Genomic DNA, 70,599 nt, shown 5'->3' with positions numbered 1-70,599 from the left:
CCTCTGATAGTTTACGAGCGTGCATCAGTCCACTCAGCTTCACCTGCCCACTGGTGCTGATGAATAAGTGTGCGGCCGTCAGATGTCTGTGCACAATGTTGTTGCTATGGAGATAGCGCACTCCTTCCATTGCGTCGACTGAGAACATCAATAACCTGAAGCCATGCACCATAATACTATTTACAATTCGCCGCAATATGTCTTTGATTTAAAAGTTTTGGAAGTATTTTTGTCCCTTGGATTATAGACTTTAGTAATTACCAAAGCTCAGGGATTAACTAAATTCAGGACGAAAAAAATTTATTTAAAATAAACGTGGATTGCATAAATAAAAACCATTCCCAATTCAACTACTGACACTCTAAAAGATGAAGGCTGCAATTTGAACAGAAAACGGTATTACAATTATGTATCTTTACAATTTTAAATCACAGAATGCAATGCTTACTCTTTCATAGAATAAAAGTTATTTTTGCGGCTTTTGTTGACGAGAAGGGTTTGCAATGCTTCGACCATGTAGTCCTCGGTGATATAGAACTGTGGCCAGACACTTTCGCTGTAGGCCTGCAGCTGTACAATGTGAGGATGCTGGAGGGCCTTTAAAAGTTGAAGTTCATTAAATCTTTCGTCTTTGGAACTGCATTCGACTCCAACCTCAAGCTCTTTGGTTGAAGGACACAACACATGCATCAAAATGCGATTTTCTTTACCACTAAAGTTTTCCTTGACCACTGTCCAACCCCAGTCAACATGGAATGGAAACGAGTACTCTGTGCTGACATTTTTCGTCAGCGGACTGACAAGTTCTTTCGATGTCAGGAACAGATTTTCCCACAGATTATATGTCATGGTGATAATCCTTGATGGAACGCAAACAAAAGTCACGAATATTGTAAAACAAAATGACATTTTAAAAATTAGGATATATTGTGCTTATTATTTACATAACATTGCACAACATAATTTGTTTTAAGAGTAAAACGTACCCAGAATATGAATAAAATTATTTTAATAATTTGTGGAGACATAGTGTAGCTTGTGAGCACATTAATTCGCCGTAGTTAGCATTACGAAAGTCAACGTGCATATATATTTATATAACGGTTGTGGAGATTATGGTATTCACACAGATTAATGTCCTACCCTTTATGCATAGATATACTCTCATGTACAAACTAAACATATACTAAAGCATCTCAAAGGGTCAAACGTACATAATACTGCAAAAACAACAAAATACAATGCCAAGCTTACTTGTCCTCATTGTATAGCTTAGATGACTCTTTTCGTATATCCTTGTTGTGATGAAACAATAGAGTCGTTAGTTCTTTAAGCAGCTGGGGTCTTTCATTTTCGTCGAGAATGAGAAGCAATTCAGACAGAATTTTTATTGTCTCCTTGCAACCTTCAGAAAAGTTGAAAGTAGCTCCCAGTTCTTCTGTCACTACAAAGTCGAAAGAATTATTTACAAAGTTATTTTTTTTTTTACAGTAAAACTTTTTGTGCAGATATAAAAAAGTAGTCTTCGTTAGATGAGGAAATCAGGCCTTAATTAGTATAATGTGCTTTTAGCCTTTAATTACAGCAAAAACTTCATGCAAACAGTATCAAAATTTCCTTTTTGTCAGAAAAAGCAAATTAATCTCTTATTGCTAATTTGTGTTTTTGTATTACTTTTTGTATTTGCATGATATTGTAATGTTAAAGTGATTGAATACGAGTGAAGATGCCCAGCTTCATACATAAGCGGCTTCTTCGTTGTACTTTAATCAATCTCTCTCTTTCTCTTACACACACACACACTTATTTCATTATCTTCGTCATTTAACATTCGTTCTCTATCTACCGTCTCTATAAATCCATATACAGATGAATAGATATTCCGATTTGAGCATTCTTTTTCATTCTTACTTGTTCTATGCTCCAGAAACGTTCTCAACCCACAAATGTTGATATGTACTAAAATAATTTCAAATTGTTTCGATAGGGAAGCTCCCGTGCTTTTCTTCAGGTTTAGCTGGTAAAAGCGGTGACTGTATGGAGCAAAATTCCCATCCTTGTTTAGCTAGGGGAATAAATAAAACATTACATTTCAGAAGTAGGATAATAAAATGCAATGTTTGAAAACTTTTCATATGTTTATTCCACTTTTAATGTCATTTTTTGCTTTAATAAATGAGTGTAAACGTGACATCGAGTCATCTTCCTTAGATGTATGATGTACAACTTTAATATTGTGAATGGAAGTAAATGAACCTTATGGCATTCTATACCCCAAAATAACAAAAAGCTTGTTTCTTCTCACAATAAAATATTTTGAACGTATATTTATCTATTTGTTACCTGAATTAGACTTGAAACCAAGAGAAACAGTTGTAGTTCTTTTGATGGCGGCTGCTTTGCTTTGTTGTTTGAGCAGTCCTCTGTGCTAATGATTTTGTTCTGAAGCTTCTTACAGTTCTTATGCCAGCAATGCACACAGTTTTGCACGACTTTAATTAATGCGCCAGTTTTTTTTATGGCAGATTTTTTATCATTTTTCATTAATTTTGGATTCTTAAAAAGTTTTCGGTGAGTAATGGCATTGAGGTGACGGTCGCACTCACCATCATTACCTTCTGAGTGGCAGGCCATGATGAACCTGACTAGTGTCATAATGTAAGTCACAATGACCCTAATCAGTGTTTCATCCTCCTGTGAAATCTCTGCGTCTGAAAACAGACTGAACAAGCTAGTTTCTGTTTCCTTCATATCACTGACAGAAGGTGGTGGTTCCTCACTGAGCAGCAGCAGCAACTCTATGTAACGAAGGGCGCGATCTCGAAGTAAGGGCTGATGAGATCTTGTTAACTGTGAGAGGCGAGTGATGTCCCCTTGCTTGTAGAGGTCTGGTAAAACTTCATTCAAAATGAAGAACAGATCTTCTTTGCTGGATCTCTCTGGATTAATGTTTCGTTGGAAAGACTTTCCTGTAAATATGGAGGTACACAAGAGAAATTAGAAATGTCGATTCAAAATTTAAAAAAAAAACAGTGAGTTAAAGACCACGAAAACAAGCCAACCAACTAAAGACTGTGATTACTGTTTGCTCACAAAAGAATCAAATTTGACTAGATATATGAGAAGTAAGAAAAAACAGAACAGTTTCTATTGCACAATAAAATCTTAAGCTTTACGGGTGACAAAAATGACAATAATCTGAAAACTTAATAAAAATTTATTTACAATAAAAATCAATGTATATTTACGAGGTTAGTAATACTCTTGATGTTGCTCTTCTAAAATCATCCATTCACATAAAAATTGCATGTAATCCACTGCATCAATTAATTGATAATCGAGCTCACAACAGATTATTAATGTCCAGTTGAAAACACAAACACACATATAGCAGGAGAAAAACGATTATTACAAAATTCATGATTTAAAATATTTAGCTTTTCAACCACCCTAAAAGGGACAACGGTAATACAAAAATTCCTACATCAGAAAATATCAAATTAAATATTCACGGCAAGCTGCTTACTTACAAGTGGGCCACCTTCTATAATTCTCTTGGACGACAAGGGGTAAAAGGTCCACCCTCTTTAATAGAATACCGTGAATATTTAATATGATCACATAGTCACACAATCAGACATGAGCAAAGGCATTAAATGTTGCTAATATTTATCAGCTTATTTATAATGGCGACTGATATAACTAATCCTATATTGTTACAGAAAGTATATAAAAAATAAATAAGTAGAGCAAAGATAAGAACCTGAAATAATGACGATAAAAGGGAACGAGAAAAGTTTCACCTGATTTAATAGACTTACTGATATGCTCTTCAACTGATGATGGAAGAAGAAAAGACTCGTCTACATGCAGGACTGGATACACTGCACCTCGGTGGATGAAGGATACAGCTTTAAATGTTTTGGGGCTGACCACAGGGCTGACCATGTGGAGTTCGTCAGATGAGACAGGCAAGGAGGGCTCATCAAATGCTTTGGGTAGATCTAGGCTGTCGCTTCTTTTCTTAGAAATTTCTTCGATAAACCTTTTTAATACAGGTTCCTCACTAAGATCCCAAACGTTAAACTGCTTGATAAATTTGGAGGAATCTAAAGGAGAGCATGGAATACGAAAGAAAGATGTCTTTTCTGCGCCATCAAGCAAAATTTCTTCGAATTCTTTAACCTGAAAGAAATCAAAAACCAAAACTACACAGTGGAAGAATAGTCAATTTTTTCTTATTAAGCGTCAATTCGATCTTTTAATCTTTATTTCAACCACACAGCAAACTAAAAAGGATTTACGATTACTCTTTACGTTGTATATGTGAAAATTAAATTAGATTAAGGTGTCACATTATTCGAAGAATAAATAAACTAATTTTTATTCCAATTTAAAGAGTCCGATTTACTTGTTCTTTTACTGGACAGTGAATAAGCCCAACATTAGCACATAAGGTTCTATTAAGATAAGTAAGTAAATCCCTATACATGTAAAGCCACTCTCTCGAATTCGTAGCTTAACTAGGTAATGAAATGTTGGTAGTGTAAAAGACAGACTTGAAAGATCATTGTAAAAATTACGTTTACTATATGGTTTTACAATCTCTATCTGCTTAACCAAGCTTAGGAATTAAATAATAAAGGACAACTTACGTTCACGATATTCAAAAACACTGTTCAAACATTTCAACATTAAAAGTCCACAACACCTCTTAAGCCAATTTGACCTATGGTTTATTTGGAATGTTTGGATTATAACATGAATATTCGTGGGCATAGATGAAACTTCTCAATGACTAAAACCCTTTAAACTCTTATTAAGTGTAATTCTTTAAGAGACTTTTTATCAGGTAATCATTTAGATATTGAAATATAAGTTAGAGGCAAACCGTTTCGATGCTTTCTTGACAAATGTGGATGACGGTTCTCTCGCAGATCCCAAAGAAGTCTTTGAAGCGAGTAGCAAAGAGTCCTCCAATGCCATAGTCTCCCCTTGCCTGGTAGACACATTGGACGCCTCTCTCCTCAAGAAGCTGGACAAGGCGTTCAATGTGAGGCTTGCATTCGCCATTCAAACAAGAAAGCACGTGCACTGCGTGCTTAAACTTCTCCTGATGCTCACTGGCCATCCTGTAGAGTGTAAGTGGCACTCTTTGAAATGTTTTATAATTTTTTACAAGAATGTCCCTCAAACTTTTATTTTTTAAATGTACTTTCTAATTGCTAGGTATAAACTGCTTTTTAACATCATATCTCTATGTAAACACAAATAAAATGCTAAAATAGTTTCATGAATGATTATAATTTAAAACTTCAAAAGCGTAGACACACGGTTTTCATAATAATTAGCACTAATCCAGTTAAAGGTGAACTCAGCGAAAAATCGGCTTTTGATCAGTTTAAGAAAATACATTCTCTTTGATAATGTATTGTTGATTTTTTCTTGGTTAAATTTGTAATATACAGATGGTTTAAGATGTCATATTTTCATTAATTTCCTCAAAAAATAAAGTGTATTCTATTTACATACGTGTGTATTTATTGCTCAAGACAGTTCAGGGAGTACGCAAGTATAATAAGGAGTGGTTCAGTAAAATCAAGCAGTAACATTAGATGACCCGCTGATAGGGAAACAGAATAGCCCCGACTCGCGCACTTCATGATGGCTGTCCAGCGACTGAAAACAGAAAAAGAAAGTATTTATTACCCTAAATATCTTGCAATTCTGTATCACGTTTTGACAATCGATAAGCTGTAAGCGGTTAAAATCTCATATGAATTAAAATGAACAGTCTTTTTTTAAGTTAATAAAATTATTTTTTTTGAGTTGATTGCATAGTTCATTCTTCAGTAACTACTCAATCCATTACCATGAATTAAAATAAGAACATTACAATTTGGGATAGATTTTTACGTAAGAAATATAGGGCAGATGTAGTAAAGTACATCTTTATTTATTTATCTATTTATTTTGTCAACTGTAACATTTCAAAAAAGTTCAAAATATTTGCAACACCAACATTTACTTCGAATAAATTTGACAGGATTACGTTTGCTTTCACAAAAGACCCTTAGGAATGTATGGACACGCTTGAACTCTTCACAGTCAGAAGGATTTGTATTTATGTAGAAAAAGAAGGCCAATACCACAAGTAAAGGAGAAAAAAAAATCAAATATATTTCCGAAAGAGATAGGTTTTTTAAAAAGTTTAGACCAGGAACCACCTAGTATCCCCACTGTATAGAGAGACAGATGCAGGCTATTCCAAATACTTGAGCCAGCGAAAGAGAATGAGCGATGGCCGAACCCCTCGAGTCTGATAAGAGGGTGAGAAATCTGATGTGTACAGAGTGATTTGAGCTGCCAGGCTGGTAGTAAGACACGCTTTGAGAGATTGTGCAAGGCCATTAACAACAAGATAGCAAATAAGTATGACAATCTTGAATTGCAGCTAGCGCACACTATACAGAAACTATGTAACATAATCAGTCTGCTGGTTGCGGAATTCTAGAAAAGTAGCAGTGTGTGCATGTGCATCAGCCTCCATATGTGTATTTTGGGTGCTTGATACACATGTGTTAACATAGGTACACCTACCTGCTTATAATTATACACAAGAAGACACACGCGAGTACGGATGGTTACAATCTGTAGAATTATACTAAAACATTATTGTCAGGGAAGTAAACGTACCTGTGCTTGCTGATCTTTAAAGAATCATTGACACCAGCATGTAACCTAACTGGTTACTAATGTGCTCACCCGTCCACCTGTCTTCTATCTGTATATTTTCACCGATCTCATACGCCATTTTGCTTTCCTGGCCATTATACACGGTGTACAGGACTGAGGTTATCTCACTTACTACTGTGCGGGAAATCCCGGATGGGTAGATTGCTTACTTCCTTGATCTACTTGAGTGTTTAAGGGGTGTGTAGCACACTAGAGGGTTCCTTAAAGGTATTGACCTTTCTGTAGTCACCGCCTGTATGTAGGTCGTACACATAACAAGTAGAACCACTTAGTGCTTACCGATGGTGGTAGCGGATTTCATGACTTGGAGATTTTGCTACAACAGTATCACAAAAATATTATCGATGAAATAAATTAGTTAAATCTTAAACCATTCTTAAATCATCACAACCCATATTAAATTTATTCTAGAGCCATGGAGATTAAAGAGAAAACGAAAAATACTACTGTATTAAATCACCTGATCTCAGAAAATTAGCAGATTATATCTTATATATCCACATTCTGTGGCTTTCATTTAAACAATACAGTGCGTGAAAGGAGAGGGGATATTAAAGATCACTTTTGTCTTTTGGTGTGATGTTGATATTTCAAACACATTTCTGTCTACATTTTGTTGCTCTATTGTTTCGTTTTAATATTAACGAGAAATAAGGAGTAGGGGGGCTTTAGTCAGCGCTATCGCAGAGACCTATTTCAACTGAAAAAGCTTAGGCCTAAATTTGTAGTCGTGTCACAACACTTTGACACATGTACTTCTTCCTTATTTCAGACAGATAAGGGGAGCGAAAAAAAGTGTCAAGCCTACTCCTGGTATGTATATGTGTATAGAGTTGTATTATATTACGATACCTGCTATACAACATTACACCTCTGTGCGTAATCATATCTATGTTGAAGTTCAGTTTTGTGTTTGCTTTCAATGCTTTATCTTTGTGCTTCTAAAATATTTAGTGCCTGCACTTATAACACTTGAAAAGTGTGATTTGTTGTATTAAGTTAATATAGTTTATCTTAGCTACAGCCACCTTTGTTGAGTGTTAAGATTTAAAGGTTTAAAGCATACTTGAAATATTTAATATGCCCAAATAAACTCAAAACCTTCTACATATTTACTGATGCAGTGTAACTGACAAATTAAAAAAAAATTAAATGATGATTTTCTTATTTTGTTCTTATTTAAAAACCACAGCTAGTCACAACTGAATTCTTTCTTAAATTTGCTAATGAAATGGTTAAATGAGGTTTTTTTCACTAAGAGAAAGAGAGTTTATAAGTTCCTTTCGATTACTGTTTTATGAATTAACAAAAAAGTTTGTGAAAGAAGGAAAGTAGAAATGGAACATTGGCTGGCCCTGAATTTCTCTGTAAAAATAGAGATTTATAAGCCTTGCATCCCTCTATCCCAGACCAGGGCAAAGCCCAGCCCGCGGGCCGGATCCGGCCCGCCTCCTGTCTCAGACCGGCCCGCCCGCTGGCCCGCCCGCCAGTATATATATACTATTTATACAGTATTGGGTAAAACGAAGTTAACTATATTAGTCCGGCCCTCTAAAACCATCCCAATTTCTCATGCGGCCCCCTGGGAAAATTAATTGCCCACCTCTGCTTGTCACGACGCCGCCAGTGCCTCTTGTCTTTCACTCTCTCCAACTCACCAGCGGGTCGGACAACTGCGCGTTCTTTCGTTCGTTCCAATTAAAGAATGATTCGCCTGTACGAGTCTGTTTACTGATCAAAATTACAAAAAAAATAGATCCTAACTATAAAAACAAAACGGTTCTAACACAATAGTTTTTCCTTCGATTTCCACATCTACGAAGTACAAAGAACACCTCACACACTATAAGCTCACTGTCTTGGCAATCAACGTCTCTTCTATCACAACCACAAAATTCACCGTAGCTTCTACTCGCTTTTCAAACTTACTGTCTTGGCAGTAGTTTCTTCGTTCATACTACCTTATTCGATCTCCGACTAGCGAAGCAAATGTCTTGGCAATTGCGTTCACCTCTCCTTCTCTCTGTTCTCTAGCGTCCTTCTTCTTCTAAAAATGCCCTCTAACGTCCTTCTGCTTCCATATCTTTTCTAACGTCTCTCTCCTGCTTACCTCACTATTTTTTTTGACGTCACTTGACGTCATTTATCACGTTCCATTTAGAGAACGTCCATCATTCGCACGCTTTCATCCACACACGCGCCCAGTCCTAGCACTCTGACTAGATCCATGACACTGCTCTAGCCGTTTACCCTTCTTTCTCCTCAAACTAAGATATCTTAATACACCCGAAGCATATTTTTTTCCTGCCCCTTAATTTACACTTAAAACTAATAAAATCCCAGAAACAGTCTTCATTCTAAAGTGAAATGTATTTATTTTATTGTCAACCCATCACAACCCATGTGATTCTCCTCAAACTAAGATATCTTAATACACCCGAAGCATATTTTTTTCCTGCCCCTTAATTTACACTTAAAACTAATAAAATCCCAGAAACAGTCTTCATTCTAAAGTGAAATGTATTTATTTTATTGTCAACATTTGTTACAAGTGAAGACAAAACACTGAGAATTCAACAAGGGTCATACAAGAACAACAGATTTACAAGTACTGAGAAAGAAGTATCCAAACATAACGCTGAAAGGTAATAAATATTTTTAATATTGTGTGCCCCACTTTCTCAGTCCTTGTGCCCTAAGCAGTTGTTTACTTCACCTGTTCTGATAGTCAACCCTACCTTGAGGACAGGTGAACTGATTAACATTTTCAAGGTGACCTTCTATTAAAAAGAGGCTTAGGCCGATGTCAGGAGTCTAGTCATTGCAGCTTAACCACCCGACGACCTTCTGTCATAGATAAGTTACCTGCAAAACTTTTGTTACTCCCACGTAGGCCCCGAGGCTCTCTTCAGAGGTGTACCTGGCTGTGCTTACAATTAAGTAAGAAACATTGGAATTTTAGAACTTTTTCCATTATTTTACTCCATGACATTCATATTTAGCTACTGAGTTAAGTACTAAATTAGAATACTTTTATTTCAAGTAAATATTTTGATAATACGTGAAAAATAGCCTTGATTTACAAAATTTTGTTTGCAGTAACTGCGTCGTGACTGCTGCCAACCACAAATGACACGTTCATTCATGCACACATCCTTCGTTGGTAGTTTGCTACTCTCTTTCACAGCAAACGGTTAGTGTTAACACACGTTTAGTTACTTAATAATAAACTTAATACTTTATATAAAATTATGTTGTTTCAAAAATTAGCATATATTTTACAAACTATTTTTGATACGCTTATGAATCAGCTGAATAAAATGGGTTTACATAACACTGTAAATAGTAAAATCTTACTTCATCATTTTTTTATATTTGGGCAGTTTTAAATCAATTGCATATCAACTACAAATTTCAGTACTATTTTTATAAGACAGACATCTCTTACTGTTTGAATGTTTCATATGCATCGTATTTTGAAACTTGTATTATTATTTTACTTTGCAGCTTTGAAGGAAACGAAGTGTACAGCAATGGAGAATAGTAAACTGACATTTACATTCCCAGTAAATATTAACTCAACGCAAACTGATTTTTCAATCTATTTTTACCCTGACAGCGGTGGAGAAGGTAACTTATTTATACAAATGTTTAAATCGTGTGTGAACACGTAACACGTGTTAGTGTTTGTGTGTGTACGAAAGAGGGAAAAAAGAAAAAAATCGCCTTTTTAACCTCGCTCCTAATATTTTCATTTATTAAAATGAAGAAAAAGGCGAAGAAGCACACGTTAACGATGGGATTAAAAATAAATTATTAAATACCTTTCTTCCTCAAACGGAATCATAGACAAACTTTTTGGTGATAACAACATAATTTCCCACCCAGATTAGACTGCCATTGAATTTAGCTTTCAAATATTTAGCTAAATGACAAGTACTTTATTGCGATAATTAATCAATTTAATTTTGTAATAGATGTATCAGTCCTATTTTATTTATAATCTTACATTTATATTTTTTCGAGCTCTGATTATTTATCACATGCTCTAAATTGAATAGCACAAAACTATCCGATTCAGATTTACGATACAATTCTCTGTGAATGACATTATTTTTTTTTACTATTAACCAACAACAAAATTGCTGTAATGCTTATTTAAATAGTGCATGAGAACACAGTGTCAACAAACTCCTTATTGTAATACACAGAGAAGCTGATTGACTGTGCATGGATAGACCATCAGCTTTACTGCATCGGACAGGAAGGCTTTGAGTGCCAGCAGCCTGTGTCTGACATTGTTGTCATCACTGTACCACTCAGATTTGTCAACAAAAAGGGAAGTTACGGATGCAGCACTAACGGCTTTCTGCCTAATGCCATCACCTGTCGTTTTTCGGGAAGGCAAGGTAATAATTAATAAGTTAACAGCTTTATTTCATTGGCACAAAGGAGGTTTTTTTTTTAGTAGAATAAACGTTACAAACTTTTAATATAGACCCTAGGATCCATTTATAGATGGACAGAGGGAGAGAAATATAAATAGACAGATTTACAAAGATAAAAATAAAGAAAGAGATAGATAAATAATCACAAACAGTGAAACGAAGAGTGCAAAAAGTTACATAGCTTAATGAAACATGAAAAGCTTTTGAATGTTTGTAGGCAAGTACTTATCAATGAAAAATTGTGTGCCTTTTATTGCCAGAAATATAGACATTACCTATGTATAACTTTGTGATTTGCAGATAATGCAACTTGTGAGGCAATTAAGCCTAGAGACGGAGCTGAAGTAATTTTCAACTGCAGATTTTCGTTCAACGTGGACAGCTTTAGTATAGAGAAAAACAAGAGTAAGCTTTAATACTATTTAGAGCTCATCAAATTTTCTTTATGGAGAGAATACAACAGTTGTAATGTAAATATTCACAGCAGTGGGCATGAAAAACTTTATATCATATTATTAAACTATCTATTGAATTATTGATACCATTACACTGACACTGAAAAATATTCATTGTAATTATTTTTAGGTGTCTTGGCCAGCATCACCAAATCAGAATGTCAAAGCTCCAGTGTGTGTCAGTATGACACTGTGGGAGGTGATGACATGTTTCATGTGACTCTCACAGTGAAAGACGATCCAGGTGGAGAGTATGTGTGTCGGCCAAACACTTTTGTCCCGCAACTCCAAGCCCAAGTGTGCAGCTTGACTGTGGTCAAAGATACAGAAAGTAAGTAACTTCTGAAATAGTTGGCAGTTTTGTTTAAAATAGTCTATAAAGATTGTGTTCCCTTAAAACGTCGATAACTGTTGTTGACACCCCAAATCCTGGTGGTTGATGCGCTTCGCTGAGGATCAGAACACTTGAAGGTACACTCTAGCCTTTGGCTACTTACGCTTGCCTAAATTACATGTTGATCAAAAAAAAAGAGTTCAAGGAAAATTTCCGACTCTGCTTTAACATGCTGCTAATATTTATTTATTTATTTGTTTATTTATTTGTTTATTTATTTATTTCAGCAATCAGACTGCATTTTTACCTTTATCTGTAAAGTTTATATTCAAGTGTAGTAATCCCCTCTCCTCAAGTAATGTTGTTTTTCTAGCATATCTTCATTGTATTCAAATCATTACACATTCTTCTAAAGTGTATTACTTTGACAATTTCATGCTTGAGATTATTCTAACGTCTCACAGTCAGGCTAAAGAAGCATCGTAAAGCTTCATCGGAGATGTGATTATATGTAGATCTTTCTTCTGCCAGCTGGAAAGGGCTTTAATGATTCCAAATATGCGAAGGGAAACAAAAGATATCAATTTGTCACTAATTATTAATTTTTTAGATTTTTTCATATCATCTAAAATGTTTTTTTGTAAATTTTACTTGCTCATGTTTTCAAAGGGCAATAAAGCTCTGCTTTGCTTATATTATTCCTACATTTTAATTTATAGGTTCGTCTGTGTCGGTGGTTCCTGTGGTGTTGCCAGTTGTTGGTGTGCTGGCTTTGGCTTTGGTTTTGACACTTGGATTTGTTATTGTTAAAAAACGAAGGTGAGTTGTAATATGAATGCGATATACATGCAGGATTCCTTACAGTACTGTAAACTTGGAGTAAAAGTGAATACTGTATCTTCATATTTAGTATTTGTTTATTTGTTACTAAAATACATGCTTCACTTCTAATAAGTTCCTTATTGTTCTAATAAATGACACTGATTGTTCCTACAGGTCTGCAGTTCATATGAAAAGGGAGGACGTGGAAGAATCCAAGAAACTTAATTCTCAGTTAATATCTTATGATAGATATTGTGACACCGAACAGAAGATATTACCAAAAGCCGATGAAACCACTTGTGTGGTGGAAAGCAACTACCCTAAAGCAGAAGTAGTTGTTGATTCTTTGCCCAGTTGTTAACAGCAGAAATGTTTAGATAACAACTTGGACTTACATCAGCAAAGAATACTTGCCCCAGTTGTTAACAGCAGAAATGTTTAGATAACAACTCGGACTTACACAGCAATGTGGTCTGCTTTTTAAACCATTTTTTTGTTTGTTTTATTTTATGGCGTAATAAAATGTTACAATGATCACTAACTGTGAATTTAAGATAACTATTTTTTAATTACTGTAATTACGGTATCGATCATTTGTCAATTGGCATTGATCATGGAACATGAGTACAGCTAATTCAGGGCTTCTGCTAAGGCTAAATTCTTTGGGGTCCCAGGGACTCCTTAAAAATCTGAAGAAGGGGTCCCTGTTCTTCGCCCAGATTTGAAGGGGACCCCATTGACAAAAATTGAAGGAGTCCTCCGAACTTTTAATGAGTACTGTACGCATTTTTTGCGTAAGCAGAAGCCCTGGCTAATTAACATGAGTTCCTGTTGTAACTTCTAATGAAGCGATTTTAGAAAATATACCGTAGATTCAAACACCTTAAAATTTGTATCTCTTACATCCTATATTTTATTTTTAAGTAATTTATATATATATATATGAACATTTTGTTTAGACTAAGAATGGATATCAGGAATGTTGGTTCGTTTAATCTAATTAATATTCCTTATGAAAAGCTTTGATTTAAATGAAGTAGTATCTAATATACTATTCGTTTTATTTATTTGTTCTTACCCAACGAATTTAATACATATATTTGATATGATGTCATCTTTTATGGCTTTTCCTTATATATATATCAAAATATTTTGATTACTTTTTCCATCTTGTTTCCAATTAACTGGAAAAGAAGTCACATGTGTGGTTATCTTCAAGACCAATGTATTTTTTGAAATGAATCAATGTTTCTTTAGATATAGTTATACCTGAAAGTTTCTTAAATGTTTTTGGCTGATGTACTTATGTACTGATGTACTATAAATTGAGTTTAAAAAGACACACAATTCGTTAATAACTCAGTTATGTGTTATAAAGGAGATGACACAACATGTTTCTACTTCAGTGGTTTCTACTTCAAGACCCTCTAACTAATTATGCTTCTCTTTTAAATGGCATGTACGGTATCTCAATATTATAAGACGAAATTTGGTGCAATTATTCGTGCTGTTGACACAAAATCGTACTATTGGCAATGCCCTATCTTAAATATGACACTGTCTTTATTTTAGAAGATGTATAATAATGACGTAACTAAGCATCTCTATTTCAAAGTCTAAACAATATTTTTTGTTTACTTATGAGTACTCCATTCTTAGTTTTATCTGCCCACGTCTGAAAATAAAAGCAACATTTATATATCGAAATGTTTCTTAATGATAACGTGGTTCTTGTTAAGCATTAATATAGAAAAAAAGTGTCTTATCATCGGAAAGCATTTGCTGACATAAAAAAACATAAAATATGGCTTAAAGAAGTTATTACACTAACTGACAAAGTGATTGTATTAATATGCCGGTTTTCCATTTCTTTATCTCTGAACAAAGGTTTTAAGACATGACAAAACAATACTTTATTTCATACTGAGTAATTTTACCAGTTCACTATATTTATTTCATACCCACGAAGGTCCACGTGACACCAGTGCACCTATAGTATGAAAAAAATGGGGAATTTATCAAACAGAAACATTGCTCAGTCATATAAGACACCAAAACATCAATGTCAGTGGTATTGTAGCAAACGTGAGGAAGAAGAATGCAGCATGAGCTATCAGACCACCATGTACTCAACAAAGCACTGTAGTTTGTCAATATTTTATTCCGAAAAACATATTTGACATATTATTTACTAGCCAGAAAATTAGAAAAAACCAAAGAAACAGTACTAGGTTTCTGAGGAAGACCGAAAGATTTACCATGCTTCTCAAAAGTAAAAAGAGAAATTAATGCAATAAAACTATAGTAAACTCAGACACATATTTAAGTTTATGGAACAAGCCTGTTTGCATCATAGTTGTAAACATGCACCCACAAGTTAGGATTTAACTTATTGAAGACTTTATATATAATGGAAATCAGAAAGCTATTATTGCTTTAAAAAATGATGTTCTCATGCACATTACTTATCGTGAACATACGCATATGGAAAACCTACATATATACACACAAATCCAAAAAGCATATAGTTTCTGTATATATAAGAGAAGCTACAGACAAATATCTAATACTGTCAGCAAGCTGAAACATTAGGATGATGCATATGGTTAAGAAAGGTGAGATTGATGTAAAGATGTTTGCTGTCATATTGAACTTCCAGAAGTGGTGTATGATGCCAATCATCATCATTACTCTCACACAATGAAATTAGCTATAAAGCTACATAGATAAATAAACTGTATTGAAAGTTTAAATCATTTATAGCATACTGAAATGGTTATATAATGAAAATATTATCTGTTAGTTTGTGCCATCTTAAAACACTGTTGTCTGATAAAGGAAACAAGAGCTATAGTAATTTGCCTGCATTACTTTTATTTTTATAGGCATTAGTGATATTAATGATATTTGTGTTAAGTTCCAGCTAACATTTCACAAAATGATTCTCAAAGTAAGAAAGTCCACTCCATCTTGCATAGTGCTTGAAAAGTGTGGTAGAATGCTCTTAAACTTACATGAAACAAATATTCTTAAGTCTAGTTATATCAGTGCTGTCCAGTAAACACTGCAAGATCTTGGTCTAAGTGAAATATGAATAAACCAGAAAAACAGGAAACATATCAGGTAATTTGTTAAAGAAGATATTAGAGAGGTCCCTTCAGGACCACTAAAAATATCCAGAAATGGATAGGAGAACTAAACTCCCCCCAAACATTTTAATTATAGAATGTTTATAAATACTTTTTTTTACCAGAACTCTTCTTAAAAATACTCCCCCATAATTGTCTCCCTTTGATAACATTTAGGTTATTGAGTCAATAACTGTAAGCAAACAAATATACTTAGAAATGAAAGGCTCTTTGTAACACTAAGGATATTGCGGATGATTTTCATTACCTATTTTACTGTAAAAAAAATTGATTACCAGTGGAAAAATTATTTACCAATTAAGGACATTAAGAACCAAAATGGTTATAAATTTCAGTCATTATTAAACAGATAAGCCTGATTCGTAAAGATTTTACTTAGGTGAACTAGATGAATTTATAAAATGTTTATGTGTGTGTGAGTTGTTGGGTGTAAGTGAGATACTGTATATGGAGATGGATGGAAGTGTGTTAATATGTAAATATTCCTTAGGGGTAAAGAAAGAGTAAAGAACACAGAATGTACGTGAAGGACAGTGAGAGAAAAAAAACAAAGCATGTTTTTCCTTTGTTTACATGTGTCATATACTTTAATTTACTTGACTACATATACAGGTATACACGAAGAGCCTGGAATAAGTAAAGAATGTGAGTATAAAAAAAGAGAATGAGAGGATAATGGAAAGAATTAGTTGCATCCCCTTTTTTTCCTTTTTTGGTACTGTTGTTGTGTTTGTTGCTTCTTTTGTTGTTGGTTTGATTTTATTTTTTGTTTTTATTTGCCTGAGATTTACTGTTGCCATAAACCAGTCAGTAAGTGTGTATACAAATTATTGATACTTTTTTATGAAGATAGTAATGTGTGTGAACATGCATGGATATATTTTAATATCTCAATAACCCTTCAAGGGTGACAGAATAAAGAATGTTGAATCTTGAATCCCATTATCAACAATGGAAAAACTGGTACTTTGGTGATATCATTTGTTTGGTTTGACCTGTGGTCAAAATCGCGCACACCTAACCGCCTTCCATGTTGACCTCTGCCCAGCTCGTAACTTCCCTGTCCCATTTGACCACACCCTTAGCCCATATCTCATGTGGGAACTTCTCCTGGTTGTTATTGCCATTTCACACGGAAATATTCCTCAACAGACTGTATACGCTGCACGGATACCCTCGTTAGGAACTGACATTCTATGAAAGATTTGATGGTTGACCTTTAGGGGCTGTCCTACATAATTTGTGACATATGACTAATGTCAACATCTAGGTTTGTCTGTTTGTCTTGATTAACTCAATCGGGCAGAGTTCGTTATAATTGCAAGATTAGATATATTATGTAGTGTGAAAGAATATGCAAGACACAGGCATCTTACTTGAGTAAGATGGCGCACGTGCGTCTGTACGGCCGTGGGAGGTGTGTGCTATACTTATAGTAGCTTATTCATTCCAGTAAACTACTCACTGATGATCCAAAGCCCTGAACTCTCCATCTCACAGTCAACCTAAAGCCCTTACAACACCCCCATTCCGTAACCAAGGTATGAGGGCCATCATGTCGGTCCTTGAACCTTACATAATTTATTTTGTTAAATTTTGTAACTAAAATTTCTCGGTTGATCTTAAGTAACAGTCCCTGGCATGGACTAGTGATGCATAATTTGAAAAAAACTTACTCGTGTTGACTACTGCTTCCGAATCATTTATAGAATTTACTTTCCTATACATAAAGACATAGTTTAAAAGGAAATATTTCCCAATAGAATTGACTCTTTGTGGTTATATGTGCCTTCTTTCTGATTGGGGAGGCTTACTTTTTATCGCCACAATAAACGTCTGTAGTGCACATGTACACGAGTGTATGATTTTCGATAGTAACATTAATTTAAGAGCATTTAATACCCAGCATTCACTTCCTCGTGCTTAGTCTCGCGCTGGCTACGAATCAAGAACCAGCGATGCGCAAGTTCAGATACTTGTGTTTGTGTTTGTTAATCCTTTGGATCGCCTTGTACAAGAATGAAGAAAACTTGGTTGATGCTTGTGAGTGCAGCGGTTTTTCATCTTAAAGACTGAAACTCTTCATAACTATTCTTTCTTGGGTTTCTATTTTTCTCTTTGTTCTTTCTCCTAAATTCATTCATGTTTTAAATACATTCTGTTCTTGGTTTTATTATTTACCTAAAGAAGTTATTTTACTTTGAAATGTAAGTTTCTTGCTCTTTTCTTTGTGTGTTTTATTGTTTTTTGATTTTGCCTAATATATCATAATTGTTGTATCTTAAAGTCAGCCAAGTCTAATTTTGTGAGATTTTATGGTGTATATTTGTATGTCCCATATAAAAATTCCTATAATTTCTAGCTACTTAATTAAAAGTATCGATGTGATCATTTTTGAAATCATCATTTCCTTATGTTAAAATAAAATCATGCATTGGTAAACTGTGTCTTTGGCTTTTTTACAGGTATGATCCCTTATGCAAATCAAACACTTTCAGAAGATTTAATAATCAAAGAGAACACACTCTCCAGTTTTATTTATCCTATCTCAGCAAGAGCCAGCGTGACTTCTCACTTGGTTGCCTTTGTCATAGATGTTAAGATATGTGACAGTGGATCGTCCTACAGTGCCTGCAACTGCCGATGGCTGCAGAACATGGACGCCGTGTGCAAAGGTCAAAGGTACAATGCCACCTGCTGGGTGGACAACTCAGAAATGCATTTTTCGCTTCTCATTAAAAGAACACACAGTGATGTTATGTGGGAGCTTTTACGACAGAACTACACTCCACTTGTACTAAAGCACTCTAAGCTGCAAGTAACCTGTGAGTATAATTGTATTTGTAAGTCTTTATCTTCAGCGTATATAAGAAATTTTAAATCCTAACACGATATATAAAACTCTCACACAATGAGCCCTGAATATTGTAATTAAAAAGTATCAAGCATTTTTTAAATAAAAAGTTTATATATAGATTACTGATATTATTCTCTGTTGTGTTTGATTTTCTTGTATTAATGTTAGTCTCCTTTGGCCTAGAGAATTAGAAAAAGATTCTGAAAGCGTCTCATATGCTTCATCTCTTACAGACCCTCCAATGATCACGGGCTTGCATGTAAATGGACAAAAGGTCAATGGAACACACCTTGTTGGGGAGAACCAGGAGGTCATATTCTCTTGTTTCTTCATAAATGGAAATCCCCCGGTCACCATTCGCATGGTGGATGACGGTGGACACACATTAAGTTCAACTGGGAACCGAGAAGGTCCTCTCACTCTCTCTCGAGATATTCGATGCAACGAAGTGTGGCCGACCATCAGATGTGAGGCACCAGGCTCGGAACTTAACAAATCGGTGGCCATTGTTGTCAAATGTAAGTTTTTTATAATAAATGCACATTGCATAGGAAATTTAGGATTTGGGCATCATCATCATCATCATCATCATCATCATCATCATCATCATCATCATCATCATCATCATCATCATCATCATCGTTATTGTCATTACTTACAAGCATTAACAGGGTTACTTTTTTCTTTCAGGTTTGCCTCGGTTCCTCCCATTGTCTAGTGAATTCTTAGACCTGAGAAGAGTTTTACACAAAGGCCTGACTCTTCTACTAAAATCCTACACAAGGAATATCAGTAAATGTCTCATGACTACATTGTTCCTACTCTCTCCCAGCAAGGAGGTGGCATGCGAGGTTAGCGGAAGTGTGCCGGACCTCAACTTGACCCTTCACTTTGCTGCCAATTCTACGATTGGAGGGGGCATTTGGACATTACATGTTTTATCAGAGCTAGGATTTTCCAACATAACGATTGGACTGGTCAACAGCACATCCCAATGTTGGTATCTTGACATAGTTCGTTATTATTTACTGTGTAGAATATTTACCGTATGGATACAAAGCAATACGTATTAGTTTCTGTAACTAACGCCTCCCGACTCCACACACAAGCTATTCTGTAAATACTTTCTAATTTAGCTAGTAGTGAAGATCATGTTTTTTGTTGAATTTTTGGTATTACTTGGTCTGAAAAACTAGATATTTTAGCTGTTGTTTGTTTGTAATCTGCAGTTTATGGTCGGTGGCCTGAAGTAAGCAATGATGGAAATGGGCTAAAGACAAGTGAGTTTAAATTTTTTTAATGAGTCCATAGTAATCGTAATAATAGCAACATTGAAAATTATTAAGTATAATTATTAATCATAATTTTATTAAAGGTGTAGAGCACATTTCTAATTTAGAAATGTGCTCTACACCAAAGACGGCAAACAAACCGAAAGTAAGCCGTACACGAATCACAAACAGCAGCATGTGTATAATACTATGGCGAACATGATTAGAATGCACGGAGGAAGATTTGAAAATGAACGAAAAAGTACGCGATGTTATAAAAAGATTCCTCTTTAAAAATGGGTTTTGAAAACCAGATTTAAAAAACTTTGAGGGTAGACACAGTCAAAATAGAAAAAGGCCGAAAATTCCAAACAATGGGATCTTCTTTAGGAAAGTCTCTCTTTTTCCCTTTTCCAAGAACGAAAAACTAAACTACCGAAGCTAGGTAGAAAGGTCGTCAAAAACGCTAAGAGTTTTGTCCGAAAAAAGGCCAAATAAATACGAAAACGGTTTTTACATCAGCTCTTTTGTAAACGACAACAAAAGTTGACATGAGAACAAGGGTGGGCAAAGTACAGTCCGCGGACTTGAATTGCTTTTAGTATGCTACTGGCAGGCTGTAGAGTTTAGAATTTTGAGACCGGCCCACGAAAAAAAAAATTGCCCACCCTTGGACTACAGCGATGTAAGTCAGGGGTCGTGCATTCCAAACCCATCTGGCGCAACGATCTTCCAAACGGGATGGATACTGCAACCCTTGCAGACACATCCTGACGATTACTTTAGTAAGTTTTGCGATACGCGCGTCCTCGGCGTTGTTGGTGTGAGAAGTTGGCAAGCACTGATGGAGATATTTCCTTGTCTGGGAAACTATTTCTCGTTTTCCAGCTAATGTTCAAGCTTGGTAAGTATTTTGTCTCTAAGTTTGTAGAACTAATAACGCTCAATTTTTACCTGAGACAGTCTGATCGACTTTAAAGAGAATTTTAATCTTATTGAATTAATAGTAATAGCACAATACATTCTGACAATGAAGTATCATCAAATAAAATACAACACATAACATAGTGCTTGTAATAATGTCTTGGGATATATTGCTACTTTGACGGAAATCCGGTTTGCCTCTAGGTCGGCCAAAAGACGGGAACATTACTGTATCGCTGACCTCGTCACATATCACGTGACTTCTACCGTGTCTTTCAAAATGTTTCTTCTTTGAAAACTTCAGTCTTCGAAAAAGGTGAATGATTTTGGCTTCAATAGGTTGCAAAAATGAGGTTGTGATTGTTCAAAGTGCACCTACTTTCTTGCCTCTCGTTTCCTGAGCCGATCAGGGAAATGTTAAAAGGTTCAAAGGTCTTTGTGATCAGGAACGGCCTCAAACAGCCTCATAAGCCCCGACACCTGCTTTCCTGTTCCTTTATCGTCTGAGCAAGAGATGAGTTCTCACTCAGCTTCACAGCACGTACTCTATTCTCTTAAGAAAATGTAAGAGGTACAAAAACAAACATTTATAGGCGTCTGCTTCTCTAATAGAAGAAGAACAATACAAATGCAAGTCGCAGCAGATATGCCAGATACATTTTTGTCTGTTTCTAACGAACTCTTGTGATCACAGGTCGCAAGGACATGTTTTCCCTGATTTCTTCCTCAAACCTCTTTATCCTATATTAAGGGGAGACAATCTGCTCCTCTAGACTACAAATTTGCCCTTGTAATCCTTCACCTGTACATAAATATCAGTTTGATGAAGACCCAGTTGTGTTAGAAAGAAAAACATTCCATCAGATTATTCCGTTTTCCATCAACGATCTCAGAAATCGGAATGGCCGCTAAAAGAAACCACTTGTTTATTCTTCACTGCAAATCTCAGATAAACTTTTTGTCATTTACAAGATGAGGGAAGATAAATAAACTTTGCCAACCTTTCAACATTTTATTTTATTAAAAGAGGCTTTCACTGCATTATTGTATTTTATACTTTTGTATCATTTGCTAACCGCATCGTTAGATCGAGCGCTCTTCATGTGTGTAAAATTATATATTATGTATAAGTATTAGTCGCCAGGCGTGAGATGGTGGCACTGACACGTTTACTTAGAAACATCGCATGATTCTCGGACTGAAGACCTTTCCTTGTGATTAAGAATAATAACTGTATTTGAATCACTAAACAGAGGTAACTTCATTATTTATTACAATTCTAACCTAGTTGTTACACTTTTGTTTTGGTCAAGAGTTTTTAAATTACATTTTACACTTTAATAGACTCTTGCTTCGCAGTTAATATACATATCCTGTGATATGTTAAATGTGTATGCATTGGTTAATTTCTTTAGTTGAATTCTATTGTGATTTTTTTCTCAAGAAGATCTAAACAGAAACAATTGCAATTTAGCTTTAAATACTATTCGTGTGGTGCTGGGGTGGGGCTCTTAGTTGACTTTTTTCTTGAGAAAGTCAGTATTTCTGTTTTATTGTATAATTTACACTGTGTTTGTCCCCCGAGGCAAAATTCTCGTTCTTGTTGAAAAATGAGAAGTTATGCCTGCCTGTACGTGTTGTGTAAGGCCTCAAGCAATAATCAAGTGGCTGTGGCTAAAACCTGTTAGTGTTCTTTAATTTCATTAATATGTTTACATAAAGATTTAAGGAGGATGCTATGCATGGTCTCAAATTTCCAGATTTGTGGCATTTTGTGTGACATATACGTCATTGGAATACTATTTTACATTCATTTTAATATATTTATATAAGGATCTGTATAAGAAAATAACATTTTCTGGAGCTTCTGGTTTGGTTTTTGTTTTTTGCTTTTTTGTTGTTGTTTTTTTTTTTGTTTTGTTTCCAGCAGACATGCGTGTTGCCTGTACATGCATAATAAACGCCATGCAAATATTTAAGGACAAGAATTCTAAAAACTGGTATTAAATTATTTAAGGTGTCTTCCAAACCGGAAGTTTAAAGCCTTGAAAGAAATTATAAGACATTTATAAGACCTTCACAACCATATGTTTGCGCTAGTAAATTAAGAACGCAGTTGTTAAAGTGTCGGGCTGATACACACAGTTGTTAACAGAATAACTAGAGAAATCTTGCAAAGACTTACAGTGAGAAACATCTAGTGGAAGAAAGATTCATTTTATTTTTTTCTCCCTTTTCGATTTCTCTCTATTCTGTTTTTTTTCTTTGCTTCTGTGTGTGGTATGTGAGAGAAAAAGATGAGAGAAGGGAGACAACTCCTAGTTGAATTGAGTAAATGTATCCCTTTTGTTGCCTGAGTGCTCTTTGTATTATCCTAACAGGCATGTTGATAGACATCGATAGTAAATAGAGACAATAGGAAATATAGTGGGAAGACTTTGCTAGGGGCAGGAAGAAACAGCAGATGACAGATTATTTGAGAGCTTAGATGACTGAGAGCTTGTAAATAATTCTATGGTTCATGTCTAGTAGAAATATTTCCTTGCACGTTTTCTTCTGAGATCCGAAAGAACTCGACGAATTAGGTCTCTTCAAAAGCAAAAGCAATCACGTTAAACGAGTTGAAGCCTATTATTTTTAGAATCATTTATTTTCTTCAAACATAAAGTAAATCATTTAATAATTAAAATGAACCTTGTTGGACTTCGTAGGTTAGTAATGATAACAAAATTAAGTAAACTGATAATCCGAAAAACTGTGTATATAAGTTTCAAATAATTGTATTCAAATGTTCTTCTACAATGTTCCATTAACATCTTAGCAAACTGTACTGCAACGATTCTAAAAGTATAGGTTAATGTGGCTAAGAGTGGAACAATTAATTTAACTTACACAAAAATTAATGTTCGTGCTTGTGAACCTGATGTGCTTGAGTCAAAACAAACGAGTCTGTACACATACAGAAAACTGTAATAATAAGGTGATTATCAGCCGTTGCTAAAGTAAAAGCATTTGCAGAAAATGTAAATTTACATTGTCATGAAAGAGATGTTAGAGCTAATTACAAAGATTGTCACCTACGTGTAGCCCAACTCATCTGAGCGTATTATATAGAGAGGGAACTACTTTTAAGTGGTCTTCTTTGTTTACATGGCTAGCCAAACAAGAATATATTGATTACATTAGATGGAATAAATTAATGTCATTGATTTTTTTTCGCAACAATAACATAATTATCTATAAAATTAAACACAATCAAACTTTTTACTTGACTTTTTAGAAAGAGGCATAGCATTTATGATTACTTAATCCAAGAAGATGCAAATCAAAACACAATTGCAAGTATTATTTTGTAAAATATGAATGACAATCGATAACCATGACAACTTTACTGACACAATATTATTCGTGAAATGGATAAACCAAAGATGCAAAGTTGATTTGAGCATATTGTGTATTGGGCAAGGAGCCGATGATGACATCAGGTGATGTTCTGTCAGCGAAGTCTAGCTCTCCATATATCAACCCATCGGCACGACGATAACTCGAAGTCGATATCTGGCGATGTTAGCACAAAAAGTCTTTTTAAAGTTTTTATTTTGCTTGTTTGCTGCTTTCTTTCTTTTCATTCCTCTATTCTTCCACAATTTCAATCACTCACACATAGAGGCACTGGGTGTTCTTAAACAAATCTTTAAACCCTACAAAAAGATTGCTTTTCCATAAAACGTTTTCTAATTATACCCCATAACTAAATAATTAATAATTATCCATTTTACATTAAGCTTATGAAAACATAAGCATGCACACTTCCCAACAACGAACTAATTTCTTTTGTGTTTATGATATAATTGACATTACATAGTCTCACCACTGTACTATAAACAAAAGGAAAAAATGGTTCGCAACGATACCTCAGTTTCAGAACTGACAGCAGCAGTACCAGTTCTTGAGTTGCCTGGAAATAAAATAAGCGAAATCCTTGTATTATTTATATTGCACGCTTGTGTCTTCGTCTTTATTAAAAAAAATTAATCTATGCAATCAAAAACAATTAAATAAGAACTAACTAAGGGCATTTGACTAATCACACAATACAATATATAATCAATGAAGGAGTTCACGAAACAAAAAGAATTAAAATTATAAAAATTACTGAAACGCAACAAATATATTACCACAAGATTGACAGACCATTATCACAAGGGGTTGTCATTATTAACTATTTGGATAATTTAGTTTTATCATTACTGGCCGATTGGCAAATTATTAGTAAATGCGAAAGACAAGTTTCAAACCAATCCTTATTAAGATAAATAGTATGTTTCGTTCAAAAAAGATTTAAGTGATATTTAGAACATGTTATAAAGTAAATGTATTTAACAAACGTTGCATAAAACTGACCGATGCTGCGCCTCTTGACCAGTTTGAGGACAAAGTAAATGACGATAACAGCGATGAAGGACGTGGCACTCAGCGCGCATCCAAACAGGATTAAAGTATGGTGATTATCTTGTGAACTGCCAGTAGTTTCTGCTACATAAACGAAAAAACAAACAAACAAACAAACAGACAAAAAAAAATTAAAGTCTCACCAGGTACTGACAATATGCAGAAATCCTTTTGCTGTGAAGATGACATTCGTTTGCCACCGAGGATTTCGATCCAGACAAGTTTTGAAGACTATTTACTAGTCGAAGTAATTGAGTCGGGTAATGAGGTCGTAAGATACTTCTTAAGCTGTGTGGCATCATCAGGTTAGTGTTAGATAAATAAATTATGATTTCGGGTTTTAAACGTTTTTATGTTCATATCGCACGCGCGCGCACCTTTGTAGTGAAATGCCAGAGACAAAAATACATAAAAATCTTCTGACGCACAAGCGACAATGATTACTGAAGCTACTTGACAATTAAAAGTTATGTATTTGGAATATTTTAACCCTGCTAATGTTTTGAGGCTTCAGCTGCACACACGAGTACTACAACGAATTTACTAGACAGTAGTGGAGCAGTCGACAGGCCTTAAAATGAAGGTGGATGCACAGCGGAATGGACAACCCGACAGAAGGAGGGTTTATTTATCAAGCATCTACTGGCTTCCAAGAAAAATACAGTTTTACTTGTACAGATAAAAATGAGGTTAATAAAATTCTTCTGGTGTACACAAATAAAGATATTTTAAATGGTAATGTATCATGCTAACCTAGACTTTTTTTAATTTAAAACGGCAAATAGTTGAGACAAGAAAATTAGAAATACTTTGTATTAAAAGAGATACACATTGTTTTTATAACCTGTATGACATGTAATTCAAGTAACGCTACAATTTTTCTTGTCATTGATTTGACAATATTCCCAAATTTGCTGGTTAACAACGGGTTTAATTTCTAAATGAATAGTAAGCCCATTCATTATGCCCAATTATAGATCAGCATACTCACGCTGAACCGTGGTGTTGGTGATGTTTACAGTGATGTTTGAAAATCCTAGCTCCGTCATGACATGGAGCATCCAAATCCCTTCTTCTAACCATGATTCTTTAGCCACACGAAGGGTCAAGTTGAATTCCGGTGCACTTCCACTGAGTTCACAAATCACTTCTCTGGCGATGGACTGATCATGCAGGCTCGTCATCAGACAACTCTTGATATCACTTGTATAAGATTTCAGGCCAAGTGTCAAACCTGTAGCAGCACCTTTCAGGTCTACAGATTGACTCGACATGTAGAAAAGCTGAGGTAAACCTGTAAAAGGTCAATGACTGTTATTGTTACTAAAGAACCTTAATATTAATATTAATTAATACTATAACATTAATATTATAACCTTTCTTGTCGCATCGAAAAGTAGTGTATCTTTATATTAATTGGATATATGCGACCCTCCACTCCTCCTTATTTTGTAAATCGAAAAATGTATTGGGCCATAAATATGTAGAGCGTACTTAGGAAAAACACAGAAATAAGAATAAAAATTAAAAAAGCAAAACTCTCACATTTGACAAGAATGGTGACAGATTTGTTCAGTTTCGAACCTGGTGCCTCACAGCTAACAGTCGGCCACATGTCGCGACAGTAAACAGATAGAAAGGTCACAAGAGTGCCTTCTCTATTATTTGTTGAACGAAACACGTGTCCTGTGTTATTAAACATGCGAATGTAGACTGGAGGATTTCCGTTTGTGTAGGAACAAGTAATAGTGAACTTTTGATTCTCTTTAGTGATGAATTTCCCGTTAACCTCTTGTCCGTTTACGGTGAGCTGAATGATTTCTGGAGGATCTGAGGACAAACACAACTTGTACAGCCCGCTGAAAATAATGAGCTACATAGTTTATTTGTATAATAATACAATAATTATATGCGGGATCACTTTGTGTTTAATTTAAAAAAAGACGACTTTCAAGGATGACCCTTAAAATACTGTAACTAGTAATGTTTGTCATCATGTCGGTCGAAAAACTATCAGTGATGATGAAATTGAAAAATATTGTCGCTAGGGATGAATCATCATTTCTTCTTATAATATTTTTTATTGCGATGACGCCACCAATTCCCTTGCAACACTTTAATATAGATTTGTTAGCGATGATGTCCTTATTTCACAAAAATGTATTGAATAGTGATGACAATTTTTTTTTTTTGAATTCTCGCTATTAATTACATCAATATTTTTCTAAAAGAATGTCTTTAGCGATGACGTCGTCATTTATTTTTCATGATCCAGCTTGTGATGACGTAAACTTTTTTCCCTAAAAAATATAAGACCTTGTTATTATTTTTCCGAAATATCATACTTTCCTTAAAAGTTAACTTGTGAATGACATAATATTATGCAAATAATAATTATTAAACTAATGTTATAATTATAATGTAATTATTTTATAATTATGCAATATTAGCTTGTGAAATCTGTGTTCTTGTTTTGCTTAAGGATTTACTATGTTGGTCTACATACTATTTTAATTCTGGATGTGCAAGTCCCAGCTACTGCCAACTATATCTATTGCTCTCAGTTTCCTTCTACGATTCTCTGCTTCTGATCTATTGGCGTCTTTCCGTTACTGTTTCCTCGCTGTGATCTTTACTGATTTCGTCGTCACCTTGAGTTCTAAGAGCATCCTCGATTCCTCTTGCACGCTCCTATGATCACCACATTTTCTGTTGACTGCTGCACCACTGCTGGTGGATGTATTAACGTCTGTGTCTAGTCATGTGCCTTGTGGGCCTCTCTTGTAGAGTACGTCTTGCAATGCTGCTGACTTCGTTCCTCTTTGCAGTAGTGTCGAAATGTAGTAAGCAATTTTGTTACTGCATCTCACGATGCTGAAATTCAACGCTATACTCTGTTGTCAATCCACTTAAACATTCACGATTTAAGCTCAAAATGTGGATATTCTGATGATGGAGACCCAGCGGGCTGAACTGTTCATCGCTGACCCGAGGCCTGCTGGTTGTCCCCAGAACTCGCTGCATTCTCGTTTGTTCTCTGCCTTTTTCATCATATAATAAAATTCCTAGGGAGATGTCACTTGGCTACTAAATCAACTTTTATTTAATCTTAAAGCATATTTTTTTCCCTAAAATTATTTACCTAGTAATGACGACTTCATTTTTTTCCTAATATTCTTTCTAACAATAAAGTCATCATTTTCCTTGTTGTGTGACATTAGAGAGATTGATAGTACAGACGATAGAGCAGCCGCAAAGATACGTACAGGTGACTTGCAGTTTAGTGTGCCTCAATAAAACTGGAGTAGAATTCTGTTCTAAGAGCTCCCATAAGACATCACTGAAGTTTCTTCTTACACGTATCGATATACGCATTTCCATGCTGTCAGCTTCACACATCGAAATGTTTCTTCCATTTGTGCATTTTGAACCATTGGAGAACCACCGGCACACGCAGACTGGGTAGAAACTACCTGCTTCACAAATCTTCACTTCAATTCGAAATGTATCATTGTTTTCTGTTTTTAATTCGCAGGTCAAATCAGCACTTGTATTTTCCATCAGTGTGAGATTTTCGAAATGTGTGTTCATTTGATTGCGATCTGTTATTAAACCTGCAAAAAATAATAAAATAAAGACATGTTTCTAACCTATTCTATCTCTATTAAGGAGATACCATTTTGAAAACTAACTCAGACACTATATTCAAGAGGGTGGCAGATTTTCATTTAGTTGGAAATTCACGTGGCTTTGCAATAAAATAGAAACTTCGGAATCTGCTGATTAAAATCTGTTAAAATTAAACAATACTGTCTGACAGAGTAAGAAGGGCCTCTTAGACACTTATATGTGTAGCTTTAAATTTTGTTCAGATTATTACAATTATTTAAATATTATATATATATGTCTGGTAAAATAGGATTTACACCTTAATAAGTTTACTTACAGTTTGAAGTCCAGCAGAGTACAGATGACAGCACAAACACTAGAATACCAAGGGTGCACACAACAAAGCCTACCTCCATGCTTACAGCGTCTTGTCATGGCCTGACACTTACAGGAACTTTACTGCCAAACATGAGCTTAGTGTTGTTCTATCCTATACTGAAACACGCACTTTCGCATCCTCACGTATCCTCCGATTAACATAACTTATCTAAACACTCTATAAATAGGAAGTTAAAGCTCTAGTGGGTGATGATCAGGTAAAGCCCAGTGCAAGATTTTATTTTCTAAAATAAGGTGAACATTGCTTCCTTCACATTTCGTTCTCGAGATATTCGCATACAAACACCGCCATTTACTGAAAACTATCAAACACATGACATGAAGTTTGTAACACTTATGATGATAGGTCTCATCAACATATTGTCCCAGGTCTACCACTGGTTGTAGCCTTCAAAATTCACAAGAACAATACTGATATTACAATTGATGAGCTATTTAAATGAATAGTGATAAGTAAGGAGTGTATGTAGAGAACTGAGCAAAAGAAGGTAGTCTATTCACTCACATTCTTCTTATCCAGTCATTAGAGGAACATAGCACTATACCAGACCTTTAATCACTGTCTTTTGGGAAGTGACTAGAAAGGGCAGCGAATGATTAGACAGGATCTGATAGGAAGCGGACAAGATCATAAGAGGTTTTAAAATTGTTCCTTATTTATCGTAGCTTGCTGCACTTCCAGATACTTACACTACATATAGCAGATAGTTCATGTTTATATTACTCTGGCTGAATGGTTACGGCAAATCCGCTAAGTATTAATTACAATTTTCCTGAAAACTAGTCATCTATACAGACATTTGACTTGCTGTTGATTAAAAGTCAAAGAAACTAGCTTAACAATATTTTTTGCTTACAATGTTGAGGATTAATTTTAATTCTTCTTCCAAACTAAATTCATGTCAAGAAGAAAGAGTTTGTGATTTTTTAATACAGAAAAGATAACAAGAACGAAGAAATTTGCATGATGGTTGGTTGTTGTTATACTCAAAAAAGAACACTTGCCTAAAGTGAATTACCCTTTAGCGAGAATATGGTAGATAACCACAGCAGACCTAGTAATGCGCAAAAGGGAGTTTGTTCCCTTTTTTTGATAGCCAAATACTTCCTTAGTGAAAACTTGGTGGTAATGGCTTTGAACATCCAGTTTTGTGTGTGCGTGGGAAGGTGCCCCTCTTTTGATTAAAATAGATTATACAATGTACAGATATATGAAACTGGTTGTGTTGATATTATATTTACAAACTCAAAATCTACATTTTTGGTATACAAATTTATCTCTTCTATTTCTCTAACGCTTTTATGCGGATATTTTGCATTACAAAAGTGTGATTTATTCCATGCGTGTGCCTTTATGCTTATTTATATCTTATTTTAATGTGAACTAATATATTTGCATGTTATCTGTTATTTTTGCTAATAAAATGCATCGTAAACAGAATATTCAGCACAAAATTAAAATAAAGAAATCACTTGCATATTTGCATTATTTATTTACATCAATCAATTTCTTTACTTCTCCTTATTTTTCTTCTTATTTTTATTATCATTATAATCATTATTACCAAAATAAAAACAATGTTATAGAAAATCTTTTTTTTCTACATGCTTAAATAAGTCACCTCCCTATCTCTCCTCACTCATTTGCTCAAATGGTATATTTTGTATAGACATCAATATCCCACTGTGTCTGTACATATGTTTAATCTTGAGCTTTAGTAAAGGAAAGCTCCATATTTAAAATACAGATGTTTTAAACACGATGTTTTCTTATTAAGCTAAAGGTAATTTTCTGGCATATGCGAAGATTTCGATAACTCCGACCTCGTCACCAACTTACAAATATCAGATATTTATGGTTTCTGTTCCTTCTCTTTGTGCTACTAGCAAGGAATTCTTGGACGAAGTCATCTAAAAGTATTGCTAAGGTGGATGAATCGAAGCTGCAAAGTTGATCTGTGCATAGTGGTTATCGGGCAAAGAGCCGATGATAACATCTGAAGGTTCTTTGTCTCCAAAGTCCAACTCTCCGTATATCAACCCGTCGGCATTACGATGACCCAAGGTTTGTGTATGGTGCTGCTTAAAAAACAAAAACAAAAAAGATGAAAATCAGTTTTAGTTGATTAGTTACTTTATTTCGTTTTCCATTCATTCATTGTTTTTCTTTCTATCTTAACTTTTCTATGCCTTAATTTCGGTCACTCACTAATTTCCCGCTAATTAAGTAGCACTAGACATTCTGAATCTTATCTTGTCGTCTTCCTCAATGTCGGTCCGTCAAACAGGAAATCATTCATTTTGATTCAATTAAATCTTTATTTAAATTAGCTTGAACTTCCGTCTGTTATGCTCAACAATAATAAGATAAGCTTCTCTATGGGCCCTTCTGGTATTACTAAATCTAATTTTAAAACTCGTTTTCCCCCCGAATTTTCCCTTTTAAGTCACATGTAAATGAGAAACAATGTATGTTGGTTCCCGTAATCTTAAATAATCATACGTTTACAAATTAATTAATTAAAATGTTAGACAGTTTCACCTCTGCTTCAGAAGAGCAAACAGCAACAACACTGCCAATCATTGCATTTCCTGAGGAATAGTATTAATATTAGTAAGTAGTTTCTCGTTTTAGCAGCTAAATGTAGAGTGGAAATTCAACTAAACAATCGGTTTCTCTCTCAATCTCTACCGCTTTATCTTTAATTCTCACTTCCATATTTCCTTCTTCCTCTTTTTCTTTCTCTTTCTATTAGACACACGTACACATACAACTAAACACACATAAAATAACATTAAAAAAATCAGAGAGTAAAAATATAGCATTAATAGACCAGTTGACAGATTGTAATCTGTTTCTTGAGGTTTTAGAATAAATAGCCTAAATTGAGCTATAAGAGCATTGCAGGTTTATTTATAATACACAAGAAATCACAAGAAAGAGAAACATTAAAACCATCGAGATAGCCTTTTGTTTTAAACAAGTATTTTGTAAGACAATAATAGCAGGCCAGAGAGTTTCCTACCACGATTTTCATAGAGTGCATCGTCTTGGTGTTCTTCGCTGTTATTTGAATCAAATCCTTGTACACCTGTATGGAGAAAATATTCAACTTGTTTAAAGCTTAATTATAAATTGTTCTTAAGATGTTAAAAGAAAATGTACAAAACTTACCCTGTACGCCATGATGTTTGGCAAACTTTACCACGCAAAGGATCGAGAGACCAGCACTGAAGACAATGACAGTCAAAAGACATCCAGATATTACCAGGAGTATGTTGCTTTCTGTTAGTTGGCCAGGATATTCTGAACTGGGTGAGACGCCGGCTTGAAAGAACAAATTAGCTTTTTTTAAAAAATAATGTAAAGCAAAATCCTTCATGTGGTGTTAATGAATGTCTTTATCTAAGAGCTCGGTACTCGCAACAAGAAATCTTATTTCTAACTTAACAACAAAGAGTCCTTATTCAAACCTAAGTATCATGAATGTCATGGTTAGCGTCAATGCGTGCATGCGTGCCTAAATAAAAGAGAGAAAAAGAGAGTAAAATAAAGGGAAGTAGGACAGAGAGAATAACAGATAAAGCAGTTGAGATGGAGACGGAAACAGATAAATTAGTCGGATTTCTACTTTAAGATTTATCTGCGATTGTTTAAATCTGTTGTCGTGTTCTTAAAATATAAAGGTACGTCAGTAAACTCTTTGTATTATTCCTTTGAAGATATAAATACTTTAGCCTGTGAGTATTGTGTACTTACTATGAGCCGTATCGTTAATTAATTCAAAGGTTATGTTTGTGATCCCAAACTCTGTAGTGATATCCAGAGTCCAGTTTCCCGGTCTAATCCATGTTTCTTCACCAAAGTGCAAAGTCAAATTAAACTCGGGAGCTCTTCCACTTAGTGTACAAGTCACATTTCTGGAGGTATGTCCAGAGTACAACTCTGTCATCAGACATTTGCTGATGTTACTTGTGTGCGATTTGAATCTTAGAGTCAGACCTTGTAGGACGCTTGTCCAATTGGCGACTTGAGCAGCAAAGAAAGAAAGCTCGGGAAGACCTAAAAAAGTAAATAATTTATTAGCATTATCAATGCTCATTAGCGTCCACATCGTGCAAAGCTGACTTATTTTGCCAATCAGGTAACTTACATCTCACAAGAATGGACATAGATCTGTTCAGTTCCGAACCAGGGGCTTGACAATGGATAGTCGGCCAGACATCATGGCAACGAAATTCCCGAGACAGCACGAGATATCCTTCTCTGTCACTTGATGAACTCAAAGTATTCCCATTGTCATCCAGCATGCTAATATTGCTTGGAGGGTTCCCGTTTGAGAAGAAACATGAGATGTTTACTTCCTGCTTCTCATCAACAGTGTGTGTCCTGTTAGCCTGATCGTCATTTACCATAAGTTGGGTGATTTGTGGACGGTCTGCGGGAAAAAAAGTGAAAGACAAACGACTAAAATAATAAGGTATTATTTTGTTTTTGTAAGCAATTTTAAGGCCGCTGTGCCAATTAGAAACAGTAATTGCTTCCTTACTTTATCAAGCACATAAATACTGCTATTGTAAGTCCTTATAAACTCCAAGCTAAACACCTTGCTTCTCATGGGCAACAACTACACACAGTCAGAATAATCATTCGTTAGTAATTTTCATGAAAGATAAAACTATTACAAAGTATTTTCTCGAAAATCTTCATTACATTTATAAATGAATAAATGTTTAAAAACATAAATCAATGCTTTTTATTTAGTTCTTTAACAGGCATAATGCGTGCATATCCGGTCATTTACAAACATTCAACGGGTCATCTACAAGAAACTTACAGTTTACTTGCAGTTTAGTATGGTTCAGCACAACTGGTAAAGAGTTGTTTTCGAGGAGCTCCCACACGACTTCACTGTACATCCGTCTCACGAGCAAGGACATGCGCATTTCAGAGTTATCAGCCTCACACACCATATCGATACATTCACTTGTGCATTTCAGAAAATTATCAACAGTCCATCGACACTTGCAGAATTTATGTAGCTTTCCTGATGCACACACTTTTACCTCAATTAAAAATGACTTACAAGTCACTTCCGGCAGTTTATTGCTTAAATTTAAAAAAGTATTTTCTGAAAGAATGAGGCTATCTCCAACATCTTTGTTTTGAACTATTTGTGTACCTGAAAAATACCTGACCTTTATTGATGGCTTGAATGAAAAAAAAATTTTCAGTAGATTTAATGGAAAGGAAAACAAGCTACATAAACAAGGCATATAAATAATTAAAGAAAGACACGCACCAACAAAGGATGAAACGTTGTCAAGAACGAATTAATCAAAGTAATTGTGATACCAAAAAAGGATTTCTAAACCTTTTTTCTCTTCCTTTGTTCTATTTTTAACTAGCTTTGTAATAAGTAATGCTTAAAACTACTATGAAGCTCGACTTTTATTAAAATTATTATCGTGTATGGAAGATATCTGGTCAGCAATGATTCATTTCTTAAACCTTTTGAAGATAAAATACTTACAGTTTGTCGCAGTGCACAGTACACATAAAGGCAAGCAAAGCAGGTAGAAAAAGAAGAACATCATAAAGCGTAGGATTGTGCCCATAATTTATTTTCTCTCCCTGGATTGACAAAGACAGGTTCTACTGTCATGCCTACACTTTTATTTCGAATATAAGGAAGCATCTCAGTCACTTATATTCCATTAGTCAGCGATGTGAGTTTCTAGAAAATTACTTTCCTCGTTAAGTGTTAGAGCTACATGAAAATAGTTTTTTTAACACAGATTTATATGATTGCACATGCAGTATATAACACAAAATATGTCAGTGTTTAATTGCCCCTTGATCACTCTACCAACACGATTCATTCATTGACGCCATTATCGCCCTCTCTGTTCTCATTGCTTATATTGTTTGTTTGTTTGTTTGTTTGTTTGTTTGTTTGTTTGTTTGTTTGTTTGTTTATTGATTTATTTATTTATTTGGGACTGGATACTGGGCCCATGTGGTTCCGATGTCCTTTGCCTCGCTCTCTACTGTTCTTTTCCAAGTCTGCTTCGGTCTCCCAACTCTCCTCTTCCCCTGAGGGTTCCATTCAAGTGCCTGCTTGGCAATGTTGTCAGCTGGTTTACGCAGGGTGTGTCCTGTTCAGCCCCATTTGCGCTTTGTGATGTCTTGGCTAGTGGCCTTCTGGTTGGTTCTCTTCTACAGACTACTGTTAGAGATCTTTTCATGCCATCTTAAGGACAGACAGATTTATTTAGTGTGTTTTATAAAAGACTCAAAGAAAACCACATGTATATAATAAACATTTACACACACACGCTCGCGCATTTATAACTGTACAACGTTCTTAGAGTCATAGATAAATTTAATATAAAAAAGTAATAAATACATTTGACAGAAACAAGAAATAAGACTACAACAGCAAAGGTAAGAACGGTTGAAGGAAATATTTACATAAAGCGTAAAAGTAATACATAAAAAGCAGGATCAATATTTTCCAGAAACCACACAACCTAAACACTAAAATATAAGCAAAGATTGTCTTTGTAAGTATGAATTAGTCACGATGTAGAGTATAATCACAAGAAATCTATACAGCAAAATAAACATAGCGGATGGACGAAGTTGAAGAATTCGGGCATGTGCAAAATATTACGCTTAGCTTTGAAGGATATTTCTTTGAAAAGAGATGGCTTTGAATCAATCCAAAAGTTCTCCTGCTTATGTCTGGCTTAGAGAGGAGGGCGACAGAAGCAAACCGAGGAAACCGAGTTGGCAGGGTAGGTCAGTAGGTCAGGCAGGTGATGGTTCAAGGCCGTAAAGACAACGGGACCACAGGGTGGCTATCTTCTAATCAAGGCTCGGATTAGCAACCATTGACACTCGCAAAAGAGGGGCTCAGTAGGGTCTGCTTCTCTGACAGACAACACGAGAGGATTTATTCTTAGTCCCTTGATTTTTCTGCACTAGGACGTTAGGGAGATCAAATAGTTCAGATATAAAGAAATACATAGACAACACAGAAACCCATTGGCGAAGATGACCGAAAGAGTTGGATGTGACGAATCCCTGAAGGATAAACTTATACCTGAAATATAAAACTACTATTTAACTCTTAGAATAAAAATATTTTCAACTGTAATTTATATTATATGAGATAACAATGCTGATAATATAATAATGGTACAATATGGAATTATATACACAATTAAATATTCACAACATGCATTGAAGTTTTTTTTAACAGAATCTAGATTAGTCTGAAACAGACACTAATACAAATATTTCTTTTTTAAGCTGGAACATATACACATATTTAAAGAATAATATCATTTACAGTTTATTTTAGCATACTCACTGGACATAATGAAACCGTGGTTTTGGCACCTACAGCTACTGTTAATATCATTCTTTCCAATGTTGTTGTAGTCCAATGCAGAAACACTTGAATCCTTTGATCTTTTATATTGCAAAACCCGTATAGGCCTTACTCGTCGTTACGACGTTATGCGTCTTGTCGTTCATGTGAGGAACAAAATCAACTTGGCAGGAGATATTTTTATTTTCAAAAGATCTTTTCTAAATGCAAATCACAAAATTATTTATAATATGATTTTCTAGTAATTCCACCATAATTTTCGTGCCAGAATGCTAAGGGAGGACGCTTGATTTTTCGGTTCAGTAATTGCCCCAAGGACCTGAAGCATTTCGGCTTGCCTATGAGGCGGATCCGCTGTCTTCTGGGGAATTGGGTGGGGCTCCTAGAGGAGAGAACGCGCCAAAAGGCATGTATTGTGTGCCCGTTAGGAAGTTCTCAGTAGGCAGCTTCTTTGCTCTTTCACATTTGCCAGCCACTTCTTTATTTTCTTAAATCAACGTCGTCCTTTCACGTATTCTGAATCAGTACCATTCCTTTATATGTCGTTCAATATGACAAACTTTTTATTTGCAAAAACTAAATGAGAAAAGTTTCATGTAGAGTGCTCATTTCTTTTCCTTTTCTTTTTTGCTTTTCTTTCTTTTCAAAGCATTTCAGTGGATGGTGTATGTCCATTGTCGTAAGACAACTGCTGTGAAGAAAAAACCAAGTTAATTTTAACGCGTTTATATTTACTTTATTGCTGTCTTAGCAAGAACAAGATATCTAATGGTTTCATTGAGGGTGATTAAAATTTTTTGTGTCTATGACATAAGTTTCAGAAAAAAGACCGCAAGTCAAATCTTAGTCCCGCTGTGTTTTTTATATAAACATATCATGGTTCCTAGAGGCTAGAATATAAGACACTGAATTACAGTATTTTTTCTACTTTAAAAAACATAAAATATTGCATATTGTTAAAACTTACCATCTTTTTTGCTTAAATATTACCGCGGTCACTATTGAAACAACAGTGAGCACACATAAACCACCAGCAACAGCAGCTGCAGTAACCTGAGTCACAGACACGGGCGTTTCTAAAAGTAAAAACCAATTAAAACACTGTTCAAATCACATTTTTATTATTAGCAATAAAATATATAAAGTTGGTTACTTCCAGATAGAAATAAATGAACAAAGTGCATGGATGAAGGTGAAGAATTTGGGCATGAATAATATCGTAATAGACAATAGATTAGAAAGAATTTAAACAGGATTTTGACAATGTGACCAACATAAATTACATTATAAAAGAAATTTTTTTAGTGGAGTATTACTTTCAATGTGTGTGTTTTTAGATAGACTGCATTCTCTGACTTTAAGCTGAGGTGCAGGATTCTCTGGGTGGCAACTATACTCATCGTACAGCTTCCCTGGATGATCCAATTTCACAGTAAAGAAATCTTCGCGAGCTCCAGACTGATGGCGACATACATCTGAGCTTTGACAATCTACCTTTGTAAAGTAGGCGAGGTCAGCTGGACAAAAAATTAATATTTTTATTACTTAGGAAGGAGTATTTTCCACTAAAGAAATAGATGACGAAAGAAAGGAAAATCGTTTCACAGAATATTTCGTATATTTCGTATATTTCACAGAATATTTCCATATACATCGTGCACGCTTAAAAAATCACACATTTATGAGTATGGTTTTGTATGTGCTGACTCCAATTTTAGCCAAAACGTCTTACATTAAGTAAAGTAAAATAAAAGAGAGTAAACAAAAGCTCACTTGTATTCATCTTGATCTTAAAACTTTCGATTTTCATGGAAAATGTACAATTTACAATCAGAGTGTCTTCCACCATTGCCGTTTGGACCTCACATGATGCATTCTGTCCACTTCCTGAAAATGATACTTCAAAATAAAATGTTTTGACTAGTCTGAAACATGTGATTTCGAACTAAAATACTTTTTTCTGAGTATAAATTAATTTATCTGTACGATTTCTATAACTAATCAATGCTGGGATTTCATTGTTTCTTTAGGTTGAAAACAGTTTTTTCTGTTATTTTCAATTTGTAAGAGTGTATGTTATAATAAAGTCAGGGGACGGAAAGTGTCGCATAAAATCACATGTACCTTTGGTTTCAATAAAACGACAAGGTTTGATGCTCTCAAGGCGGTATCCATCAGGTTTGCATGTAAAACTTCCAGTTTTGTTTGTAAATCGAGGGGATACACTAATTACTGCATAGTTTGACACAGGCTGTAAGCATTTGACTCCCTGCTGCTCGATACAGTCGAGCTTTTTGTTTACCCACGCACAGTCAACCAGCGTCTCTGTGATTGTAAGAAAACTTTAAAGTAAATTTCGTTAGACACAATATAGCTGTATATAAAAGGGCTTTAACATTTTATTTGATTCCTTAACCTTTTGTAACCTAAATATATAAAAATGATCAAGAATTATCAAAAACTACACACATATTATCTCTCATTACCTTAATTATAATAACTTGCTTAGAAGCTACATTTTTATACTACCTCTCATTACCTTAATTATAAGAGATTGCTTAGAAGCTACATTCTTACACTATTCGATACCTAAATGGTTTTAAAAGAATAAAATAATTCATTATACGATATAATTATTCAAATGTTTAGCTCAGCCATTACCAGCAAAATCGGTAATAACTATGTGTACCTGAAAACTGATTTAAAGTACAAACCATTAAGCCATTAAACTTAGGCAATAATTTATTTCTTGTAGAGGTATTTAAAGAAACAGAAATTGCTGCAGACTACATTGCTTCTTCCTGCTTTTTAACCTCTGTTCCAAATCTTTCCAACCAGTGACCAGTCATATCACAAATGTAAGAGAATGTTGACTTTAAAAACAACAACATAAGTTTGTTACCTTGAGACCCATTGTCGGGATCAAAATACACTGAAAAATCTGTTTGTGTTGAGTTTATATCTTCTAGAAATTTACAAGTTAAGTTCACTCCATCCTTTCCCTCGCACTCTGTCGCTACACCTCCTGTAACTCAAACATGTGAAGTTGTCAATAGAAGAAACATTTGGGTTTGACGGAGCGAAAAGACTAATAATAAACAGAAAAAATGTAGCAATAATAGCAATCTGAAAAGATAGATAGAAATAAAATTATCTACTATATTCGTTAAGAATAAAGGATGACATTTCTCAATAATATTCATCGTTACGCAAAGTACTTCCTTATAACTGCAATTATTAGTAGCGTTTGTTGTTTATTCAGAAATTCGTCTTACTATCCTGCAATAGTTACAAATGTGTCCACTATTCTATTAACACTAGATTTTCTTATTTCTATCACAACAATAGAATAAAAATATAATCCTGGCCTTTAAACCAGCCAGAACTTTCTAACATTATATAAGGCTGTATCATATAAAGCTTCATGGATTTTTGTTTCGTTGTGTCATTTGTAAGTTTTTCATACTTCCTAAAAAGGCATTTGAGTATCACACGTACCTTGTATCGCCAAAAAAAGTAGCGATGTCAAATAGAAGACCATCATCTCGATTGAATCGTCAGTCGTGATATAGAGAATAGTTGTCCGAGGGTCACTGCTGCAAACCCTTTTTTTTACATAATCAGAGTGTTAAAGTAAGGAACTTTTTATTAATTATTGCGTTAATGACAGGTGCTATACATTCTTATTAGGTAGCATACTACTTTTAGTGTGTGACCTCACAAATGCGAATTTCATTTCAATGCACTTGACTATGGACATTCTTTGGAGGCTTTTAACCAAGCACATCCAGCTTATAAGTAAACACAAAGGAATTATGATACGTACCGTTTTCAAAGCATCAATACTTGCAAATAACTTTGTGCATAGCATCTGAATATGTTAAGTTTTATGCTGTACATTGATTACTTCAGCTTAGAAATCAGAAGAAACAGTGTGTGTTTCGATCGAAGACTTGACTAGATTTTTCGAGAATTTGCAAGGACTACGATGACTAGAATTGTGTAGGTTGGTGAATCATTTCTAGACAGGACTAGATTTTTCCAGGATTGAGTAGAACTGACCTGCTTTTTCTTATAAAATTGAGTAGAATTGACGAGCCTTGTGATAGACACTATTTTTTTCAAAAAGACAAGTTTGTATATTATTGACTAAAAAAATAAATATAACGTAGCACAACATCGATAAAATGTATAAATGAAACAATGAAATATATCGATATCATGAAGAAAACTAATTTATGAAAATATGAAGCAGAAGAATATTTCAAGAACGCTAAAAAAGTTTTGTAATCTTTTACAATATATATTTAAAACAATGGCAACAACAAACGAATTTAAGCAAAATTACTTTCACGAAGACTTCATGTCAAAAGCAATGAACATAACGTGACAGGAAGTGCATTACATGCTTTTATCAAATTAGTGAGTCTCCAGCTAGAACTATGTATAGTCTTAGGACAACACGCCGTATACAAAGCGTTTTTCAGAAAACTTCTACGTTGGTTCCTCAAAAACAAAAATAAAAAAAGACTTCGTCCATTTCTAATACAATAGCACAGTCACCACGCCCTTAGAAACTCATTTATGATGAGAAATCAATTGTGTGACTTGGAGGGAAGTTGTAATTATTTGTAGGGGAAATAGTAGAACACTGGCAGATAGCCTGTACTTGCTTCTTGATAATAACAGTAAGTTTAGTACACCCACTAATAATAATGAAATATGGTATCTTTTCAATAATGTATTCAGGGCGCTTTTTTTACAGAAATGATATACATGCCGTTCAAAGTAAACTAAGCCACAAAAAGGATCCAAGATTCAGCTGTCACAGACACGGGCACGTGTACAACAGACGCACCTACTCACATAAAAGGCAGTCGATGCGAAAGCCCGCGATTATTAGTTATTCCTGACGTGGCGGAGAATCCCCGCAAATGATTGGTGTTTTTGAGAAAAAAAATCTCTATTAACCTACAATAAAAACAACCATATGTGATACTCTGTTTTAAAGAGAATTTTAAAAAATGTATACTGTGTGCATTTAAAAAAATTATAGGTTTTCTTTTCTGTTAGTAAAATCAAATGAAACATTGTAGCTGTATGGGACAGAGAATTCACAAATCGGGCAGTAGGTCAAAAGTTAACACAAAATTATTTTGAACAATATATACCACCACAAAGCGCCAAAAACATATATTTTTATTAGAATTTAAATATTTCTTACTGTATATTTCGCATTTTCGGTTGAGTACAAATCCGTGTGGAATTGAGTATACTCAATTATAACCGGCAACAGACTTTGACATGGCGCTCGAGCAACTAAACCTTTGCGTACTTTCAAACATAACGAAATACTTGATTATTTGATTTTTGTTAATGGGAAGTAATCCATAGAGGAACAATACCTCAGGGTTTCAGTAGTTGCCCCCCTTAGGTATTCGCTTGTGTGTACACACAGAGCAATGTGTTTTATGGAGCTATCCCTACTTGAGAGCGAATAGTAACTAGCGCTAATACCCCTCTAGGGAGTCAGTGTGTGTGTTAACAGCGAAATTACCCGTTGGTGTGAATTAATGTTAAAGATTGTTTAAATAGAAGAATCACGTTTATTTGCCATTGTAATATAAATATGCGTTTCCTGCATGCGAATTGCCAAGCGGTCAATTTTGCTTAGTAAAAAAATTTACATGGTTCTTATTACAAATAGGAAGCTGAGTTTGCGTATCTATATTGTTCGAACAACTTGTGGCTCTTTTTGGTAATGTTTGACGTTAATAGCTACTTGCTTCATCGGTGATCGATTCGTCTTCTGGGCTTTAGCTGTGGGGCGAAATGACCTGACCCCATCGTATGGCGCACAAACCTTCTTATGAAAATAGGTCACAAGACAGATTTAAAAAAAACAATACTATTACTTACTATATTGTCATTTTTGGTTGTTAGAGTACAAATCTATGTCAAATTGAGAGGAAAGGAACAGTTTTGATTAAACGACTCACTGGCGCCTAATTTTAAGCATAACAAAATCCCTGATTTGTTGACTTTTTTTTTTTTTTTATTAAGCTTATTAACAAGGGAAGTAATTCATAGTAGAAATATTCCTAAAGATATCAATACATTTTTCCCTTTTATGTTCATGTTTAAATACATACGCTTAGCACTACAGTGCGTGTTACAGGTAATTTAGTTCAGACGTTTTATCATTATTCAGTTAAATTGAGTGCAAGAAAAAAAACCCACTGTATTTCTCAAAACTCACATCACTCACTTTTTTTCTAAATTGCTCCTTAAAACAGTGTGTCACCGAGAATTGTCTTTATTGTAGGTAAATATGTGTAAATCTTGGAACACGTACTATATCAATCTATTCTAAACTATAAAATCACTTTGTCTTCGTTCATAAAAGTACATATGAAAATGAACACGTACCCTAAACCTTTTGTCAGATACATGTATGTGTATATATGTATATTGGTAATAATATAATTATATGATTTTGAGACTTGTTAATGAAAGTAAAAGATTTAAAGCAAGGAACAGTCTTAGTGTTTAAAGAGGGATTTACTTTAAACAATCTCATTTTATTTGGGGTCAAATATATAGCTGTCAAAGGAAGTCAACATGAAACACAGTTTTAAAGATATAGAAAAAAGATGGGGAACACTTTCATAGAATAGTTCCTTTGACAAAGCTGTAGTCGAAACTACAATCTGTAAAGTAATCCTTTAGAAATATTAAGGGCACGGTATGTAGTCTGTTCCTCTTTATAAAGTTTTGGAAAAAATTAAATGTTAAGCTTTTACGGTGTCTATATATAATATAAATATACACACATATATATATATATCTATGAACATGAGTTGGTTTGTGTGTGTGTGTGTGCTTACACAAGAGTTTTATGTGTAATCAAAGGTGGGTTGGATTCAGCCACTTTGACGAGCACATGCAAAAATTCACTTCAAAGGTAGGCTTTAAAATGAATAAATTTAAAAAGTCAGCTTTATTTCATTCACAATAAGGAACTGTAGAGAAAAAAAAACAATAAAGGGAAGAACAAACAAGATAATAGTGCTACAATCTACCCTTAAAGCAAAAATAACACACATTTGCAAGCATATTAACTGTATAATAGCAGCAAGTTAAGTTATGCTTCAGCTAAGTAAAGTTGCAAGCAGAATACTTTGTAATGTGCTGGAAGAACATGAACTTATTCAACTCATGCCAAGTATCTATAACCTCAAGAGTACTTATAAATTTATCATTTTGGCTTTACAGCTTTAACAGTGCACTGTTATTTATTAAGTGTTTGAAAACTGCATCCCGACAGCAAATTAAACTTTATTTGTAACCTCTGCCACAAACTGCATTTTAAGAGTGCACTAAGAACAAAACATGGTGCATAGAGATTAAAATTTATGACAGAGATGATAATATCAGCTTTGCACTGCCTTTGTAGAGTAATTTATTATGTACAGGGTTTTAAAATCTATCATTTTTTTTAAGTAAAATTGTATTAGTTGATGTATATAAGTACTCAAACCCACAACAATATCTGTAAGCATAATATTTGATAAAAAGATATCTAATTATCTCATTAGTCTTAAAATTTTCTGAGGAAAACATGAAAATCTCACAGCAGTTGGGAATTTCTTTATTTTATTTATCAAGAAGTTCTCCTGACATTCACCTAACAATTAGATTTTCCACAAACGTTTAATAAAACAAGTTTTTGTTGCATGTTTATACACTCCTACAGACACTGATGAAAATGTGACTTTCTTAGTTTGATATGCATATAGTTTTTGATAATCAAATACATTCAGAGACCTTATTGTCCATTAAATATACCATAACATAACATCAGTTACCAAACGTCCTTCTGATATAGTATCTACATTTAATCATGCAATGGCTGGATACCAGCTGTGAAGCTGATCTGTGCATATTGTGTATTCGGTAAGGAGCCGATGATAACATCCGATGTTGTTCTGTCAGCAAAAGTTAGTTCTCCGTATATCAACCCATCCGCATTACAACGATTTGACGATGTGTGGCGCTGCAAGAAAAAGAAATGGTCATAAGGGAGTATTAAGTAGCTCACTACTTCATCCATTATTACTTCCTCTCCATTGAACCACTATATTTCTTATTATTTAATTTTTGTTATACCTGCTATAGATTTTTAAAAATAATAATAATAATACAATTTAAACAGCATCAGCTAGACTCATAGTGCTTTACATACACACAACCACCTTGTTCATTAGCTGCACAGAAAGCATATAGTGAAAAAAATTTTAAAGTTAAAAAGTAAAAATGACGTCAGTGTACCATCAACTTCATCTTAAGAAGTGATGTCATTTTTAATTAATGGATTAAAGTCTAGTCTATGTACAATATGACATTTTATGAAGTTAGCATATACAGGTTAAGCCTTTGAAATAGTTACCTTGCACTCAAGTGTGTAACTTTAACATATTCTGGCCTTTGTTATGATGTGGGACTATATCTTTAGTGTTGTTCTTATAATTATTTAGTAAGAGATGACCTAAGATGTAATTCAAACAGAAAACATTGTAACCTCATATTCTTTAGAACAACCAACAGCAGCAGGATGACCATTCCTTCTGTTACCTAAACAGCATTTAAAATGTTACATGAAAAATTTGCTCACATATACATATACATACATGTATGTATGAATGTGTATATAAGAAAAAAATTTTAAGAGTAAAAAAAAACTTCTGCACAGTGAAACAAAAATGTTTTATATGTTGATACTTCATATCTTAAATTTAAAATTATATTCAAGACAATACCATTTCCACGCTGTTTAGCACTTTTTATGATGAAAAAGATGCAGATAGTGGCAATGATGATTGTGATGCTCAGAAGGCACATGGGTATTATAAGAGGATTTCTTGGTCTGTCTTCTGATTTGATCACACTTGTTTCTGTAAAACAAGTTTGTTCTTCTTTAAAAGTTTAGCAAAGTTATTAGTCTTAACTGTTTCCTTTGTTTTCTTTCATAAATTAGAAACATTCACAACCAAAGAACTTCTTCAAAGGCCAATGCATGTTAAAAGTTTTAATAGCTGGTTATGATGCAAGCCATAAATGCATACTAGATTTTTCTAGGATTAATTCACAACGAAAAACAAACACAGTGGTTATTAAGTCGGCGCTGGTGGAAAAGTATGTGAGACTTGTTTGTTTGATAATAACCAAGACAAGAGACATTCAAGATCTATCAGAAATATAATTCTCCAATCCAAGCACATGCAGGCATAATCTATTTTTCATATTATTCCATGTAATCTGTTTTTCATATTATTAAAACATACAGTTGACTATTTCCCTTGGTGTGACTTCCTATACAGTAGTAAGCTATGAGAATAATAAAAATAACTAACTCTTTAGGCGTTCACTTACCTGAATGATTCTTCCTCACCACTGTGTTTGGTTGCTCCTACTTTCAATGATGCAAAAGCCATAAAGTCATTAGATAAAAGAAGTTAATAAGTAATCATATGCTGGTGATTACTTGGCCAAGTGTATTGTGGTGGGCACTCAAAGATCGTTGCAATGTGCTGTAAGTCCTGTACAGTTCATTCTTACCTTTGCACCCATTCGTGTAACAGGATTGAATGTCTCAGACAGGAGTCAAGGTTTAATCCAGATAATGTTAAATCTGCAATCTATTGATTTTTAGAACTGCATAGAAATTTATTATGAATATTCCATCCCTATCAAAAACTCAATACCTTGTTCAAAAATAGATTTCTGTGATCCATCAACTGCACAATAGACATTACTGAAACCATAAAGTAATAAATAGGGTCACTTCCAATTATAGTAATGTCACTGTCACCACAGTTTTCCTTTATTCTTTATTTTGAGAATTTGTTGTTGTGGCTGTTGTCAGTGGAAAACACTCGAAGATAAAGCCGCATAAAGTCAAACAAAAAGTCATTATCCAGTTTGACCTCTTAATTGCTGTGTAGTCACTATAATTTTTTTTTAATGAAGAAAATATACTGGTCATCATCTGCATACATTTTGCATGTTTTGGACCCAATGATTTACTTGCATGCTAAACAGTTTTCTGCTTGTTTACTTCTTTTTATATATTCAACTTATAAATTATGCATCCCGTAGAAGGTTTTTATTTCATATATTATTTTTCATTAATCTACAATATTTATAAAAAAAATTCATATACGTTATCTATTTTTCTTTAATTTATTGGATGTTTGTTTTTAATTTCTGTTATACGATTTTAAGATTTTGTACAAAGTCAAAGATTTGTCATGTTTAGTGTAAGTATAATTTAACCTAAATGAATGGTACCTTGATATTTTTATCATTAATAAGTGGATGATAGTATCCACATTGAGTGAACTTGTAGAATAAAATCTGGAAACAGGATTTAATTTTGTTCAAACCTAAACCTTTCCATCTATGTAATCCTCTAATATTCAATGGGTATTTTTAGTAACAGGCATAAAGTTGTAAAAATTAACATGAAGCTGGCATGCACTAACCTGTATCATTGACTAATTTGAAGGTAAGGTTCCCTTCTCCCTGCTCACTTCTAACAGTAAGGGTCCAATTCCCTTCGCTAAACCAAGATTCTGCAGTGGATGGGATGGTCAAGTTAAAGTCCGGTGCATTTCCCTTTAAGTGACACGTGACTTCTTTAGTTGTACGTGGTGGGTCAATCTTGGTCAACGAACAGTTTTTGATACTGTCTGTGTAGTGTTTCAGACATAGTGTCAAGCCGTCTTTTAAAACTTTGGCTAAGTCTATGCCTTGGGTCGACAAACAAGACAGTTGTGGTGCACCTGAAAACATGTCAATGATCATTACTATAATGAAAAGGAGTTTGGGAAGCAGTAGTTTTTAAATATAATATAGAGAGATTAAGCCACCGCGCGTAGTCACATTCGTAGTCGTCAGATTGGAAAGTTCGTAGTCTAGACGGTGTAAAATATTATCTAGATGATCTGATAGTTGATATATGTTCACATCTAGATGGTCTACAGACGAGACGAGCAGCGTTATTCTGGATCCTTTGATGTCTGTCATAAAGATACTTGGGAATTCCAGTTAAAGGAGAATTACAATAGTCCATCATGGATAGCACAAAGGCACAAATTAGAGTTTTAGTTACATCAGTGGTGAATAGACAAATAACGAAAGTACACACACATTTCTAAACTTTAGTCAATTTAACATAAACCTGAACCGTGCTCGATGATAACACTTACAATTTCTTACAGGTGCTATATGACTGCGACTACGCCAGGTGGACTAAATCTCTTTTAGATATTGTTGTACAGAAACAGTATCGCCGACATAATGAAAGTGTTGTGACTATATAGGGCTTTATATTTTGATTCCTCTCTTACTAATCTTACTGCCTAGCTAAACATGCTAAACAGAAAACAACTCACATCTCACAAGGATGACCACTGATCTGTTCAGCTCAGAACCAGGCGCCTCACACCTGATGGTCGGCCAGGCCTCGTTGCATTGAACTTTTCTAAAACTTGTGGTAAGTGAACCTTCTTGTGTAGAACTCATTGTGTGTCCACTGGCGTTCGTCATACGGATGATAACTGGAGGGTTTCCGTTAACGTAGAAACAGGCAATTTTAACACTCTGGTCATGGTTAATTGTATACGTTCCATTTACACGAAGTCCATTCACAGTCATGTCTGTGATTTGTGGTGGGTCTGCATTAGAACAAAGTGTATATACGATGCGTTTATCTACCGCATCTAAAAAGAAATTCTAATCGAAATGTTATCACTTTCATTCGCAAACACATCACAATATCAGCTAAACATTATTATCTTAATATGTTGATGATGATTTTGTCAAAAAGAGGTTTAATGAAGGAAAGATCCTGAATCATTTTTATCTTGCTGTAGTTCTTTCTTTTATATACATATATATGAGAGCCTTACATACGCATTTTCTTTAAACGTACTAGTTTCTCGAGCGACAAACATTTGGCTTAAAACTATTAGGCCAGCATTAGTACTTTAAGTGGGAGAATAGTAAGAAAAGTTGATAATATGAGATTGATAAATTTTAATTACTGCTAAAATAGAGCGAGGGTAAATATATTTTTACTGTTAGCTTTGTAAAAAAATTTACTACTTAGCAGTAAAGATTGTGAATATTTATTTCCATTTCTTGTTTGCCTTTATGCTATAATTAGATGATCTCACTTAATCTGTTAAAACTATCAAACATAATACTATTGATTATTGTACTAACATGAAATAATAGTGAACAGTATATACATAATTCATACAAAGAATCACACTAGAACAACATAGAAGTAAAACCAATTCATATGTATTGATGAAAGATAAAAGAATTAATCCGAAACCTTGGATTAGAGGACTTAGAAAGCATAGAGAGACACGTTTTCATAAGTTTTACTCTGAAATGGTACAACAATGTAGCTCGCTAACAAAAAAAAATAATGTTATTAACTTTTTTTCATCAGCATCAATGAAAGTACGCTTACAGATAACTTGCAGTTTGGTGTGCTTCAGTACAACTGGAGTGAACTTTTCTTCTAGAAGCTCCCATACGACATCGCTGTATGTCCGTTTAAGTTGCAGCGACTGATTCACTTCTGAGTTGTCGGCTTTACAGACTGAAACACTTGTTTGGTTTTTACAAATACCATTATTCTTGTTAACCCATCGGCACCTGCAAACACTTTGGAATTTTCCAGCCTCACATAACCTTACTTCGATTACAAATGATGTTCTTTTGTACTCCGATGTGAGCTGGAGAGTGAGATTGATGTTTACATTTTCTTTGCTTTTGATGTGTTCCAATTGAGTTTTAGTTGTTTCTGTTATAGTACCTGCAATAAAAATTACATTACATTTGTGATTATATTGAATAAAAATAGTTCGACATCGACCCTACATGCGCACTAGCTTAGTAATATTTTCAAAATGCTCACAGTTTGAATGTGCATTATGTATACTTGAATGTGAATATCGTCTAGATATTTGCAACTAAAAATAATTGTGGTATTTAGTAACGTATATGTAGATTCTATAAAAGACTAAATAAAGTTTAATGAAACAAAATAAAATATCTGTTTCCTCAAATAAATATTTAATATGTTTTAACTCGTTCAACTTGTTTTATCATATTTCAAATTGACTCACAATTTAAAATCACACTTGATGGGAAGAAAAGTAGAAATAAAAAACGCAGCAGTTTGCCGAGTATAGCCATGACACATCCTTCATCTCTCTCCAACTTAATCTCAATCTGAAGAGTACGACATTTAATATGAAAATTTTGAATGTCACGCCTACCCATAGGGAAACTTCTCAGTTTCATACAGACGGCTTAAAGTTCACACTACTTTCAGTTTGTACAGCACGGAAAACATAAAAAAAAAACCTTCAGTTATCCGCACTACCCAGACCTGAAAAGCGATATATGAATATGATACAACTTTTTTTAAATACTCCGTGATTGAATACAAACATTTAATTTGCATATTTAAAAAATGGGGATCGATTAGCATACAGATATATAGCTTTCTCTTACTGAATCTTTTTTTCTCTCTCCTCTCTTGAGCTATGGTGAGTCAATAAAGAATCCAATTAATTCTCTCTTTCTTTCACTCTAACACACATACCTACACACACACAAAGGGGAGGTGAACACAAACTCACCATGATAAGACGTGTCTTTGAGGTCTAGGACTGTTAAATGATTATTTTGTTTGTATATGTGATTGGGCTTGTAAGCAAAAGAAGAATTTCTCTCTTGGACTTCCTTTCACCACCAATAAAGTTTTCTTTGCTTTGATTTGTATTCTACTTCTTGAGTTTAATCAAAGAGTTAACAAAAATTGTGTGCACGTTTATGCTCTTTTTTATTCTGAAAAACATTGCGTGTATTTCTTGGTAGTAATATTAAACAAAACAAAGCTTGACATTCAAATTCAGCCAGTTCAAGTGAGTTCAGAAGACTGCTTACATCTTACAGAACAGGAAATGGATCCCGGCGTTAGAATAGCTTTTGATGAAAGGTTTGAAGTACAGAAGATGGGGATTAAATCCACTCTTGATGCTTGTAGGAAGACTTTTTTTTACTTAAAATCAAAGCCAGATGAGTGTTTACTCTTATGAAAATCGTAAACAACCCTTCATCTGCACTCGTTAATATGCGGCTTAGACTAGACAGCATAGAGAATAATGTGATGTTAAGTTTGATTAGCTAGAAAATTACTAATGGAGAGACAATCTACGTTTCTTCTGCATTTCAGAAACAATTATAAAACGCGTACTGAGTCTGAAGGTGAGATTGCTTAAATTCCAGCAACTGGTTGAACAAACGCGATTTCATTACACAGTTTATGTAAATGTGATCTTTGCAAACACCTGTACAACTTCCAGCTGGAGTATGATGTCAACATACTTCAAAACAACCATATTCTAAATAGTAAACCTACAGACAAGATTGTCACACAAGTAGGACACCAGGAATTTCTTCTTCTAACACTCAGGTGAAATAAGATGTTCTTTGTCCATGTTACACGGCACGACACCCTGTTGAAGAATATCACTGAAGGCACCTTGGAGGGTGGTCGACGCCGCAGTGGTCAGAGGAAGAACTTTCTTACGAAGGTCAAAGGCTGGACTGTTCTTCCTGCACAGGGCCTGCTTACTATCGCCCACAATAGACAAGAGTGGAGGGTCCTATCAGCTTCCAAATCTATCCAATCCATCCCCCAATGACAGGTGCTGGTCAACTGACGACTGACTTACTGACGGAAGCATGATGCCAAGAATTACGGTGCTGATGGTGTAAGAGGGACAGGTAACCTTCCGACGGCGCGTGCCAGGCCCAAAACTTGTGTGGCAGCGGACTCTGAGCTCAGTCGTCAACTCGGTCCAGTAGTCAAGACAATGGGCAAAGCATCTAAATAAAACTGGAGACTTACGTACTTAAGAGCAGTCGCTGTCCGAAAAGACCTGTTCATGTTAGGGGAAGTGGGTGTGTGTCGATCGCTCAAAGACTTATAAGTAGCTATTAGTACGAAGTTCCGTACCTTTGTCAAAGCTCGTTTGCCTGAGGTTGCCAATATGATTGTGTAGTGTTGTCGTAGTTATTGCAGCTTTTTCCAGTTTTTTTCTGAATATTGGGATTGTTATTTTGGTAAAGTCCATGATTTCTATGGACGTCCGCTGTATTATTATATTTGTGGAAAGTATGTGGCATGAAGTGTCCATATATGTAGTTAAGCAAATAACTGCTCATCAGGTTCTTGTGTCTGTAAACAGTCAATGCGTTATCATATGTATAAACACACAAAACATACAAACAGCACATAAAAGGCCAGTATTATCATACTATCTCCTCAAACCTTTATTCATTCATTGATGTGGTTATAGATTCAAGAAAAAAATATTGTAAGCAAAGTCCGACTGTATGCCATAGCAGAATTTTTGTCACAAGCTCATATAGCAATACAAAGTGAAATAAAAAAAATAAATCAACATTCTAAAGCTATGTTTTACTTTCTCTCTTTTTTTTTATTTTTTTTTTATTTTTTTTTTTGTCGTAAAATGGCAGAATACTTAATTTATTTAATTACAATTTGACTCAAAAAATAAACATAGATATTGACATTGTCATGTGATTGGTAACATTTTTAGGAAGATTACTAATCCTAATATACGGAAACTTCTAAATAAATTAGTCGAGAGGGGATACATCGATCATTGAAGCAAGGCATCTAATTAGTATTTTATGGTACACATATTGGTACTAGTTAAGATACAGAGTTCTGTCTCATATTAACATTCACATCAGTAACATTAATCTTGAGTGTAAAAGCAGATTTGAAGACAAGCAAAACATACACTTAAAAATACAAAAAGTACCAACAGGAAAAGTACTTTTAAAAACATCATTTTCATCGCTTAATCAATACAATAGAACACAATGCAAACCCAAATGATAAAAAACAGACTACATCACATTCCTAAAACCCCAATGAAATACAAGATTAAACATATTCCTGAAAAAACTTTTCGATACATCTCAAATAATAATCTAGAGCCAGACTTAAAATATAAAACAGGTCAACAAGTTATAGGCAAAATTCACAATTATGGCTTCTCCAAGCTTTCCTTCAATTTTAGCTTTAAAAGTGTACTGCAGTCAGTTGTCTATGAAGTACTCGTGACATTTGTGAAACAATATGAGGTATGTATAAAGAATGGCGAAAAGCACAGTTATCACAAACAACAGGAAAAGGCTCTGACATCCAAAGGATTGATAATACGAAATTATAAAATCAAGTGTATGTGTGTGTGTGAGAGAGAGAGAGAGAGAGAGAGAGAGAGAGAGAGAGAGAGAAAGAGAAATCAAACCACTTGTCAAAATATTGTTCAGCAATGGAGATATCTACAAGGAGTCTCACTCCAAATATCTTCCCAGTTAACAGTTGTCTTTGTGGGTTTCAAACTGAAGTTTGCAAAGCTGCCGCCATCATCATTCTGCATGTTTAAGGAGTTCTTACAACCATCAAGTGGTCCATCCAGGACAGGATATTTAGACGCTGAAACATTGATGCATCTTTTCTCTTTCTCATTATTGATTCTACAAGTTAACACTGATTGGGGCAAAATCAAAGCATTGCTGCCGAATTGAGTGGTACATTACCCTTTTTTATCATTCCTCAACAGCTCTTGGATATAATCTATACCGTTGTTGCTGCTGCCATGAATGATTATGTCATCATCCACTGTACAGTCCGGATACGTAGCTCTCGATATCAAGCTTCTGGACTCGAATACAGTTACAGGTTTGTCTTGCTCAAAACATTTCTCATCATTGATCGGTAACTGGTCTGATATCAAAGCTTTTAGATTCTCGAGTGGGTTTCCTTTTTCATAATTCTTTGCACATTTTGCTTTTCTGCTAAAAAACAAAAATTAAAATTAGTTGTTCAAATAAATGCATTTAGAATCAAACATTAAGCTCTAAAGGAACAGTTTCTAAATTGAACGTTGACCTATTATAACCTGCACTTAAAAAGATAAAGAATTAATTACTTCTTTATACAACATGACATGCATTCAAATGTTTTAGAAAACTGTTATAAATCATAGTGTCTAGACAAACAAATATGGCGGTTGCAAATCAACAATCAACAACCCCAAATTAAAACTACTTGCGAAGAATTCCCATGTATGTGACATGAAATGTTTGTCATTTTTGTTGACAGTATTTGTTTTCTTACTGTAAATTATGTCTTACCGTTGTCTTCGGAGTAGCAGAGCGACCATTACTACCATAGCGAGGCAGAGAAGAGGTAAAACCACAGCAAGAGCTATCAAAGCTGGGGCTTAAAAGAAAGTAAATATTTATGATGAAATGGTTCTTGGCGCAATTAACTGCATAGTAGCAAAGTCACCTCAAATAACGACTGCAATAGATCAGGATAGGAAAGAGAGACAAAGAGACTCCAAGATATATATATACAATATATACATTATATAGTCTCAGTCTCTAACAATGAACTTCGGAATCGTCTTACTTTGAATTGGAATGACGTTTCTCAGTTTACACGCTTCCACTCGAAGCTGAAGGTTAGGTGTTTCCGGGACACAAGAGAACTCGTCGTGCTCAAGAGATGGGGCGTCTAGCATGACGGTGAAGACACTACCATGGCTGTCATTATCACCATAATAGCGACATTTGCTAGTTCCCAGGCAACTAGATTTTGAGTACTTGGCAACGACAGCTGTAGAACGAAACAAATAAATTAAATTTCACTGTAATTGTTTAGTTCATTGTTCTGAATTCATTAGTAAAATTACTTTTCTCCAAGTCATAGTACAAATGGCGAACGAACAAAGCTTTGTGTGTGTAAATACCTGCTCGCTCTTACAATGCGTGCTATCAGATATACCTAGGTATATGATGCTAAAATAAACTCTTACAAATATACCTACATAAGAGTATCTATAATACTTCCGTACCTTTCTAATGCAGGCGCACACAGATGAAGAGGCATTTATACCCAACCGCAAATACTCACATACACGTACTTACCAAAAGTTTTTCACATATATACCAGAAAGATATCAGTAATGTGAATGAATAACATGTTATCAAAGTTTCACGAAGAACTTAACCTTACTCGTTTTTTCCTTGACAGCAAAGCTTTCTATGCTGAGAGGAAATTTGCACGTCACATTCACTTGAAATTTGTCCTCAGAATTTACATCACAAGCCGAAAAACATTTGTCATCTGCAAGTCAAAAAGTTTGTTTCCAATCGTGTTTTTTTTTAGAATCAGTTTACAAGGTATAAATTAACAGACTGTCAATACAAACTTTTAAAAAGTCCACTCAGGAAAACACTAGTCGGACTAATTGACATCAGTCTGAGTGCAAAAGGAACTATCTCAATATTTTCTTTCTTTTTCTTTGTTTTTTTTAATTAACTAAAGGGAATTGTTAACCAAATATTTTTTTACCAAATCATTAACCAAAATTGATTTCCTTTGATCGTGAGCCACTTCGAGGTTACGTACTATCAACTCGAGTTCAGCAACAAGGCTTAAAATGTAGAACACAGATTCATTCAGCCGCTAATGTTCATGGGTTACTGTCTTTATGTGGACAGTTATCATTCTTGTCCACATTGGTACAAGGCCTGCTTTTCGATGATCCTTGTCTTGTAGAAAATTTCAGACTCATCAGAGCTGGCCTTCCAAAAGGCCATACTAATATAGACCATGAGAGAGAGGAAACGCTGCTTTTTAAAAAAGAAAACAGCACAAGGGTTATAACATGGATGGACAAGAAAGAGTTGGTGTTTTTACAACGATTCACAGCCTCATATGGTGACCACTCGATCTTGCACAGAATGCAAGGAAAAGCAACACGAATGTGTGGGATGTAGACTACAGTTACCAAATGATGGCATACTCCTCTCCGCATTGACAAAGCAACAAATGGTTAAAGAAGCTGGTGATAACCTGTTACAAAATGCAAGTACAGTGGAACCTCGGTTAACGAACTTAATCCGTTCTGGAAAGCTGTTCGTTAACCGAAATGTTCGTTATCCGAAACAATTTTTTCCATAAGAAATAAAGGAAATAGATTTAATTGGTTCCCAGCCCCTGTTGACTCGCTATTTGAAAGTTACAGGCTGTATATATATAGGTATTTGTTTTAATGAGAACAGTTATAATGCAATATAAATGGAGTTAAATAAACATAAAAACATTAACGAAAGCATTTAAACAGAAAACTTGCCGTTTTGACGGCGTGGTTGGAAACAGGTGTGGGGAGGAAGGAGTGGAATTACTGCTTTGAATCCCCTCTCCATGAGCACACGTGACATTATAAAATCGGGAGACTTCCCTTTTCTGTAGCTTTGAGTTGAAGAAAAAAACTTGTCCAGTGTCTGCTTCTCTGCCTTTTTTGTAAAACTCTTCGGTAAGACGACATCACATATCCGACAGACGCATGCCACCTTCATACTTTGAAATCATTTCCTTTTCAATTCATTTGTTGGCCGCGTCCTTGTCATTACCTCACTACTATTAATTGCTCTTAATCTTCTTTGGAGCCATGATTGAGGATTATCTTATTAAAATAAAGCACAACAATCACTAAATAAGAAGGATGCGCACAGGTAAGGAACGACTGATCGTAACTGTCTCGAGCGCGAATGATTACATGCTGGTCGGTCACGTGTGGTTCACGTGGCTGTTCGTTATCCGAAATTTTGTTCGCTATCGGAGACAAATTTTAACGAAATTTTTTGTCGTTATCCGAAATTTTGTTCGCTATCCGAGACAAATTTTTAGCGAAATTTTTGTTCGTTAACCGAAAAATTCGCTATCCGAGGCGTTCGCTAACCGAGGTTCCACTGTAGACAGAAAATTATTGTTAATATATCTCTCAACGTTTTAGTTGTCTTCCCTTATTTATTTATCTGTTCCTTATTTCACGTATATTCGTTGTCCTTCACCCACAAATGCATTTTATGTGCGATTAGTATTTTATAGCATTCATGTTGAAAAGAAAATAATTATCAGTACACCTTAAGCTTACCTTGACTTCCAGTAAAATTACAGATTTTTATATCATCAGGCTTATAGCCGTCAGGTATGCATTTGTAATTTCCTGCTCTCGTTACAAATCGTGTGGGAATACTGATATCAGCAGTTGTGGACACAGGCTGCTTGCAGTCAAAACCATCTTGCTTGATGCAGTGAAGTTGATCCTCAAGCCATGCACAGTCAACCAGCTTCTCTGAACAGTTTCAGTGTAAAATGTAAAATTAAAGGCTGCTCCTTTTTTATGAACATTACTAAGCAAGTATAAGTAAAAGCATAAACCTTTAATCATGGCATTTCAGGGTTAGAAGTAAAAAAATAATCATTTCTAATCTGTTCTATTTACCTTGGTAATAAAAATTTGTCATTTATTATTTGTTTTTACCACCCCACCCAAACACATGCACAAACACACCTCATCCAAACTGACATGTTTTTGTTTTGTTTGTTACTTTTGGTGAAAACGTGCTTACTGAAATATATCCAAAGGAAACAGAAAAAAAACAGAAATAATTTTTAAGTTACCGTCACCATCACCACCCGTAGGATAAAAATAGACTACGAAATCTTTTCTTGTGATGTTGATATTTTCCGGAAATTTGCATTGTAGGTTTTGTCCATCTGGTGCAAAACATGCTGTATCTCCTGTAAAATATTTTAAGCAAAACATATACTTATAAAATTACATTAAAGGAGCAGCAAATCTGTGATGGGAGTTACTCTTTTTTTTAACCAGACTTTTACCTGAAATAGGTTTGAAACACATGTTTGGCACATCTTTAACAATAATATATTTTTATTACTTAATTAAAGGAGCCATGGATTTATAGGAGTCGGCTACTTAAGTCACGTCTTCGGTCCGATATTTAGCAGTATGTTTAGTACTAACGATAGTTAATATTTTAATAAAGCACACAAACTATTTCTTCATGTGAATATCAAAACCATTTACAGATTAGCTTATATCACTTCTTTAATTGATTAATACTCATCAATGGTCTCCTACAATGTCAAAAATATTGTTTAGATGATTGGGTGCTTTTCTTGTAACTTGAAAATTTTACATATATTTTAAACATGCTACAAATTTACAGAAAAAATGATTATAGATAAGTTATGTCTATTTGTCGTCCCTGTTATTAATAAAAATATAAAACAAAACTTTCGCTATACTTACCTTTAGCTAATATTACCAGAAGAATGAAGCAAAAGATGTTGTCCAGTTTTGGAAGAAATATTCGATGATCCAAATAACGTTGTCAGATTATAAATTTTGGTTCGTAAAGACGAATGGGACGATACTACGAAAATTCTCTCGTAGATCTGTCTTTACTATGTATACAACCTTTTCACAAACTGTCACTCACTTCTTTGTCTTTGACAGTTATCACCGTGCAGTTTGCTGATATAATCTTGGAACCTGATCATACAGCAATAAAGACTTTCTAACAAAAATGCCATCTACAGTGTTTGAACCTTTATCTCACTAAATGGTTAGCTCAACACAAGCAATTTATTATGAATATAAAAAGCGAGAAATAATAATTAAATTATTTAGCTCAATTTATTGAATGAAACTTAAATATTTTCAGAAAATATCAAGATAAAGTTTACCTCGAAGCAAGTATGTAGTACAGTGACTGAGAAGGTCGCTAGCCTGTTCTGAGTATCTTGTTTCCGTAAGTCGAGACCAGACAGTCTGTGGTCAGAATGATGAGTGGAGTAACAGTGTGCACAAAATAACAATTATGTCAACAAATATCATAGCTTGTCTAAGTAACATTGTACCGCACTCATACAGTCGGACAATTCCTGCTGAAAATCCTTTTAATACTGAAACATTTAGCATCGAAGAAGCGATAACAACAACTATAACTGAAGAAAAAATTACAGCCTAACATCCTCCACATCTTTAGCCAAATTCTCTTCCTTTTAACATTGAATATGTTTATATTTTATTAGATATAGAGCTCTAAAACAGCGTGTTTGGAGGTTTCTGGACCAGTACAAGTCGCTTACCTAAGCAAACAATATTTCCATAAATCACCTACCCATTTTGGGAAGGGCTTCTAAGACATCAGTGCAAATGAAATTAAGCAGGTACTGTTCACCTTTCAAGTCATTCTGCAAACAAAAAGACAACGGTAGAGTTGTTTTTGCCCTATGAAATTTGTGGTAAATATTAACTTAAAAAAAGATTTGTAGTTAAAGGCTCAAGATTATAATGAAATGGAAAACAAGAGATCTTACAAACGAAAAAAATTTGAATGCAAATCTTTTATATTATCCTTATTTTCTTATTTGTATGTTAGTCTTCCATGCACCGGTAAAGATATTTTTAACAAAATTATGCAGTCAGCCTTTAATTTTACTTGGAAGTCGAAAACTAACAAATATTAATAAAAGCACTGTATTTAGAAAATATTAAAAAGAGGGGTTAAAAGTAATGGATTTCCATTCTTATCATAATACACTTACGCTTAAATGAATCATGAAGACTTGTAGACCTAATGCAAGCTGGAAATGCCTTTAAAATTGAATTCCTCCACAAATTTCAACTTTTGAGAAATTTGGAGGATACTTTGTAGATAATATTTCTGAAACAAATGTATTTTGGAAAGAAGTATTTACCATTTTTACAAATTTTTCAAAAGATTTAAAGGGGTAAAAATATGTTCTACATAAGCAATAATTTTGTAATGATTTTTGTCTAGAAGTGAATTAGTAGACCCTGATAAACAAGTGACACTTGTCTATTTTTGGACATTATTTCTGGCCACCGCGGCGTTGGCATCCCGCCAAGGTGCCTTTAAGGTCAACCTTCGACAGAGTGTCGTGCCAAGTCCCACTCCATTATGTCGGTTGACTTTTGAGAATGAAGGTTCCTGGTGTCCTACAAGTGTAGCAGCTGTTCTTCGTACAAAATCATTGGTGTTATATTCTCTGTATAAGATCCATATCAGGCTCCACTGGCACTTGCTCTTGCATCCGTGGCGCAGGACCATTACTACAAGAGATTTATACAGATTAAACTTTGTAGAAATCCCGATGTTATTACTATTACATTATACTATCCAGCTTAGTCATTGCTGCTGTTATTGTTGCTATTGTGATGCAAATATTGTCGAGGAGCTGCCATCCTTAGAGAGGTTAGCCCACCTGTATTTGAAACTACTGACCTCTTCAAGTTTGGTGGATTTGGAAGGTTAAGGTTCTTTCCCACCTTGCTTGAGCAGCTCAATACATAGCGACTTTTGTCCCTTCCCACTATGGGATCAGTAGGACTGATAGGTCTGCAGATTTGCTAGTTTTTTTCTGGTTGTTTTGAACGATGTTAACGTGTTTCTTTACCTGGAAGTTTCTTTGCAATATTTAGTCAGTATTCCTCTCTGTAAGAGGGTGACCACTCCTGTTTTCATCGTCTATGGTCTTTTATTTACCAACCTTAGTGAGAGTTGTTAGTAGTACTTTTTGTTCACTGTTATCCCGTGCCACTCTACCCCCTGTGGTTTAGCTTAGGCACCTGATCCAGTTGCCCCTAGCTGTTTTCATCCCTTTATTGGTGGTACAGTCCACTTCTTTCTATTTGGAAGCCACGTCATGTTTGATTTTCCATTCTCTCTTTAATGCCTTCTTTAGGTAACAAAGATAGTTGTTGTTCGTGACCCAGAGTAGTTTCTTTTTCCTTTGACGCCCTACATCTTCCTGAGCTCTTTCTTGTGGTGTATTTTCCTGCAACTGTAGCCTTAAAAACCTCTGATTCGTTTGGGTTGCAGCTTTTCTCAAGCAAAGCGAATTCGGAAGGGGTAGGGGTGTTTGAGAGTCACTTCGCTTTGAGCTTTAGCTTCAGGCTCGTTAAGACAAGGTCAGAGTCGCTGTTTATGTTAGCCCCTGGGGATGGTTTCGTCTTGGTCTTGTTGATGCTTGATCTGACACCTAGACTGATTAATTTTTATGTAGTTTAAGATGTTAGCAAAAGTGAGTCGATGGCGTTCTGCAAGCTCCAGGAGTCTTATACTACTATCGCTGGTTTCTCCCCATTGTGTGGATGTGGGCCGACCTTGATGTTGCAGCCGACGAGTAAAATGATGATATCCATTTGTGGTCCTACCTGTATAACCTTGTTTAGGTGATAAAACTCCTCCACTTTGTAGTCTCCATGCGCATAAGTTGTAGTGTATACTTCGTCCTCCTAGCTGTATAACAGTTCGAGGCTATCGTCCGTTGATGCGTCCGCAAATCTTGTTTATCTGACCTCCGCCAGTCTCACGATGTCCCACTAGTACTATTCTAGCTCATGGGTGAGCTGTTGCACTTTCCCGCATTAGTTCAACGTGCGAATGGATGCTCCTTCTCTCAGCTTGACATCTGCTTTGGTTTCAAAAGCACATTTCTGTTGTCCCCACCTTAGACCTGGGCCTCGACCGATCCAGCAAGGTGCCCCTTTTACGACTAATATAATTGTTCCATTCTCTCCTTGGCTTATACGCTTGGTAGCATCCATCTTCCTCTCCAAATGAACCATAGCCGGTTGGTCGGCCTGATTTCAAACACGCATGCACTGGGTCTTGACAGTTATTTTCGTCTCTGAAAGTATTCTCCACCTGATTCAAAATTAACCTAACAATTTTCTAGAGTGGTTTACTTCCTGAGCCTTTTCTTTCCAGAAATCGCCCCAGACGAAGTGGGACTATTTCCTCTTGGCTAGCTTGAGGTTTTATAAGGGTAATGTCTATCTATATCGACCTGTTCCTGGCACACATGATGCAAGAATCACAGTAGCTGCGACCCGATGGCATCTTAGACTAACCAATCTAAAGATAAAAATTAAAAAGAAGCTGATATATTTTGTGGAAACAAACATAATAAGACTTTTAAAACATCAAAAATATATATGCTTTCTTGTGTTTCTTGATTTTATTTGATTTCATCTTTTGTTTGTTTTTCAAGAAAGTAAAAGTTCTTACTTTTAAATGCAAGCTGTACGAGAGTCTTGTCGCAGGAACAAAAATATGAATCTTAATGTAAGCCATACAAGGCTGCTGTTTACCTAAACAACCTGATAAGTTTTCAGACAGATAAACACTTACGTTATTTCTTGAGTTTCGGTTCGTGTAGTCGATGATTTTGTATGAAATAAATTTATAAAATTTCAGTGTTTGTCTCCTTTCCAAGATGGACTCCCTATACACAAGTGCTGCTCGAAGGAGCTGAAGGTGGAATAGTAAAAGCGAAAAGATGTTTAAAGTCAGTTAATTCACGGGTAAAGATAAAAAAAAAACTTAGATTTTTACAAAGAAAATTGTAGGCAAAATTTAAAATACATACTGGCTTTAAGAAGAGGTTATATTGTGGCTTCACTGTTTACAAGGTATGATCCGACTTCAACGTATCTTTTTATTTTTCCACTCAATGTCAGCTAACACACCTTATAGACCACGGCGAGAAGTGCTCTTTAAGGTTTCGACGATTCATTATTAGACCTTTGCTCGACAAAATCTGGCTTAAGCCTTTCTTATCTAGGCTAAAGTTATACAATAAAACCTTAAGAAACGTCTGGCTGACAGTGTCTAAAGTGTGTGCAAGCAATATAAATTTTCTTGTCTCCAACGGAATCAAATTTCCCAGTCAGGTTTTTGTAACACAAGATTTAAAGCTGCAGCTTGATAAGAGATTGTGTTTGGCACGAGTGAAAAAATGTGTGAGGTCAGTGAGAGGATTTCGAAAATACTTGCTCAAGTTGCATGTATCTTATAATGTGACTAAATCCTCCTAAGCCTTACAAAGCATCCACATGTCAAAATGCTGATAAGTTATGGTTTTATAGTGGTTTCAGCGCTTTAAACAAACACCTGTGTTTTGTTACAACAGCTGAATATACAAAGATAAGTTAAGATACCTCCTAAAAAAAGCTTACCTAAATTCCTCCTTCACATATTTAGCCGCACGTCAGCGCGTTTTTGCACAGGTAAATTCTTCCACTCTTATGCGCAAAACAACTGATAACAGTTACAAAGACAATTTTATTATTATTATTATTAAAGGTTGTACACAACCTCAATAATGTGGTTACAAAGATATGTGCATTATATCATGCACAAAGAAGCATGCACGCTCACTGACACACACACATATATACATGACTTCTTTAGTCAACAATACCAGTATTTTCTCAATAAATTATCAAACTTACTTACACGTCCCGTGAACGTGATCAGCTCAGTTGTCCTAGCACTTCAGAGGAAAATGGTAGTGTCATTTGGTCAGAAGTGGGGCCTGCTGTGGGTATTGCTAGAATGTGAGTACGAAGTTCGAACAGAAGGTGTTTGACTACAAGGAAGTCTAACCCACCCGGAGACCATCTGTGAGCGTCCTGTTTAAACTCGTTTCTAACACTGAACGTCTTTCAGGACGTGATTTACCTTGCCGGATGTCTTCGTAATCAACAACTGTTTAACTTCCTCAGCAACGGATCGCTATGGGACAGATTCCAAAACAAACAAACAAAAAAAAAAAAAAAAAAAAAAAGACAGCCGTAGGGGGTAGGGTCATGACAAGGGTTAGTCCTTAAGGTATTTCTTATCCCTTGACCAGAAAGTGTTTGCTGGTTCGTTATAACAGGGCCCAGGTGCACAGCCCATTTGTACTTTTGAACTCCTTTATGCCTGAAATCAATTTAGATAATCCAGTATTATTATACAAGCATATTGCAAAACACAATTTAAAAACTTTTAAAAAGTAGAATTGTACTTGAATAAGATACAACTGGGAAAGACTTTCGTACCTCGCACCACAACCACACACACAAAAGCTTACGCATGCACGCACCCACATCTTCAGCTTATTTGGTTAGGTCCCTGGGTACACTACGTTCAAAGGTTACAATAAAAATCACAAAGCAATTTACCCTGGTCAAAGCTTTGGGATATGCTTTAGGTAAAACTTTGGCAAAACGAATGTATGTAGAGAAGTTAAGGAAATTGAAAGTACACGGTATGATTTTAAGTACTCTCAAAGATTTAGTCTGTACCCAAATAAGAAAATTACCTTTGATTAGTTTTACTTGAAAAGTCATTCTGTTTTGTCAATATAATAATATTATTAAAGGCAATTGTCAATGATTGTCGCTTAAAGGTAACCGTGAGTGTGTGTGGTAAGCACTCTGCTATTCGACTTTGCTCAAGAGTATCAAAACAGGATTTCCGAAAAAAGGAATGAGCAATACATAGCTGTTGTTGACGACGATGGTAGTGTTTTGATCGTTGTCAAGAGCTGACTTCGTTGTGAAGTCGAGTCAGGAAGTTGAAACAGTTACCTTCCTATTTCGTGTACTTCGTTGGTTCAAGACTTGCGAAATGTTTTCATTAACGAACATGTCTGATGTACTCAGTTTTAGGGATCGCTGCTTACAGCATGACTACATTTGGAGGATAGTTTAGTTGTGTAAACAAGTATTGTTGATGTTGTCCTCAGCCTCAAATAAACGTTTGTGGAACAGCTATGTCTTGTATGGAGACGAGTATACTTCACATGCAAAAACAGGTTGGTAAATGAAAGCACATCATATTAATGCTTTACCTCACATAAGCAGGAGTAAAAAAGGTGTATGCATGTTTGATTTGTGTGTGTGAGAGAGAGAGATAGAGAGATATACTGTAAGCGATGTTAAAACGTATTGAGCTTCATTCAAGCAGGGAAGCGCTAAATGGTTGATGATGATTGATTTATTCTTTATTGCTCCAGCAAGGGTGTGAGTACCTGTCACAATAATTACACATCATAGAACATGATGATGATGATGATGAGGAGGAGGAGGAGGATGACGACGACGACGACGATGATGATGATGATGATGATGATGATGATGATGATGATGATGATGATGATGATGATGATGATGATGATGATGATGATGTACATTTGAAATGTATTGTGTAAGTTCACAAGAATAGGGGGAAATACAACTATTGATATAAAGAAATATTTACAGCATTTCTACCCTTTTCTTCACCAAGAACACTAGTTGCAATGTCTTTTAAAAATATCTTAGTTACCCTATCACAGTCATGACGTTTATGAAATCACTCAGTAAGATGCCGAGACAATGGAAGGGAAGAAAAGATGACAAAACCGCAGTCCGTTCAACACATCTAGACGACAGAAAACACTTTCGCTGCCTGCAGCCTTTTGGTAAGTACTCGACAAACTAAAGATCAGCAGGGACGGTAACTGAACGAACAATGAGAACCATATCTCACTTTGCTAGGAACGTAGGAACAGTTAATAAAAAGATAGGTGCTAAATAGTTTAATTAATTAACTGTCATTAAACTACGCAGGGGGCAGATGAGATTAACAAATATCAACACTTAGCAAATAGAATTACGATCCAGGCAACCGACAATGACGTTTATTTATTGAACACCTTATCTCACGAACAAACTGGGCGGGGGGCTTCACGCTACTTGAGCATATACTTATAAAACGGCACGAACTGTCTTACGAATAAGCTCACTGTCCTTAAAATCACATTTATTCACTCAGTTTTCTGTCTGTCTGTCTGTCTGTCTGTCTGTCTGTCTGTCTGTCTGTCTGTCTGTCTGTCTGTCTGTCTGTCTGTCTGTCTGTCTGTCTGTCTGTCTGTCTGTCTTTTATGCACGCCCGCACACACACACACCCGTATCACAGACTAAGGATTAGTTAAACGGGTGATTGTGATTGCTGAAGCTTTTGTGAAAGTGTTTTTAGCGGGACCTTAAAAAAGATACACAGGTGTGAAATGGTAAAGTGCTTTAAATTTTTTTTCTTATAGCGCAACAAACATCAATATTTATAAATTTAAATTCGTGCTAAAAGGAAATATTGAGAACTTGCAATGCTTTAGCTATTTGCTTCTTGTGTAATTTATAGTAAGTTGGTCTAAAGAACGTGTTGGATCGTTGTCGAAAAATTATTTATAGAAGCATTTTGGCCTGTGGTTGTTCTGTGTTGGCAACAATCCTGTTTGAGCGTGAAGGTGTGTGTGTGGCTCTCTGCCATACCCGGCTTAACAAAAAGACAGGGTGTAGATATGTTCATGTTTACACCAGAGCTTTACCCTTATCGGAAATGTCAGGGAATGTCTTCTATTTTCATTCCCCGTTCCTTAAACAGTGTAAGGTACGTCTGACTGGGATATGTTGTGGAAATCCAGAAATAACAAGGTTTGCGTAAATAGAAAACATGAGATTATGTTGTTTCTTAGGTCAGTCGAGAAGTGAGAAGTGTGTCTTGTATGTTGAACTTATAAGGTGAAATAAGATCAGTGTATAAAGCAATAAATTACTGTGTTACTTTGCTAAGCTTTAGTTTTATATAAATGTGCCCGTGTATGGACATGAATGCATGTGTAATGCTGATTGTGTAACATTGGATTAATATATTCGTTTTGTAAACATTTCCAAAGTGGATGTATTCTTATGCAAAGCAACATTTACCAGTTCGTGTGTCAATGACTTACAAGTATCACCTTTTTCTGTGTATCTCTCTCATACTTCGTTGTCCGTGATTATTAGCATTCCCTTAAACAATTGTTGTGCATGCAAATCGCGCTTTTTAAATAATTTCTTGTACTCTTTGATGCTTCAGTCCTGCTTCAACATCTTTTCTTGGATGCCTTGATGAAGCGAATTATTTCTATTTTTAGAACAACGAACGACTATATTTAGATATACAGTGTTGTTATTAAGATGATTTTCTTTATACTAATACTTTGATGATTACTTTCATCGAGTAATTCGTTAACATTTTGTGTGGCAGATGTCAGAAGCTGAATAAGGCTGCAGTTTCTTCTGACATAAAATGAATTACGTAAGTTTACTCAAAAGTAAATAAAAGATCTCTTTGTTTACTCTTTCCTTTGGTACATATTTTAATACAGTTGCAAAACCAAATTAACGAAAGCGTGTGTTCACTTGTATTGTGTCATTTCACAGCCTGCAGGGATAATTAAAATACACTTAAAACCATCGCTATAAAGATCACTATCATAAATTATACATTTACAAAATTCAAAGCGAGTTTAATACTTCTAGTTTAGTTTACCAAATCACTTTCAGAGGTACCATAGTATCTACAAATCACACTGAAGGTGCAGTCAACTTTAGGAAAATAAACCGATTGAATCTTTTGCATTTTTAAGTAATTTTACATCAGTGAATTTACTGATATTAAGGGTAATATAATTTACTTAAATATTTTTTCAGGGTGTAAGTGGTACCAAGCATCCTCCTAACTCAACACGAAGACAATCGAACTCTGTGAAGGAATATTTCTATGATATTCCCAAAAGTTTGTCTCATAATGTTAATATCAGCAGTACGTTTTCCTGTATTCCTTTTTTGCTTGCTTCCTTTTGAAAATGATAATACTTTAACTCAATAAGATTTAGTGATGTCAGTGAAAGACTTTGTGAAATATTTTTTAAAGATTTAAAAGTTGACCGATTAGAAGACTATTCGTATAAAAGACAAAGCATCGTCCATAAAAATTAAGTAGTCGACAAACTAACAAGTTATACGAACGGCGAAATACAAATGAATCTAGAAATCTAAGAAGCAGTTCATCAACCGTACAAATGCACAGACGGTTGGCTGCTGTATGAAAAAATAATGTTTTTCGTGTCGTCGTGAATGTTTGTAATACGGCATCAAGCAGATTTGTTTATAGTTTAAACCCTTTGAATTAAATTTTTCAACAGAAGTCATGAAATGGTCGGATGCTAATATAACCATGTCCAGCTCACCTGTGCGGAGCAAAATGACTGTGGCAATCAGAGGCACACGTAGTCAAATTCAAGCAGCTCTTCGACTGATTACTAAAATGACAGGCGAGCATGTTAGTTGTGTTTTTTTTAATGTTCTGACCATTCATATAGTGGCTATAGTAGCTACTGTTCTACAAATATTGAATGCTAGAATGATTACTTATACCAGTGATGCCCAACCTTTTTCGGCCTGCGGGCCATATCCATTTCGGACAGCCGTGTCGCGGGCCACTTCGCCGCAAAAATACAAAAAGGAAAAAAAATAGAGCAGATACCATTTTTTTTTATTAGAAAAAGTTGTACTTACATTAATTATGTAGTAATTAGTGGATATTTGAAGTTGTTTTCCCGAAACCAACTTCTGAATGTCCGGCTCATCGTAGAGACACCAAGTCGGAGCACTGAATCGAAATGTTCGTCCATCGAATAAAAGATTGGGAAACGCCCTACGTGGGGATAAATACTTCTTCTTCCTTTTTTTCGGTTTTTTTTAAGGTCTTCTTTTATTACTAACATGCCGATTTCCTGCACTGTGGGCAGAAGTTTCGCGGGCCGGATGGCACCGCGTCGCGGGCCGGATATGGCCCGCGGGCCGTAGGTTGTGCATCCATGACTTATACAGTTTAAGTATTTTCCTAATTGGAAATATACTATAATAGTGAAAATAAAGATAAGCTACAACTGCTCAATTTCATAGTTGATGATTTATCAGCCTGCCCTGATTATTTCTCTGAACTGTTCTTCCCTTACAACTCCTCTCTTCATCTGATGATCGTCTCTTTACTCTTTCTGTCACCAAAACAACAACATAATATGTTATGGCCACATGATTTTAAATAATTCTGCAGTGAAACAATGGAACTGTCTGCCTTTCCATATCCACCACCTACCCACTATTGAGTCCTTTACACGTGCACTGAAAACACACCTCTTCTGTAAACATGACTTCTAACAACCTTTCCCATAATGCTAGTCCTTCGTCACACCCTTCCTTTTGCAATGTTTTGTTACTCTCAGCACTTGTTCCTGTTATTTTGTTCCTCTTTGTGTTTTCTGTATTTGATTTTATTATTCGTTTACTACTGTTGTTTATTCTTTTATAGTTCATATGTTATTTGTTTTCCTGTCCCTCGTATGCTGTCCATGTTTCGCTCTTGTTCTTAAGCGCTAAGTGCATGCTCCTTAGGAGTGTGTGAGAACGCTTTACAAATTTTGCATTTATAACAATAATAATAATAGCATAGACCCACTAGTTGTTATCTTTGCTTTAAAGCAAAATAGATAATAAATGTGTAAAAATCCGTAGCTCCAGACCCTATAAGTGTACAGTTGTTCCAATTTATTTACATTTTCTCAATATATTGTAATAAATATTGCATTGTAAATCTGCAGGTTGATATACTTACAAAAACACAAAGATACTGGCTTCAGTGGGTTGAAGAAGCGTTTCCTGACCTTGAAAGCCGCACGTATTTTGTTCCTTCTGTCAACATCAGACGTGTGCCGAGGGTTGAAAGACATTTTGCCGGTGAGAACGTCCTCGTGCTCAGAACACAAAATTTACCGAACAGTTCCGATAGGCAGCCTGCCATGTTTTCATCGGTCACTGCCCAGATCCCAAGTTCTTCATTTTCTGTTCAGGAGAGCGACATTCTTGACGATGAAGCCTTCCAACGCGTTCTGTTTACTCTTAGGAAATTTTCTAAAGTAGATCATGAGGTGTTTATGTGTCTGAGTCAGTTTCCTTTTGGCTCATATCTTGGTGAAGAACGTTTTGCTCCAGCAGCTGCCCATCTTCCTTTGCCAAATAACCTGCCCCTAAAGTGGCACCGGAGTTGGAGACAAGGAGACTTTGATGTCCTGCTTATCCACCCATCATACGGGGTCGTTATTTGCGAGGTCAAGGCTGTTGGCTTGAACACTGAAGTATCCCAAGACGCGCAAAGCGAAAGAGTGACGAAGAAACTGAGAGAAGCCTTAGGACAGTTAGACAAAGCGGAAGTCATGCTGACACACTTGGTGTCTGATCTTGGTCGTGGTTTAAATGTCACTAAAACTATCGCCTGTCCAAACCTCTCGACACATCAGCTTCAGAAAGTTGTTTTACAGAGTCAACAATTAGAGAAGGTTAGTAAAAATGTTTTCCTAGATATTTTGCAAACACATTTCACAATTTTACAAAATTTTATGTATTTACATAAAGAAACTTTATTAGGTATCACACATCTTTTTACTTATTTTTGTCATTCTCTTCCTCGCAATCGTGAAACTAGAAAAGATGTCAAATCACTTTTTTAGTACAGATGATTTCAGTTTTGCAAAAAAGAGCCTTTATTGAATTTTTATTTCCTCTAACAGGAAATGTGTAAGTGCTTCAAAATTATAAATCCCACCGAGATTTTCCATATGGTGCTTAGTTCTGATCATGTGTGTGAACCTGGAGCTCCGCAAGATGTCATTGATGCTAAACTGGAATTGCTAAGGAGTTGGTGGGCGAAATGTGTAGTCAGGCGACGGGCTCACAAAGAACCCAATTATGACAATTACAAGAAGATCGTAGCTAGGTAAGTAGCTGTACTTCTTGACAAATTTGATGTTATTTTTGTAAGAGTAATTTTCTCTATGTTGTGTGTATTAGTATTTAATTCAAGATCCTATATGTACAGATCAAGCTCAAGATTTTAAAATAGCCTAATAAACACTTAACTGCGTAGCATTTAGAAATGTATTTGGACAATTTATAGTGCATTTTAATGTTTTAGATTCTGTGGACCAGCGTC

The 70,599-nt window shown here is 35.0% G+C and overlaps 7 protein-coding genes and 1 long non-coding RNA gene across 12 annotated transcripts in view; 3 read left to right on the top strand and 5 right to left on the bottom strand.

Moving 5' to 3' along the window:
* LOC112568022 overlaps positions 1-5,778 on the bottom strand; it is an 81,182-nt gene extending 75,404 nt beyond the window's left edge. The window contains exons 1-8 of one of the 2 annotated variants that reach the window (XM_025245015.1): positions 5,533-5,778; positions 4,892-5,132; positions 3,822-4,185; positions 2,344-2,969; positions 1,912-2,065; positions 1,255-1,444; positions 449-859; positions 1-155 (exon numbers count right to left, since the gene is read on the bottom strand). The exon at positions 1-155 is cut by the window's left edge and continues 12 nt beyond it. In XM_025245015.1, the coding sequence (XP_025100800.1) occupies positions 1-155; positions 449-859; positions 1,255-1,444; positions 1,912-2,065; positions 2,344-2,969; positions 3,822-4,185; positions 4,892-5,131 (2,140 nt within the window). In that variant the 5' untranslated portion in view covers position 5,132; positions 5,533-5,778. The remainder of the gene's footprint in view (positions 156-448; positions 860-1,254; positions 1,445-1,911; positions 2,066-2,343; positions 2,970-3,821; positions 4,186-4,891; positions 5,133-5,532) is intronic. The other variant, XM_025245014.1, reaches the window with a different exon arrangement.
* A 1,712-nt stretch (positions 5,779-7,490) lies between these two features.
* On the top strand, positions 7,491-14,517 carry LOC112568028. 4 transcript variants are annotated; one of them, XM_025245022.1, is made up of 9 exons: positions 7,491-7,569; positions 9,309-9,401; positions 9,856-9,949; positions 10,264-10,386; positions 10,968-11,165; positions 11,505-11,609; positions 11,790-11,990; positions 12,713-12,812; positions 12,990-14,517. In XM_025245022.1, exons 3-9 carry the CDS (start codon positions 9,886-9,888, stop codon positions 13,174-13,176), a joined length of 978 nt encoding a protein of 325 aa, XP_025100807.1. In that variant the 5' UTR covers positions 7,491-7,569; positions 9,309-9,401; positions 9,856-9,885; the 3' UTR covers positions 13,177-14,517. The 4 variants fall into 4 exon arrangements, with proteins under 4 accessions (XP_025100807.1, XP_025100808.1, XP_025100809.1 ...); XM_025245023.1 differs by having other exon boundaries at positions 7,513-7,569; positions 9,314-9,401; XM_025245024.1 differs by lacking the exon at positions 9,309-9,401 and having other exon boundaries at positions 7,526-7,569.
* Positions 14,518-17,901: 3,384 nt separating this feature from the next.
* Positions 17,902-21,417, top strand: LOC112568609. Its single transcript, XM_025245983.1, has 6 exons — positions 17,902-18,007; positions 18,430-18,789; positions 19,055-19,339; positions 19,512-19,817; positions 20,051-20,101; positions 21,356-21,417. The coding sequence occupies exons 1-6, from the start codon at positions 17,923-17,925 to the stop codon at positions 21,415-21,417; spliced, it is 1,149 nt and encodes a 382-aa protein (XP_025101768.1). The 5' UTR covers positions 17,902-17,922.
* A 3,630-nt stretch (positions 21,418-25,047) lies between these two features.
* Positions 25,048-30,794, bottom strand: LOC112568608. The gene is made up of 6 exons (XM_025245982.1): positions 29,488-30,794; positions 28,735-29,082; positions 27,014-27,298; positions 26,460-26,762; positions 25,421-25,552; positions 25,048-25,052 (listed from the first exon to the last, which is right to left on the bottom strand). Exons 1-6 carry the CDS (start codon positions 29,510-29,512, stop codon positions 25,048-25,050), a joined length of 1,098 nt encoding a protein of 365 aa, XP_025101767.1. The 5' UTR covers positions 29,513-30,794.
* Positions 30,795-31,399: 605 nt separating this feature from the next.
* On the bottom strand, positions 31,400-35,136 carry LOC112568606. The gene is made up of 8 exons (XM_025245981.1): positions 35,011-35,136; positions 34,315-34,659; positions 33,631-33,915; positions 33,237-33,539; positions 32,652-32,804; positions 32,503-32,568; positions 32,019-32,068; positions 31,400-31,558 (listed from the first exon to the last, which is right to left on the bottom strand). Exons 1-8 carry the CDS (start codon positions 35,093-35,095, stop codon positions 31,400-31,402), a joined length of 1,446 nt encoding a protein of 481 aa, XP_025101766.1. The 5' UTR covers positions 35,096-35,136.
* Positions 35,137-38,160: 3,024 nt separating this feature from the next.
* On the bottom strand, positions 38,161-40,420 carry LOC112568605. The gene is made up of 5 exons (XM_025245980.1): positions 40,375-40,420; positions 39,779-39,901; positions 39,001-39,201; positions 38,650-38,763; positions 38,161-38,393 (listed from the first exon to the last, which is right to left on the bottom strand). The coding sequence occupies exons 1-5, from the start codon at positions 40,418-40,420 to the stop codon at positions 38,161-38,163; spliced, it is 717 nt and encodes a 238-aa protein (XP_025101765.1).
* A 3,935-nt stretch (positions 40,421-44,355) lies between these two features.
* LOC112568307 lies at positions 44,356-52,130 on the bottom strand. The gene is made up of 7 exons (XM_025245548.1): positions 50,082-52,130; positions 49,421-49,768; positions 48,333-48,614; positions 47,421-47,720; positions 45,696-45,830; positions 45,458-45,510; positions 44,356-44,932 (listed from the first exon to the last, which is right to left on the bottom strand). Exons 1-7 carry the CDS (start codon positions 50,257-50,259, stop codon positions 44,774-44,776), a joined length of 1,455 nt encoding a protein of 484 aa, XP_025101333.1. The 5' UTR covers positions 50,260-52,130; the 3' UTR covers positions 44,356-44,773.
* Positions 52,131-64,896: 12,766 nt separating this feature from the next.
* LOC112568516 lies at positions 64,897-67,369 on the top strand. The gene is made up of 3 exons (XR_003100114.1): positions 64,897-64,950; positions 66,814-66,864; positions 67,260-67,369. It is a non-coding gene; the product is annotated as an uncharacterized LOC112568516 (long non-coding RNA).
* Positions 67,370-70,599: the final 3,230 nt, after the last annotated feature.

The sequence above is a fragment of the Pomacea canaliculata genome, linkage group LG7 (assembly GCF_003073045.1).
Source record: "Pomacea canaliculata isolate SZHN2017 linkage group LG7, ASM307304v1, whole genome shotgun sequence".
NCBI lineage: Eukaryota > Metazoa > Mollusca > Gastropoda > Architaenioglossa > Ampullariidae > Pomacea > Pomacea canaliculata.
This window is presented reverse-complemented; position numbering and strand designations above follow the sequence as displayed.

What these genes read in the sequence shown, in the direction of transcription:
- LOC112568028 (XM_025245022.1), top strand. Translation starts at nt 9,886, where the DNA reads ATGACACGTTCATTCATGCACACATCCTTCGTTGGTAGTTTGCTACTC. An exon ending in TCGTTTTTCGGGAAGGCAAG is followed by an intron (nt 11,166 to 11,504) that starts GTAATAATTAAT and finishes TGTGATTTGCAG; the next exon opens with ATAATGCAACTTGTGAGGCA. An exon ending in GTTATTGTTAAAAAACGAAG is followed by an intron (nt 12,813 to 12,989) that starts GTGAGTTGTAAT and finishes TTGTTCCTACAG; the next exon opens with GTCTGCAGTTCATATGAAAA.
- LOC112568605 (XM_025245980.1), bottom strand. Translation starts at nt 40,420, where the DNA reads ATGATGGTCTTCTATTTGACATCGCTACTTTTTTTGGCGATACAAG. An exon ending in ACTTTTTTTGGCGATACAAG is followed by an intron (nt 39,902 to 40,374) that starts GTACGTGTGATA and finishes TTTGAGTTACAG; the next exon opens with GAGGTGTAGCGACAGAGTGC. An exon ending in TCCCGACAATGGGTCTCAAG is followed by an intron (nt 39,202 to 39,778) that starts GTAACAAACTTA and finishes TTACAATCACAG; the next exon opens with AGACGCTGGTTGACTGTGCG.
- LOC112568606 (XM_025245981.1), bottom strand. Translation starts at nt 35,095, where the DNA reads ATGGGCACAATCCTACGCTTTATGATGTTCTTCTTTTTCTACCTGCTT. An exon ending in TATGTCCATTCTTGTGAGAT is followed by an intron (nt 33,540 to 33,630) that starts GTAAGTTACCTG and finishes TTACTTTTTTAG; the next exon opens with GTCTTCCCGAGCTTTCTTTC. An exon ending in TTTGCTCTTCTGAAGCAGAG is followed by an intron (nt 31,559 to 32,018) that starts GTGAAACTGTCT and finishes TTGTTTTTTAAG; the next exon opens with CAGCACCATACACAAACCTT.
- LOC112568307 (XM_025245548.1), bottom strand. Translation starts at nt 50,259, where the DNA reads ATGAAACTGAGAAGTTTCCCTATGGGTAGGCGTGACATTCAAAATTTT. An exon ending in ATCAAGTGTGATTTTAAATT is followed by an intron (nt 49,769 to 50,081) that starts GTGAGTCAATTT and finishes TTTTTATTGCAG; the next exon opens with GTACTATAACAGAAACAACT. An exon ending in CAAATTAGTCAATGATACAG is followed by an intron (nt 45,831 to 47,420) that starts GTTAGTGCATGC and finishes CTTGTTTTACAG; the next exon opens with AAACAAGTGTGATCAAATCA.
- LOC112568608 (XM_025245982.1), bottom strand. Translation starts at nt 29,512, where the DNA reads ATGACAAGACGCTGTAAGCATGGAG. An exon ending in TGTCACCATTCTTGTCAAAT is followed by an intron (nt 26,763 to 27,013) that starts GTGAGAGTTTTG and finishes GACCTTTTACAG; the next exon opens with GTTTACCTCAGCTTTTCTAC. An exon ending in CACCAACACCACGGTTCAGC is followed by an intron (nt 25,553 to 26,459) that starts GTGAGTATGCTG and finishes TCGTTTATGTAG; the next exon opens with CAGAAACTACTGGCAGTTCA.
- LOC112568609 (XM_025245983.1), top strand. Translation starts at nt 17,923, where the DNA reads ATGCGCAAGTTCAGATACTTGTGTTTGTGTTTGTTAATCCTTTGGATC. An exon ending in AGAAAACTTGGTTGATGCTT is followed by an intron (nt 18,008 to 18,429) that starts GTGAGTGCAGCG and finishes GCTTTTTTACAG; the next exon opens with GTATGATCCCTTATGCAAAT. An exon ending in TGGAAATGGGCTAAAGACAA is followed by an intron (nt 20,102 to 21,355) that starts GTGAGTTTAAAT and finishes TGGCTTCAATAG; the next exon opens with GTTGCAAAAATGAGGTTGTG.